Source organism: Brassica napus, chromosome A6 (assembly GCF_020379485.1).
Source record: "Brassica napus cultivar Da-Ae chromosome A6, Da-Ae, whole genome shotgun sequence".
NCBI lineage: Eukaryota > Viridiplantae > Streptophyta > Magnoliopsida > Brassicales > Brassicaceae > Brassica > Brassica napus.
The window spans coordinates 18,726,423-18,794,128 of record NC_063439.1 but is presented as its reverse complement, the minus strand read 5'-3'; the positions used below and the strand labels follow the sequence as shown (position 1 = coordinate 18,794,128).

The following is a 67,706-nucleotide window of genomic DNA, read 5'->3' as shown; positions in this document are numbered from 1 at the left end:
TTCTCTACTAAAGTTTCTTAATTTAGAGGCTGAAGCCTTCATGGAGTAAGGAACACAACCTAAAGACCAATATCCATAATCAATCAGAAAAGAAGAGAGAAAGATGAAACCTTTGTATCAAGCATAACAGCAGCGAGGATGCCAGTATTCTGCATAGCGGCGCGGAGATTGTCAAGAGTCTCCTGATGGTACTCGTGACTTCCGTGAGAGAAGTTGAAACGAGCAACATTCATTCCCGCTTTGAGAAGCTTCTCAATCATAGGAACAGAGCGAGACGCAGGACCTAGAGTGCACACAATCTTCGTCTTCGGAGTCCTCCCATCGTTAGGAAGCTCCTTCAGTATCCCTTCAATGTCTATGTTCGACATTTTTTCTTCGAATCTCGACCTGATTTAAACAAATGGAACCAAAGGATCGAACTTTATCAGATCAAGAGACGAGATCATAACTAATCAAAGTCCACGTTTTAAAAAACAAGCGAAAAGAACGAGACTTTGAGATTCAACGAACGAATATGAATAGCTATTACAGCCGGTGATCTGATGCATGATCTAACGATTTATGAGAGAGGAAGAGATGATCGGAGAGGATTGGATCTAACCTGAAAACTGCTTCTGTCTGTTTTTTTTTTTGGAGTGTGAAAGCTGCCGGCGACTCGAAAATGTTAATGAAGAGACTTTATAACGGCGTGAAATAAATGACACGTGGAATTATTTAAATTATTTCATCCAATGGGAATTGTTTTAACAATAAACAAGAAAATACTTTCCGCCCCTTCGAAATCTGGATATAGTGGACTTGTTCGTTTTATTTGGTTTAGTGATTTTTTAAATAAAATTTTAATCATCAACTAGCAACATGCTATGAACATATGACTACGAACGATTATTCTAACAGAAGAATATGCTTTTGGATCTAAAAGAGAGGTGTGCTATTCTTTCGTTGTTAATAAACCAAAAACTTAAATTTATTTGGATTGAACTGAGAGTCTTTGAGAGTTTCATTTATGCTTGCATGAATCTGATTGAGGTAAGGAAAATCATTTCGTTTTATATTACAATTTTTTTCTTATACTATAATTTTCCATGTTACTATCTTTTCTTTTGAATAAGTACCTTGATTTTGTTTTCTGTTCTTATGAAAATTGAGAAGACATACTTGGAAACAATACCTTTTTCTTTTCCTTCAGACTCCTTTGGAATGATCAAGGAGCCATTTGTTTTCTTTATATTCTAACTTAAAAGAGACACTAGGAGACTATTCTTGTTTAGTTATTAGAATTCAAACGAAATGAAAGCAACTAGATATTAATAAAACAGTCTAGTTGATCGAAAGTTTCTTAATTCCAAGAAGCTTAAGGTGGCTTTTTACTTATGTTAACACCTTTTCCATCACTAAAATACAGAGTTTTTTTCACTCAAGTTGAGATTTCATGGATGAAACCTAAGACACTCGAAGAAGCAGGACTTCTTGGAGAATTTTGACATGGACCCATTACAAGATTGAAGATACATATAAAAGCACCTAATATTGTTTAGATGAAGTTCACATAATGTGTTGTTATATGTTGAAGAGTCCAATTTAAAAGCATGATGAATTTAGCAAGAGTGTAGGAAGTGGCAACCGGGAGCAAACTTCCCTGTAAAATTTAGCAACGTCTTGCAATCCCCCCCCCCCCCCCCCCCCCCCCCCCCCCCCCCCTACTAAGCCTCTAAAACAACTCTTAAAGGGGTAGATGCGGGTTTGGCCATTTTACCGAAACATATGGCCAAAGAATCCACATGCAAACGTTTTCTTCTCTTTTTGGATAATAACCTATCGACTCTGAAGAAAAATCATGGACTTTTTATTCATTAAATGAATGAAATTTTTAAAAAAGCAAATTATAAACGTCGTTTGGCACATCTCATGTTGACAAATTTTAACGTTTAAATCGAATACAAATTGCATTAGAAAAGTTTGAAGGGAAATGTCATATATTAGTATTATTTTCTAACTGGTGTTGAATCTGCTTCATGCAGTTTTATATTTTACCAAGAAAAAAAAAAGGTAAACATTTAACCTAAATCAATTATAACCAAAGTTCACCCATTTGTCTAAGGCTAAGCATTGTTTGTTTGAAAAATAATTTATTTCAAAAATATAATTAACCAATTATTTGATTCAGTTTTCATAGTAACCATCAATTAATATAAATAAGCAGGAAGAGTTACACATGACTCAAAACACAAAAGCAGAGCGCTAAAAGAAAATATAAATACGAAACTGAGTGAAATCTCATTAGACGTTAATCTTTCTCTCTGATTCTTCTTCTTCTTCTTCGTCGTCTTGTGCCGACCTATAAGTACTCTTCTCACTTTCTCTCGTTCGCTTCTCTCTCTCTCTTTGTCTAGTCTAAGATCGCTAAAGCCGACTTGCAGGGTTTTGCATCTTCTTTCGTAAGATTGAATCTTTTTCCTCCTAAAACCCTAAGATCACTTTTTACGTTTTCACGAACTGAGTTTTCTTGCGATCCAAGGCTAGTTTGTTCTTGCTGATTTTACGTTTGATTGATCGTTTAACTGTGAAGGGTATGATTGTTTCTCATCGCTACTTTGCTATCACCATTCTCGTAGATCGTTTGTTATTATCCTATCCGTGTTAGTCACAAGAGATGATCTTCGTCTCTTTATGTATACTATGTGCTTAGTTGATTCAAGAAAGCTCAAGATTTGATTTTTTTTTTTCTGACTCTCTGCAGGATGGATGGTACGATAGGCTCCAAAGGTCTCGTCAAAAAGACCGAGCTCGTTAGGATAATGACAGATGCACTCATCTCCCTTGGTTTCAACGGCATCGCTACCGACTTACAGAACCAATCCGGCGTTAATCTCCTCGATCCTACTATCAGGCACTTTCTCGACGAAGCAAAGCGTAAAGAATGGAACAGCTGCATTAAACTAGTGCAGGAGGAGGAGGGATTACAAGTGCGTGATGAAAAGGTTGCGAGATTCTTGCTGCTAGAGCAAATCTTTCTCGACTTCTTGAAGGATGATAACCTTGATGATGCACTCAACACTTTACAGGAAGAGATGACGCCTCTCGGTGTTAAAAGGAGGCGCCTTGAAAAGCTTCCCTCCAAATTTGTGTTTCCAGATTCTGGTGAAGAGAGGTTCACTGAGGTTACGAGGAAGGTGCGAAAACTGTTTCCTCCTGCAGCTATAGTGCCAGAAGGGCGGTTGGTGCGTCTCTTAGAAGAGTCACTTTATCATCAGATGAGGGACTGTGATTACCATAATGCTCCTGATACTGACATGTCCCTGTGCTTTGATCATTGCTGCTGGAAATCTAAAATTCCTTCCAAGACTGTTCAGGTAAATAACACTATGCTAAGAGATTTAAAGTTGTGAGTGTTACATTGTTGCTTGTTCAATACGTTAAGTTGGCTATATGTTTAAGTTGTGAGTGTTACATTGTTTCTTGTTCAATACGTTAAGTTGTCTATATGTTTGAGTTGTGAGTGTTACATTGTTTCTTGTTCAATACGTTAAGTTGTCTATATGTTTGAGTTGTGAGTGTTACATTGTTTCTTGTTCAATACGTTAAGTTGTCTATATGTTTAAGTTGTGAGTGTTACATTGTTTCTTGCTGACTTACCTTTAATGATGATATAGCACAATATGTTTAATTTGTCTATATGTGAATGTTTCAGACATTGGTGGGACATACAGATGAGGTCTGGTTCTTGAAATTCTCAAATAATGGCAAATGCTTGGCTTCTTCTTCTAAGGATAACACAGCAATTATATGGGAGGTATGTTAAACCAAACTGTGACTTGCTTTTAGCTTCTAAGGATTGATTCACTTATATGTGTTTTCTTTTTCTCCAGATCAATGCAGAGGGAGGAGAGTTTTCGATGAAGCATAAACTTGAGGGACACGAAAAGCCAGTTGTAGTAGTCTTATGGAGTCCAGATGATCAACAAGTCATCACATGTGGAGAAAACGAAGTCATCAAGCGCTGGGATGTTGGTTCAGGACAATGTCTTCAAACCTATGGAAGAGTTGATGTTGGTTCCATTTCTTGCGGATGGCTTCATGACGGTTCGGGTATAATCGGCGCGATGGCAGACAGGCGGATCTACTTGTGGAACTTAGATGGGACTGAGATAGAGCACGAGCAAGGGCAAAGGGGACAGAAAATTTATGATGTAGCCATGACGAGTGATGGGAAGTGGCTTGTAAGCGTGGGAAGGGAGCAGAATGAGATCTCACTGTTTGATAGAGTGACTAGAGGTGAGACGGTGATTCAAGTGGAAGGCATGGTTACCTCGTTCTCGCTTTCGAGAGACGACAAGTATCTTCTAGTCAATCTCATTACACAGGAGATCCACGTCTGGATGATTGATGGCAGACGCGAACCACGGAGGGTTTACAAGTTCAGTGGCCACAAGCGTAGTAGGTTTGTTATCAGGTCTTGCTTTGGTGGCTACGATGACAATTTCATCGCCAGTGGGAGTGAGGATACTCAGGTAATAAAAACAGATCTCATTAGTAATGGACCTTAAGATGGAGAGTGATGGTGTCTATGTTGTTGTTGTTGCAGGTATACATATGGCACACAGACTTTGAGACGGGACCTTGTTGTGTACTGCCAGGACACGGAGGAGCTGTGAACTGTGTGAGTTGGAACCCCGCTGATCTTCATATGTTGGCCTCAGCGAGTGACGATAAAACCATCCGGATTTGGGGACTTGACTTGGAGTGATGATGACTTAGCTGCAAGTTTGATATTTCATTATGTGCATAGGATATATACCTTTTAAGTGTGTCTCTTGTTTTCATTCTTCACCCTCTTGATGTTTTTTTTCTTCCTTGGAGTACAATAGAGATAAGAGCAGATGTTTGATTACTAATAGTGAGACACAGAAGACACAAAAAAAAATGCATTTGAGAACAGTTTTGCTCTAATGTTGATGCTTCACTTCTTCTCTTAAGAAACTATTGTTCTCTCTGTCTCTCTTAGTTCAGCAATGAAATTTCAGTAGAATCTTTATTCGAAGTTGGTCAAATGTTAGCTTGAATCGATCAAAGTCTGTGAGTTTGAGGACCACTTGAAAAGCCCTCGCCACAAGAAGATCATGGAGAGAGATTACGTAGCAAACACTCCACATTTATACTCATTTTACTATATCAGGGCTTAAACATATATATGGGCCTTAAACTGACAAGAGATGAAACGTTACAAAAAGGCCCATAGAATATACATTCAAGAAACCTAATTTCAGGCCTCTACTGTGTTAATACTTAGTAAATTTGTTTTGGATCAAATATGCTCTTTTTTTTGTGCAAAGATCAAATATACTCTATATACTTTAAATAATGATGTGTGTGTACCAGCTGCAACAAGTAGATCTCACCATTTTTAGACAGCTTAGTCTGTACTCTATAGTAATACACGGATCAAGACGACTTAATTCCTAAATATATAAACATAGTTGCTTACTTTAATTTAAATGAAAAAAAAGAAGATATGTTTAACCCTTTGCGTTTCCACACATGAAAGCACTTACTAATTTAAGATTTTTTAAAAATTAAAAAGGAAGAATACAAAACAATATTATCCACAAGTAAATTATTGACCATTATTTTGACTTTATGTATGAGTAGCAAACACCACACCACGTGGTTGGCAACAGCTTGGCCCTGTAACGGAAAACAACTTCAAATGAGATGTATCTCTTAAGTTATGGGTTCATACATTTTCTCATCAAAACCTTAAATTATATGACATGTATATTATATAGTTTTGACAATTGAACCCATTGCTATTTATTAGAACATGAAGAATGGTTATGAATGAACAAGTGTGTCACGTGATGGGCCGGCTTAGAAGCTCCAAATGTAATTTAGTTTACTTATATATAATTAGTAACTTAGCGAGTTAGTTATGGACCTTATGGTCGGTTGACAACTACTGATACACATGCATACTGAATTAATTTATAACTAATCGAAACGTTCAATGTGGTTTGTCTCTATTTAACCGACCTCGACCATGCCGCGTACAAACACAAGAAGACATCAAAAAGATAAAATCACTACAGTATTATTATAAATACCATTTACAATCATTTAAAATTAATATCACTATTATGAGCATAATATAATCAAATTGGAATATTTAGCATAGTGATTAGTGATGCTCTCCCTAAATTCTATTTTGCATGATCTAAGGAGTAAGGTAAGTGATGGATTAATAAAGAAGGAAGAGTAATTTTTATAGTATTAACAGTTTAATTAAATAGGAAAAAATTAGTGACCGTTGGATGGAAGGTGTTCATCGGAAATCGAGCGAAGACCTCTTCACGTGGCACAGTCCTATTGCCCATCTCCTCCGTTTACTCCTCCATAATCGATACATACACATATACATACACTAAAATGAGTGTTGCATGTGGGAGGCAATCTCAGATCCCCACGAACGTCGCTGCCCTTTATAAGATGTGACGAGTTTCTTCAATCATCCAACTATCCAAGTAAGTGTGTGTGTGACACATTCAAAAGACTTAAACTTTGATCTTGAGGAGGAAGTAAAAAGAGATGGACAAGTATGAAGTTGTCAAGGACTTGGGAGCTGGGAACTTCGGTGTGGCTCGTCTCCTTAGGCATAAAGAGACTAAGGAGCTTGTTGCCATGAAGTACATCGAGAGAGGTCGCAAGGTTTGATCTTTCTCCTCTCTTTGTGTTATAAAATGAAACCTTTGAATCAAATGATGATGTGGTTTGTAGATTGATGAGAATGTGGCGAGAGAGATTATTAATCACAGATCACTTAGGCATCCTAATATCATCCGATTCAAGGAGGTGGTTCTGACTCCAACTCATCTTGCTATTGTAATGGAGTATGCTTCTGGAGGAGAGCTCTTTGAACGAATCTGTAATGCTGGTAGATTCAGTGAAGCTGAGGTGAGACCTTTCTCCTTAATATCCTAAGTTGGGATCTCTTCTTGGTTTGTTTATGTTTAAAGAATCTTTATGTTTTCACAGGCTAGATACTTCTTTCAGCAGCTGATTTGTGGAGTGGATTACTGTCACTCCCTGGTATTTACATAATCTTATGAAGCTCAAGGAGAGATTTTTTTTTTGGGTTTTAGTTTGCATGATTGTTTTTTTTATGCAGCAAATATGTCATAGAGATCTGAAGCTTGAGAACACTCTGCTCGATGGAAGTCCTGCACCACTGTTGAAAATCTGTGACTTTGGTTACTCCAAGGTGACATTCATTAGTCTCTTTTTTTCTTTATATTAGTCTTCAAGATTTGTCTTCCTATCTAATAAGGTCCTATGTTTTGTGTAGTCATCTCTGCTTCACTCTAGACCTAAATCAACTGTTGGAACTCCAGCTTACATTGCACCTGAAGTTCTCTCTAGAAGAGAATATGATGGAAAGGTAACATCACTAATGACTCCTCAGTGGTTCTCATCTTAATTTTTCACTTGTTAATGTAACGGTTTGGTGACTGGTGTTATGCAGAATGCGGATGTTTGGTCTTGTGGTGTGACTCTTTATGTGATGCTGGTTGGAGGTTATCCATTTGAAGACCCTGATGATCCAAGAAACTTCAGGAAAACAATCCAAGTATTAACCAACTCCAGGAACCTTTTCAATAGCTACGTTTCTTTCACCTCAGTTCTTATGGTGTTTGTGAAAATGTTCTGCAGCGTATAATGGCTGTCCAGTACAAGATCCCGGACTACGTTCACATATCTCAGGAGTGCAAACACCTTCTCTCTCGCATCTTTGTCACTAATCCAGCTAAGGTACTTTCTCGTTTTCTCTGAGTTAGAACCCTTTTTTTTAGTTTTTTTTTTACTATTTGATGAAATGTCACTATAAATATATGCAGAGGATCACACTTAAAGAGATCAAGAAGCACCCGTGGTTCTTGAAGAACTTGCCTAAGGAGCTTACGGATTCTGCTCAAGCAGCGTACTACAAGAGAGACAACCCAAGCTTCTCTCTTCAAAGCGTTGAGGACATTATGAAGATCGTTGGAGAAGCAAGGAATCCAGCTCCTTCTTCTAGTGCGGTCAAGGGCTTTGATGAAGATGACGAAGACGTGGAGGAGGAGGTTGATGAAGACGAGGAGGAAGAAGAAGATGAAGAGGAAGAGGAGGAAGAAGAAGATGAATATGAGAAGCATGTCAAAGAGGCACATAAGAGCCAAGAGTCTTCTAAAGCTTAAAAGAAAACAAGAACTCACTCTGCTGTTTAATATATTCAATCTCTTATATTATATTTCTGTTTACGTGAATTTGAACATCTCTTTAATCTATAAGCAATTTGAATCAAAATCACCCATTTCTCGTATGGCATAAACATAGCATTTTCCAATGTTCAACAAAATAGTTAGGCGGTAGCTAGGCGACTTATAAAGAATTAGTGATTATGCATATTATTTGGAAAGTTTTGGCATCAACAATTATTAATTTATTTTATATTTATACAAGATATTTTAGTTTTTGAGTTTAGTTATAAAATTATTTTGATGAATTACCAAGATTAGATATACAAAACAAAAGAAATTAGATAAATTTGTAAAATTATACTAACATTATTTTTTTATTTAACAGATTTAGACTAATTTTGATCAATTTAAATTAATTTGATTTTTTTTAATTGATTTAAATCAGTTTAAATTGATTTGAATGATACAAATCAGATTTTTAAGAAATCCTATCCTGCCTAGACTGATTTTTAGAACCATGGAATTTTCACATTCATTTTCATTACACAAACAGGAACAACACACCTCTGTAGAATAGCATAGCTCATGTTTCAACAAAGTGAAAGTAAAGTACCTTTACTCGTATTACATAATCAGATCTCATGGGGCCTATATTCTAATTTCACAACACTAGAGATACAGAGCAACAGCAACACACAAAACAACAAAGCCTAAAGAGAGCAGGAGTAAAAGAATACATATATATTTAGGATGAGACAGAAGTTTTGGGTGTGTTTCAGTCACTGAAGTCAACACTTCCACTGCGTGAGCTGCTGCCATCGCGGCTATGCAAAGAAAGACCTCTCATATGACCTGGCAAACCCGAGGCACCATCAACTTTCTTCTCCTTGAAGAACTTTTCCCTCTCAACGTGTTTTGAAGGTGGTGGCGGAATCACAACAGGCGGGGATTGCGAATGGCTATGGCTATCACCACCGCGTGATGACTCCTCTGATGGTAAAGGACGAATGAGTGGACGGTTGAGCTTTTCGCTATGGATTGCTGATCCAAGTAAGGCTTGTGGAGGTGATGGCTTTTCTTCATCCTCAGGCATTGCTCTAGCTTTCCCTTTTCGCAATCTGCAAACAAACATTCACATGGATCTTTGGACGTAGCATCACGAATAACATTTTTAGATTCCAAGAACCTTAGGAGACATACCTTCTGAATAACTGCTCAGGCTCCTCTTCCTCATCCTCGTCTTCAAGATTAAGATGGTTTGGATTAGAGATAGAGCTGCTCGATTTGGTGTTTGCATTAGAACCGTTTGAGGTAGGACGATTAGGTTCGAGATTGGAATGATAACCATTGGATGCAGCAGACCTGCCTGACCCTGTGACTCTACCAGACAGTAGATCTTCATGTCTATTAAGAATTCTCTGAAGTTGTTCATTCAATTCGATTGCTTGAGAAACTGCTCTTTCATCCCTGCACAAACAAGCCGCTCCACTTGAGAAAGAAAACGCTTTTTAAAATGTCATCTAGAGACGGAAACTTGCCTAGATGTCATGACGAGGTGCATTACACGCTCTTTCTGAAATGAGCATTGCTCCACAAGATCAAGAGTAAACTCATCTTTTGCTCCCTAAATGGTCAAAAGTGGATCGAACTAAAGTTATCACTCAGGCTAAGAGATCAACAAGAGAACCAAAGAATGTGTTTAGTGGAGTTAACAATATAAAGTCATGGAGGTATAATATATACCTCAGGATTTTGAGAATCAACTGCGTCAAGAACTTCCTTCAAAACTTCTAATGCAGCACTAGCTTTTTGTAAGACGCTACAATCAAAGAGATAAAAAAATAGATTTTAAGGCCTCTTAAAATTTAAAGGAAAATTTTAGGTTACTGACATGTGGAGAAGAAGATACCTAGAAGGAGTTGGAGATTCTCGTTGCTGAGTAGGAGGAGCAGTCCCCTCGTTTCTAGCAGATGCAAGTTGTTCATTGAGCGTATTTCTTGGAACCGCCTGTGCAGTGACCACAGCTGGTGGTGGAGTGGAACTAGGTCTTTGAGGAAATTGAACTCCTGCTTGCTGAATGTAACAGAAGATGACAAAACAGAAAAGCTCTCAGTCTTGGAAGACAGATTCACGGAAATGGGATGTTCTTTTGTTTCAAACTTACCACTAAATCATTGTATGCTGTATAATACTGGGGGAACTTCCCTGAAGCGCCACCAAGAGAGGTTTGAGTTGCATTAAGAAGAAGAAATATCCTCTCTCTTACAGGCAAATCCGACTAAAATGAGTGTTCGAAAAACACAAACTAAAATTAAGCAGCTTAACTCTCAAATTTTGTAGAGAAGTAACATCCAGAAACAGAGATGGAACATACTTTTTTCTTTACTATCTTGACAAGTGTAGGGAGTACACCTGTGTCTATAACCTGCTTGTGAATATTCTCTCCAATATTATTCATCAACATTTCCAGCAACTGCAATTATTATCAAAACAAAAGTCTCCATTATCAAAACGTTCAAAGGTATGCTATTCTCCTATGGCAAAGACATAGATTAAGACCAGGAACCTTACCTGGACAGTATATAATTGAGTGTTTGGGTTCTTGCTCCCCAGGCGTTTTTTGATAGCTTTGATAACATCTTTTGCTTGCCTATTTACAATATAAGAAGAACTCATGAACAGGTCGAAAATGCTAAGACGACACCAAAGTTATGTGCCTACTTATGGTTATCATATAAAATCCTTGAGGGTGATTAAACATCAAAACAACAATGAAGAGTTTTGTTAAGATTGTGGTCTATGCACTACTGTCACAGTTATATAAGAAGATTAGAGATACCTTTCATCTCGAGCAGCAAGTTCACAGATCTCAATGTTTTTGCCCCAATCCACATCAGTAAGCTTCTCGCTGGTTGCAGAACTTACAAGCTCCGAAGCCATTTCTTAATTTATCTGTTCAAGCCACAAACAATCAGCAACTAAAGATCCTCAGCTTGATAAACATAGCAGACTTCAAGATCAGATATTTGGATCATGTTATCTCGACAAGGAACACATGTGGTAAAGCTTGGCAAAACCCAAATCCTAGAAACAGACACAAATCTGATCACGAAGAGGACAGAACAAGACAAAACTGATAACTTGTCCAAATACAAAAAAAAATATCAAGCTGTCGAGGAACATTCTGACCCAAAAATAGATCTCAACAAACAAACAATCAATCAATCAAGTGGTTTGATTGGATGACGATAAGAGTGAAAAGCCTTACCTGATAAACCCTAATCAGCTTGAGCATTACAGAGAGACGTAACGAAGATGAAAGACGAAGCCTTTGCGCCCTCTTCTTGTACTGATGGTTTTTAGTTAGGATAGTAGATTATTATTATTATTATTTTAAAACTAAATAAATAAAAAAAGAAAAGAAAAGAAACAATCAAAGGCTGAAGAAGCAGACACCGCCATGAGAGAGAAAGCTGTTCTCTTGGTAAAGTGTTGTTGGCGCGGGGAAGAGAGATAATAATATTACAGTCACGCGCTTGTCAGCTTTAACTAACAACTGACAGCCTGGTTGACCACCACGTGTCCTATCCCTTTTAATTAGGACACCCGAGAAAATCTCGGGGGAATACTTTCTTTTTCAGAAACGTCCCTTGATTTCACTGGTATTTAATATCTGTCCCTTATCTTATTTTTCTAAATATTTATCCCCACGTAGAATACATTTCACAATATGTTTCTAATTTAAAGTTTCGGACAAAATAACTCTCCAAAGAAATTCAAAAGGTAGTTAACTAACATTTAAAACTCTTAACTACCAGGCTGACTTTACTGAAAATTAGAAAAATGGATTTGACCTTTAACAAATTAATCAGACAGACAAGTTCCAAGTGTCCACTTTGTAATGAGCTCATAATTTATTTTCTTTTGTTATCATTAGTTTGTAATTTATTTTCTTTTTTGGATTCTTAGAAGTTAAGCTCTACCAATTAAATCATTTATTTTCTTACTATTCTTACAATAATTTATTACAAAAATATACATGTGTAATATACTTAGCTCTACCATTTTCTACGTAGCCAACAAACAGCATTACTATCTTATATCATAACACATGTTACATGTCCACATAATCTACCAATAAATTGTGAGCAAAATAAATGAGGAAATCGAGATTGAGTAACAAATACACCCTATTATTGAAGTTTTAAATGATTACAAAAGTTTTTTGAGAAAAAAATGATTACAAAAGTTGCCGTCGAAAGAATGAACATTAGGTGAATTTAGCGTGTTACTTAGCTAAAACATAGAATTATGAATAAATAAAATATATACAGTAGTTAAAACAAAAGAAAATGACTACGATAGCACTAAAAAAGTTTTTATCACAAATATAGCACTTAAGAATAAAAATGACCAAAATAACACTTAAATATTTTATAAATTATTTATTTTTACCCTTGGGTTAACTAATCCTATACCTTTTTGTTTAGAGTTGAGGAGTGGGGTTTTGGGAAAATGATTTCTAATTTAAAAAAATTAAAAAAACTTCAAATTTTTAAAATAAAAAATGCTATTTTGGTCATTTTAGTTTTTGAAGACTATTTTGTGATATAAACTTAGAAAAGTGCTATTTTGGAGATTTGCCCTTAAAACAACTTGAAAATTCGAACATTCATCAATCATCATAACACACTACTAAATGATATTTAGCTCCAATAATTCTAAGCGTTAAAAACGACGTGCCGTTTTATCGTTTCAGCATATATCATAAAACGTAGCCGTTTCGATGTCCTTCTCTGTAAAGCCTTTAGATGAAATCATGAAACCCTCCCCCACTTGACTGAACCCTTTCATTTCCCGGCCACCGGAGACGCGAACTCCGTTTTAACACAGAGCTAAAAGCTATGCCTTTGAAGTTCCCTCGCCGAATACAATTCATAACCCATCCTCTCCCGCGCACTACTAATAATCTCGCTTCCTTCAGTTCTGGTTCTCGAGCTTATCATTATAACACTTCTAGCTCCTCCCCTTTGCTCTCCCGGATATTCTCGTTGAATCACTTCCCAATCGGGTCTCACATCAACTTCTCCACTCGTCCCAACGGAGGCGAAACCCGCGCGTCAAGGAGCTTGATCGAAGACGAGGAAGAGCTCAGCAACTGGGTAACCGATCTGAGACCTGGTTCATTGCGTGTCCATCTCACGAGCGATGATGATGATGATGACGTGGATCGTAGCAGGGGGAGAAACCAAGAATTTAGAGGGACTCGCAACAAAGTTGACTCCTTTAGGGAGAATCGGTTTAGTGACAGAGATAAAGGATCGAACTTTCGGAGTAGTCAATCCTCTTTTCGTGGGAGGAAGGAGAGAAGTTTAGGTAGAGATAGAGAAGGACACAAGGGTTTAAGGAAGCAGCGGCGGGGAGATGTTCTAGATGGAGAGAGTAGTGACGAGGATGTTAAGAGTTTAGTAATGGGAGGGATTGGGTATTTGCTTAGTGAGGAGGATGAGGAAGAAGATGAAGATCACGAGTTTCTTAAGAAGAAAGCTGCTTCTGCTTTTGGGTTTGATAAGCAGAAGGGTGTAGAAGCAAGGAATGATGTTAAAAGCTCCGATTCTTATTTGACCAAGACGAGGTACGTTGTTGTTTCTTCTGTGCTTCTGATGGAATAAGCTGAGAGTACTCTGACTTACTCTGACCACTTGTTAACAGATTCGATCAGTATCCTTTGTCTCCCTTATCGCTGAAAGCACTTAACGATGCGGGATACGAGACAATGACTGTTGTGCAGGAAGCTACTCTCCCTATCATTCTCAAAGGTATGATTATATTGTAGCCTTTATAGTTTTTTTCTTTAACTCATTGGTTTCTTGGGCATTGTTTGTTTTCAGGTAAAGATGTTCTAGCTAAGGCCAAAACAGGAACTGGGAAAACTGTAGCGTTTTTGGTGAGACTTAACACAAGTATATTAAGTAGGCCATTTGATAACGTGTTGGACATTTGTGCTTATTGTTGATGTTTCATTTTTTAAGCTTCCATCAATCGAAGTAGTTGTCAAATCTCCACCGACAAGCCCGGATAATAAGCGACCTCCGATCCTTGCACTTGTGATATGCCCAACTAGAGAACTTGCCAACCAAGCTGCTACAGAAGCGAACACCTTGCTGAAGCACCATCCAACTATTGGTGTTCAAGTTGTGATTGGAGGCACAAGGCTTGGTTTAGAGCAAAAGCGTATGCAAACAAATCCTTGCCAGGTTAGTATTGTTTGCAACATTTGTGCGTATGCTTCAATATTTGGGCCTTTAAAATGAAAAATGTTATTTGAAATGTTCAGATATTAGTTGCTACTCCTGGAAGGCTCAAAGACCATATTGAGAACACTCCAGGATTTGAAACAAGGCTAAAGGGTGTGAAAGTTCTTGTGCTTGATGAAGCTGATCATCTTCTGGACATGGGTTTCCGCAAGGACATTGAGAGGATACTTTCCGCAGTTCCTAAGGAGAGACAAACGTTTCTATTCTCTGCCACAGTACCTGAAGAGGTCTGGCTCATTTTCTTGCATATTTGTTTTGGTTTATGTCTTGGGTTTTGACTTGAGTTTTAACGGTGTAAAGGTTCGCCAAATGTGCCTTGTTGCTCTGAGGCGGGATCACGAGTTTATCAACTGTGTTCACGAAGGCACTGGAGAGACACATCAACAGGTCAGACAAACGCACATGATTGCTTCACTGGACAAGCATTTCTCTCTTCTGTACACACTTCTTCGAGCACACATTGCGGATAACGTAGATTACAAGGTACACAAATCTTCTTCAGCACCAGTATTAATACCACATGACTTATGTTTTTCTCTTTCTGGCTAACTCTGTGGTTGGTTCCTGAAGGTCATTGTCTTCTGTACAACTGCTATGGTTACAAAACTAGTGGCTGATCTACTTGGTGAGCTAAACTTAAACGTGAGAGAGATCCATTCTAGGAAACCGCAGAGTTACAGGACAAGGGTTTCTAATGAGTTCCGCAAATCCAAAGGTTTGATTCTTGTAACATCCGATGTATCAGCTCGTGGAGTTGATTACCCTGATGTGACTCTTGTTTTACAGGTAAATTAAACCATACAATAGTAATAGAACTCTTACTTAGAAACCTTTTTTCCTCCGGTTTTACAGAAAGTGTATACATGTGTACAGGTGGGATTGCCAAAAGACAGAGAACAATATATACACAGACTCGGTAGAACAGGTCGAAAAGGGAAGGAAGGAGAAGGCATATTGTTGTTGGCACCATGGGAGGAATACTTCCTATCATCCCTTAAAGACTTACCCATCACTAAGTCTTCTCTACCCTCAACAGACCCAGAAACCGTAAAAAAGGTTAAGCCTTTATCCTATTTCACTGATCTTGGCGTTGCTTCAAGGAGATTAAATTTAGAATGGGGAATTAAGTTGGTTGAAAATGGAATGTAACAGGTGCAAAAGGCGCTATGCCATGTAGAGATGAGGAACAAGGAGGCGGCGTACCACGCTTGGTTGGGGTACTACAACTCACAGAAGATGATTGGAAGAGACAAAGAGAGGCTGGTGGAGTTGGCTAACGAGTTTAGTCGTAGTATGGGACTTGACAATCCTCCGGCTATCCCTAAACTTATTCTTGGTAAGATGGGTCTCAAAAATGTTCCTGGTCTTAGAGCCAAATAGATATATTTTCTTTTAAGCAAAATTGATAAGTCATCTTAATAAAAGATTACTTTTGATCTTCTTCTTCTTCTAGCTTCCAGCCATTTTAGTTTATAGTAATTACAGTTTTCACATGTTTGAGTCTGTTTCTTCTCGGGTGTAACACAACAATGTACAAGAGGGCACAGTTGAGAGATTCAAAGTTGATCACAACCCAACTAATATGAGAAACGTTGCAGTAACAACTATTTGAAAACTCGAAGCAATGCACAAGAGCCCAAAAAGGCCCATGACATAGCAGACAAAGCTGGATGAAGCCCAAAACGCTTGGGCTAGTATGACTTCAGAAAAATTTGCTTCAGAGTTCCGCGCAAACCATAAACCAAGTAAATAGTCAAAAATTAATTAGGCGAGCTCGGAACATATCTCTCATTGGGCCTACATTAAACCCATTTTTCTCGTCTGATCTAATCTTTAGTTCCGTAGATAAGACAGACACGCCTGGAGGTGGGCCCATGTTTAGTGGGCATAAATTAACCCCACACACGCACAATCGACGCGTGAGTAACACCCACGCAGGCTGTATATTAAAAGCTTGTAAATGAGCGCGTGGTCTATCAGTCAAAACTCAAGAGTGTTAACAAAATCTCTTACCACGTTCAAGTGTCTCCTTCACTGCCCTGAAAACTCCGATCAACATCTTCAGTTTACCTCCGTCGTCTTATCATGGCGTTTGCTCCAATTCTCCGCCGCGCCTCCGCCGCTAAGAACCTCTTTTCACTATCGAGACTCTCCCTTGGTTCTTCTCCCTCCGTTAGATCTCTTCAAACCGGAGCCTCCGGCGACGATCGTCAACCCCCTCCGCCGCTGTCTCCGTCATCCATCGCTGGGTATCACGTGAGCTCCGGCGGATACATGCGGGGAGCTGTGTATCGCGAGCCAAATCAGCCTCTAACAATCGAAGAATTTCACATTCCCCGACCAAAAGTGAATGAGATTCTCATCAAAACCAAAGGTAGATATTACCATCATGTCTTGATTCGTTTTGAAATAATTTATGAAAAAAAAGCTTTGATTTTTTTATTCTTCAATTTGGTATGTGGGCAGCTTGTGGAGTATGCCACTCTGATCTACATGTGATGAAAGGAGAGATACCATTCTCTAGTCCTTGTGTTATTGGTCATGAGATCACTGGTGAAGTCGTTGAACATGGTCCTCTTACTGATCACAAGATCATCCAAAGGTTTCTCAAACTATTTTAATTGGATTCATATTCTTTTTTTTTTTTTGTTACAAATCCTGAATGTCTCAACCTTTTTTTGTTTCAGATTTCCAATTGGTTCTCGTGTAGTTGGAGCGTTCATTATGCCATGTGGAACCTGTTCTTATTGTGCTAAGGTGAGGTGGAAAGTGTAGACCTTTCATTGGAATCTCAGTTTTTTAGCTGATACTCTTACTCGGATACAGGGCCATGATGATCTATGTGAAGACTTCTTTGCTTTTAATAGAGCCAAAGGAACTCTTTATGACGGTGAAACTCGTCTGTTTTTGCGTCATGATGGTATAAAAAGTTAAATTTCATCAGGCTTTTGTGGCATGTTAGGGAGTAGGAAGCATGATTGTTTTACATTTCTTGCTTTTCCGCAGATTCACCGGTGTATATGTACAGTATGGGAGGAATGGCTGAGTACTGTGTCACACCAGCACACGGTTTAGCTCCTCTACCAGAGTCTCTGCCCTACACTGAATCTGCCATTCTTGGGTGTGCTGTTTTCACAGCGTATGGTGCTATGGCTCATGCTGCTGAGATCCGTCCTGGAGATTCTATTGCTGTTATTGGAATTGGTGGTGTCGGCTCCAGGTATGTTACTTACATGTGTCATTGCCTTTTGTTACTGATTTGGTATGACCACAAACTAACCATCTTTGAGGTTGTTGCATCAGTTGTTTGCAGATAGCAAGGGCTTTTGGAGCATCTGACATAATTGCTGTGGATGTCCAGGATGATAAATTGGAGAAGGCCAAGACTCTTGGTGCTACTCATACTGTCAATGCTGCTAAAGAAGATGCTGTTGAAAGGATAAGGGTATGATTTATTAAAGGCTTGTTCCTTGTAATTTATAAGCCGTTGATTGTTTTTACTTGTTTGGCAGGAAATAACGGGTGGGATGGGTGTTGATGTTGCTGTTGAAGCCTTGGGAAGGCCTCAAACTTTCATGCAGTGCACACTTAGTGTGAAAGATGGTGGGAAAGCTGTGATGATTGGTCTCTCAAAAGCTGGATCCGTTGGAGAAATAGACATAAACCGGCTTGTTCGCAGGAAGGTTGCTTTCTTTGACACAATGACTTAGAATATCTATAATGGCTTATAAGATCATGACGTTGAATCTCTTTTGTGTAAAGATAAAAGTGATAGGGTCCTATGGAGGAAGAGCAAGACAGGATCTTCCAAAAGTAGTGAAACTAGCAGAATCAGGGATCTTCAATCTGACAAACGCGGTTTCAAGTAAGTACAAGTTTGAAGATGCAGGAAAAGCGTTTCAAGATCTCAACGAAGGGAAAATCGTGAGCCGTGGTGTTGTTGAGATACTATAAAACTAAAAAGCCCTGGTTCAGGTTTTGGTAATGACTGCTTTATGTCTGATTTCACTGAGGTCTAGTTGCTACAATCTTCGGACAGGCTCATTGTTATCTGATTTTTAGAAGCTTACTTAAATCTGCTTTAATGTCCATAGCAATGTTTGTGAACCTTGTTCTTGAGAATAAAACAAAGGTCAAATAATGGATGTGTTCTTCCCTTATATCTTGTAAGAGTTACGGTAACTAGCCGAAGTGCGCTTTAGAGCAGAATATTGTTTTACTGTAGTTTAGTATAATTTTTTGGATGATGTAATTACGTGGTCGTTTTTATTTGCGAGGAGCATTATTTAGGTGATGATTCTTTTTCTTAGTTTTTAGATTTTAGGTTCTACTTTTTAGATTTTGGTTTTTGGTTTTTAAATTTTAGCTTTAGTTTTTAAGTTCTGATTTTGCAGTAAATTTTAGTTTTTTGAAAAGCTTGAATGGTTGTTTTAGATTTTGGTTTTTATTTTTTGGTTTTTGATTTTAAAACTAATAAAATAAAAAATATTATTAATAGTAAAATATTTATTCTCTGCAAAAGTAGAATATAAAATACCATTATACAAAACACACATAAAATTATTTTACAAACTGCAAACACAAAATAAAACTATCGTGAATTTCATATAGAAAATTTTGAAACTCTATACTTAATAAAGTTTATAAAAATGGGAAATATTCCCAATCTTGTTTAATTCTAAGTAATTTAAAAGACTAGAAAATATATTTTATAAGTATGAAATAGTATAAGAAAAATACTAGTAATAGTCCTAGTTAATATGAAGTAAAACCAAAAGAATACAAAATATAACTTGGTATCGAATAGTAAAAGAAAAAAATATAATTTCTCTAAATAAAATAAAAAGTTATTAACAATTTTTTTTTTTGTAATGACTAACTTCAAATAAATAAATTTATATTATTGATAATTTTAAATTTTATTTGAATTATTTTGTATTTACATCAGTTTATTGTTAGATGTATGTTCCAAAAAAGAGTAGCGAGAAAATGCCTTAAGTAGTATAACATATCAATTGGTGACATCTTGTTATGTGGGAATGTTGTTAAAGGGTGAGATCCTGGGTTCGAGGCTCACCAACAACCTAATTATGGAGTTAGAGAAAACTTATAATGGAGGGGTTAGGATCGGTGCGCTGCAGCGCTATGAGCATGGAGCCCACGGGACGGGTAGTTCCCACGGAGCGGATTGTCATTGTATCTTAGGAAGTTCTTAAGACGAATAATGATTAAAAAAAAAAATGAAAAATAAAAATGAAAAAAAAAAACAAGGAACGGTTCGTAATCTGGGACTAGAAAATACGTGCCTTAGAGGACACATGGTAGTTGTGTATTGGATTGTGGTGAGAAGGGGAAAAAACCGATCACGAGTTCTTCCTCTCTTTCGGTGTTCTGTCGCTCTTTCTCTCTCTGGTTCCCGAAATTCGCATGCATCAGAGTCGAATCGAAGAGGTATTTGGTGAATCGAAAGGCGAATTGAAGAGGTGTCTCTTGGATGGAGGGACCGAAGCTTTAAACTCTCTTTGTAAAGTAGACATTACAGATGGCATGTTGAATGTCTCTGGGTATATATCTGGTCTTTCAAAGTAAGTTACTTGATCTACTTATGTTGACACTCTTATCATCACAATGTTTCATAATTTTTTTTAAGAACCCCTAGTTAAAAAACTCTTATTGGAACACAAAATTTAAAGATCTCTTAACTAAAGTTCTTAATTACTAAATCTAACTAATATTAAAAAGAATATATATTGATCAGATAGTCTGTCCACGTCAGCTCTAAAAATCTACCAATAGCATCATTTGTTTTTGCCATGTAAGCCACCAAATTAATATTCGGTTTGGGCTTTTTATTTCGTTTGATCCGTCAGATAATTTTGTTGGTTTGGCCCATTAAAACCTAAAGTATTGAAATCCTAATATCCTTTCAAGAGCGTCGTCGATTCCTTTGATCTTCCTCTTCGTCGTTTCCTTTCTCCCTATGTCTCCTCCGCCGAGCCCATCAAACATAGCAGTGGAACCGGTGTCCCTAAATCTCAGCCTATATCTTCATGTCCGTCTCTTCCTTACCTTCCGTTCAACCTTTATGCAACCTAAAACTCCAACAAACTCTCTGTATCCCTCCTTTTACAATCAAAGCTTCATGTGTTTTTAAACCGAAAACACCTCATACCCTAAAAACATTTTTATTGTTTGTTGTTTCATAATACTGTGTCTAATGTACTGTGTTTGTGTCTAACAGGGTGGTGATTTGATCAAGTGGGACAAGGCAAGGATCGGGTTCTACGTTGGAATCGATATATCTGAAGGGTCGGTATGTGTTCTCTGTATCCATCAAAGCTATTCACTTCACAACCACAAACGTGATTCTTTCTACTTCTCAAATTAAATTTATAAACTGTTCATCTCTCTCTATCTATACATCTCCCGGTCTTTACTCAGCCTATCAATATGCCTGGGTTTCGAAGTTCTCACCTATATATAGTTCATCACACAAAGAGCCCTTCCTCTGCTGCTTCTGCTGCTCAAGCCATCCGCCACTCAACTTTTGAGGCTCTCTGACATGCATGGGCTTCTCAATTCATTGTTGCTCGCCTCCTCAGCTTCTGGAAGTCTCCTAAAGTAAAAAAAAACGCAGCTTCTTCACGGTGCAAAGGTTCGACTCGAACCTATATCTTAAATAATTAAATACCTCTATAGACTCATGCCTAATATTTCTCGGTAATCTACGTTTTAATTCCATTAGAAGGAGCCAACCAAACTTTTTGGTATTTTTTTTGGTAGTTATCATTTTTTATTTTCATTCCTCTGTCTATCTCTCTCTCTTCAAGTCTATAATAACTTCCAACTCATACATAGATGTTTGTGAAAGAATATCCCGTCTCTGCTTGTGTGGTCTTGATTCGTTATTAGTAAATGTTTTATTGTTTTCGTTGTGAGACGAAGAAAGTGGTAGGAAACATGTTTTGTTTTTAAGTATTGAAATACTAATATTTCTGTACTTTTGTTTTAAATTAGTGTGGTTTTTGTCAAGCCGGAGCCAAAGCACCAGACATCTCCATGCACTGGACAAGTACATCAAACCTCACGTCCTGCCGGAGAAACATAACGTGACACTGCCAGAGAGTTGGAACCATCACACGCCTTGGAGGAAGACGAAGGTAATGGAGAGTCAAACCCAAACACATGTGGCTTTGGTATGGAGAGGTTCTCAGATGTGTCTGAGGAAGAAGGATGGATCGCTATTCCATATAGTATAACATCTAACTTTGAAAGTATTGAATTTTAAGCTTCTTCTCTACTTAGTCTAATGTGGTGGTAATGTCTTCTTATTACAGAGGAGATCCCGGATAACTGGTATGAGTGTTGATATTCAGTCATTACGTTCTCTGGATCGCTTCTTTGTGTTTTCTGGTATATGCTCTGTCTCTCAGATCGTTTCATCATTTAAAACTGATACAAACTGTTGTAACATCAGAGGCATTTGTTTCTACTTACAGGGGAGCAGATTCAGATCCTTGCATGCTTATCTGAGAGTAAAGAGGACGCTGAGATTATCACCCCTTTTAAAGTTGTTGAGGTGATGGACAAAACTGTACAGAGAAAGCTCTCTGACAATGGGACGAGTACACCATCAGGGGATGGAGAATTGAGCCCTGATGGTCAGTTTGCCATGATGGCCAGTTTGCAACTCAGTACGGTGACAGTCCTGGTAAAAAGAGTTTGGATTCACAAAAGGACGTATCTGATGGCGAATCGATCTTGAGGATGGAAGATCATAAGAGAAGAACATACGACTTGCTTTCCAGGTTTCTGAAATCTCATTTCGTTGTTAGGATCGCAGAGTCTGGTGAGCCGCTTTGGTCAAAGAAAACCGCTCTGGTGGGAGATACAAAGTTAGATGAAAAGAGGAAAAGCGGGAAAAAGAGACCTTGTGTTAGTGCTTTTTAGATATAGGAGAATTCGATCCTAATGTTTCTGGAGGTATAGCTACAAGTAAGGCAAAATGATGTGCCTTACCCAATGGAGACATAGTGGTATGTGATAGTAATTCTTATAAGTTGTTGTTTTAACATACTGATTCTCACACAATGCATTTATCTGGAAAGGTGCAGGTCTCTTTACAAGTTTATATCGTTGACTGTCCCAAAGAACCCACCATATGGAACCTTTTGAAGTGGTTGATACCGTGGGATAATACTATTTATCAGCAACCCCGTTCTTTACCACCTCCTATACGCTCTACCCCAAGTATCAGCAGCAGTTCACACAAGCCATTACTCTCTTTTGGCTCAGGATCTCAGCTCTTCTCATTCAGACATTTTAGAAGCTACTCCATGTCAGCTCTGCCGGTGCCGAACACTACACCAGTTACTGGACCCGTAAAAACTCAAAGCTCGAAACCATCATTTGACTTGAAGACTGGGCCTGTTACTCAGGTCAAACATTACGGAACGGTCATAAGTCTGGGACTGAAGAGCTCTTATCTTTCCGGGGTGTCCCTTTGGGGCGGGATAGATTCTTTGTTTGTTGTGGACTTAAGGCATATGCATTCCTGGTAGAAGATGGAGGAGGAAACTTGAAATCATTCAACCTATTGATATCAATTCGTTTGGAGGGGACTGTTTTAATATTTCAATTCTTTTGGAGCTGACTGTAATACAGATAAACATTTAATATAAATCGTTTAAAATTTTTATAATACATTCTTATGTATATATGTATGGACATACTTAATAAAACATGGGCATATTTTAGCAGTTGTCCATGATCTAGAGTTAGTGTTTGTGAAGAACTCACACGAGGTTGTCCATGAGTATATGAAAAAAACAGAGTTCGTAGAACTCATGAGAAGGCTTGGTGCTTTGGGTGATGGTAACCAAGACCAGAGTAAGTCTTTGTGTTTTGATTCTAACCAAATTTGCTATAGAAACATAATTATTTGGTTGGGACCATTTTATATTCAGGCACGTTATCAGATGATGAATGGGACGCTGCATATCTATACCTCTCTTTTGTCTTGAGGAAGGTTTGCCTTCTTTCTTTCATCATCTTTTGGTTTTCAGTTCTTTCCTCTTATGTATCAGGTATGTTTTAACAGAGAGGAGGAGAATCTGATGGAGGGAGGAGGAAGAATGGGAAAATGAACTTATCTAAAGACGATGTTTTGTATATTGCAACGAAAGTGTAAAAGAGTGTAACTTTACTTAACGGAGAGTGTCTTAAGACTCTGTTTTCGTCTCGCCTTTTGTTTAGTTTAGAAATTATGATTCTATCATAGAGAGAGAGGACGAGAAACCGCCTAATAATATGGTAGTCGTTGAACACTTACGTTATCAAATGTGCTAGGCTTTAGTAGAAAATATCATCAGGATTCTTATTACAACTCACCACTTTGTTTAAATGGGGCCCACTTCCTTTCATTAGTATTGTTAACCGAAAACTATAAATGACTAAACTAAAACCAGTTTAAGTTTCATATGTATCCGGACTGTTCATATATTTTTATGTCCAAAATACCGAAGACCCATGTCTATTATGTATTGATAATATTCAGAAAGATCTAATGTGCTGGTGGTCTTCACAAACACCTGGAAGATCCATTGTCTGACAGGCTTCCATGTCGAGGTTTTGAACAAAGTTTTACATTACCAATTTTATATTTTTTTTGCAGTTTTCTAAAAGTTGAAATTAAAGCAAATGGTTGTTTCTTGGGAAAATTCCTTAAAAATACACAGACTAATTTTCATTTGCTAATAAAATACACAAACTATTTTGACTCCCCGTTTAATACACGAATTAATTTCCGTTGCCTATTAAATACACAAACTTTCAAAATTCACAGGTTTTACACATAGTTTTAGACGGCGTTATCTATATTTAACGGAGGTGGAGACGACGTTAGTGTTTAATTAAACATGTGCTTAATTTATGAAAAGAAAATTCTTTAAAAATACACGAACTAATTTTTATTTGTTAATAAATACACGAACTAATTTTCATTTGTTAATAAAATACACGAACTATTTTGGATCCCCATTTAATACACGGACTAATTTTTGCTTCTCATTTAATACACAAACTTTTAAAATTTTCAGATTTTACACATCGATTTAGACGACGTCAACTATGTTTAACATGATTTAGTGGATGTCAACTATGTTTAACAAAAGTGAAGTAGATGTTAGTGTTTAGTTAAACATGTGGTTAAACTGCGAAAGGCAAATTCTTTTAAAAATCCTTCTGATAGATTATATTGGTAGTTTTCTTCTTCATAACACTTGCATAGTGTAAATTAACTTTGATTGACAAAAAATAAGAATCGGAAACTAATTCCAAAATCAGAAACTCGTTTAAAATTACGTAATTTTAAAAATGACGAAGAAAACTAGGTATACCTAGTTTTCTTCGTCATTTTTCATGACATGGAAATCATCTCCACTTTGAAGCAATATAAAATGAAATCAAAGCGAAGAAGAAGAAAAGGAACAGAGTTTGATGAGTAAAAGAGGTTGGAATAGATTAGGGTGTCAAACTTGAATTGATGCTAGCTTGAATATAAGTATCAATCGATTCGAGAGGTTTTGGTTGAGGGTGAGTGTGCTTTTCACTTTTAACCATACGTTTAGTTAAAACTAAAGTCATTTCTGTTATATGTAGTTGACTTTGTTTAAATCGATGTGTAAAATCTACAAATTTTAAAAGTTTGTATATTAAATAGGAAACAAAAATTAGTTCGGGTATTAAATGGGGATCCAAAATAGTTTGTGTATTTTATTAACAAATGAAAATTAGTTCATGTATTTTTAAGGAATTGTTTTTTCATAAATTAGACACATGTTTAATTAAACATTAACGTCGTGTTCACTTCCGTTAAACGTAGTTAACTCCGTCTAAAACAATGTGTAAAACCTGCGAATTTCAAAAGTTTGTGTATATAATAGACAACAAAAATTAGTTTGTGTATTAAACGGGGATCCAAAATAGTTCGTGTATTTTATTAGCAAATAAAAATTAGTCCGTGTATTTTTGAGGAATTTTCCCGTTGTTTCTTAGATACAAAAAGACGTTTGTGGGTTCGAAAAAAATTAAAATTATATTCATCTATGCCTATCAGAACCTAATTATATTAAAATATATTTTAACACTGAAGATTTTTGTGGTGTAAAGTAGATTCATTTGAACAATTCATATACTTAAACTAAAATGATTCATTTGAACAATTCATATTATTAAACTAAACTTTCTCAACACTTGCACCATTCATTTCGTACCGACAATATCATTTGGTATTGGTCTCGCTTACAACATAGTTTATCATGTTCTAAACATTCGAAGTTTGATAACAAAGATGGAACCTTTTGATACAAAAGCTAAATATATCTCTCTCTAAGCATAGGCAAACTATATACACTTTTGTAATTTTAGAGGTTAATCATATGTTATAATCAAAATTCAAAAGCACTGATAAATTTGTAAAACTTTATAAGCTTCATTTTTTTTTTGAAAAATAAAGAATAAAAATTATTACATTAAAGTATTATAAAATAAACTCAATTTATTTCATCATATTTATTATATTAAATGTGTTATTTTTTGATAAAATGTTAAATTTATTGATCATCGTAAAAGAATATATATACAAAGATTACAAGAATTTGGAAATAATCTAAAAAGCACTTCAGTTTACATGAGCTCCAAACCATCGACATAGCAAACCCTTCAGCTTTAGTTTCTGAATGTGTTATTTTATGGTTACATATAATGTAAACCTATTTTACAGTAACATACAATCTATGACACAATTGGAAAACTAAACTTAAAATTAAAATTTGGAAATATTTTAAAATATTCAATTTAAATTTAAAAGAAAAAACAAATATTCCAGTATTATCTATAAATAATATATTACACACAACATATAAATAAATTTTGAATTTAGCAAATTTAAAATATGTAATCCGCGCGTAGCGCGGAAAATAGCTCTAGTATTACTAAAAAACTTATTAAGAGCTCCAAATGGATTTGTAGGATTAATGATGCTCTAATAGAGTTGTTATGCTTTTATATCTCTTAAATGCTTTAGGGAATTTTTGGTGGGAAGCTCTTTTCATAAGTTTCTAAACAATATATTACTAAATAAATTGAAAATAGGAGAGAGGAGAAGTTTTTCTTGGGTTCACCCGAGGGCATGGGTTCGCCTTAGGGCAATGATAAAGCTAGACAAATGATTTATAGAGATCATAATTAATGTATTATAACTTAGGGATTTTTGCAAAATTGACCTACAACTTAAAGTCAAACACAAAACTAACCTCTCTTTTTTTTGAAAATTGGTTTTGCCATATTCACCCCACAAGTTCATATAATTTACGAAAATGCCATCAATTTTTTTTTATTTTTTATTTTCGAAAATGACATTTTTACTCTCTCACCCTCATCATCTTCAAGTAATTACAAGATTGCCATTGTCATCAATACCACAACCACCATGAACAACCAATTTGAAGCTCTTAATGCTCCCAAAATCGATTTACCCTTCTTCTTTTTCCATTCTTGTGAACTAAACACAACATATCTCTCACTTTCTCTCCACAATGAGCTAAAAAAACCCAAGATTTTGATTCTAAAATTTTTATGGTTCATAAAGTCATAGAAGCTAACGATTATGGGTGGGTGACTTTCGTTTGTGATTCTGTGTGCTTGGAGAAGCCTTATGTATGCTAAGGAACTTATCTCACCAATTTAAGGTATGACATCGAGTTTTTTTCCAGATCTGTTCGTCAGACGACTTACTTGGGAAGTCGTCTCGCTGTAGACGACTTACCTTTCAGTCGTCTGGCTGTAGACGACTTACCTGGAAGTCGTCTGGTCAACGCAGAGGTTATTTTTGCAATTGACTTTGAAATCTGTAACCTGAGACGACTGAAAGTTAAGTCGTCTACTATTGTTTGGTTTCAAAAAAAATTCCAAAGAACCTAGACGACTTACATTTCAGTCGTCATAGGTTAGTTTTGCATTTGACTGGATAATTTCAGAAGTTTGACTTCCCCAGACGACTTACATTTCAGTCGTCTGGCGAAAATTAAAATAATAATATTTTTTTTAAAGTAAATGACTTACAATTAAGTAGTCATAGGTTAGTTTTGCAATTGAAAAAAAAAACTTCAAGATTTAATTATACACAGACGACTTATAATTCAGTCGTCCACCAGACGACTTAATTGTAAGTCGTCTAGGACTTTTTTTCGAGATTCTGGTCAAACCTCGTAAATCTTGGACGACTTACATTTCAGTCGTCTCGTGGACGACTGAATTATAAGTCGTCTGTATATAATTAAATCTTGAAGTTTTTTTTTTCAATTGCAAAACTAACCTATGACGACTTAACTGTAAGTCGTCTACTTTTTAAAAAATATTATTATTTTAATTTTCACTAGACGACTGAAATGTAAGTCGTCCAAAAAGTCAAACTTCTGAAATAATTCAGTCAAATGCAAAACTAACCTCTGACGACTGAAATGTAAGTCGTCTAGCTTTTTTGGAGTTTTTTTTAACCAAACAATAGTAGACGACTTAACTTTCAGTCGTCCGAAATAACAGATTTCAAAGTCAATTGCAAAAATAACCTCTGCGTTGACCAGACGACATATAGTTTAGTCGTCTAGACAACTTAGATTGAAGTCGTCCGCGTCTTCTCCACTAGTTTTTAAGTCTTCTACGTTAGTTTTTGAATAACTTGTATTTTTAAGAGTGATAAGTAACTTCAAGATATGTAAAACTCATATTTACAAAATATGTTCTCTCCCTTAGTTTTACTAAATTTTACTAAGTTTTTCAATGCAAACTTATAAAAAATATGATATGTTTTGACTAGTTACTATTATTTGTTTCCATCTCTTACCAACATTCTTGTTTATTAAGATGAAAAAAGGCCATTGGAGTTTATTATTGCATATGAGAGATCCAAAGATAAGAAAAAGGCTACTGAAGTCTATTATTTCATTGATTTGTAAATGTGTAAACACATTGTTAGCACATTTAATACATCTTGGAAAACATTATTACTGATTTTACAAAAAATTCACAACTAAAAGAGTATACATGCAATTCACAAAACAGACCACAAACAAAACTATTATAGATCATTCATCTACAAAGACAAGCTTGGATTCCACTTGAGTAGACAAGACCAGACAACTTTTAAGAAGTCCAGACGACTTCTAAGAAGTCCAGACGACTTCCAGGAAGTTCAGACGACTTTGCCAGAAGACTTTTAGGAAGTTCAGACGACTTCCAGACGACTTTACAGGAAGTCCAGACGACTTCCAGACGACTAATAAGTAAGTCGTCCCAGAAGTCTTCCAGATCTGAAAAACCTGCATATAAAATCCAGATCTGGAAAACCTGCATATTCAAAAACGTTCAAATGGCTTAAAAACAGAAAAAATGAATGGAAGATTAGATAAATCTACCTTTACAGAACACACAAAATTACATATCTAAAAATAAAAGATCTACCTTTAAATTAGTGGAAGATGAGTACCATCTAATTAAAAACCTGCAAAAAAAAAATAGATTAGTAACAAAGACATGAGACAAAATTGAAAAATTCATATAAAGTTTGGTGTTTTCAAGTCAAAGAGATTAGAGTGGGTTTGGAGAGTTTTAGTTTGGGAAAAAAGTAAGAACTTTATACAACAAGAAGTTACCAAATGAAGAAAAATCAGACATAAGAACTTACCAAAACGCTCAGAAAAATCCAGACGATTTCCTAGAAGTCCAGACGACTTCCTAGAAGTCCAGACGACTTCCTGGAAGTCCAGACGACTTTGTCAGAAGACTTCCAAGAAGTCCAGACGACTTCCAGACGACTTCCAGACGACTAACAGGTAAGTCTTCCGAGAAGTCTTCCAGATCTGAAAAACCTGCACATCAAATCCAGATCTGAAAAACCTGCATATCCAAAAACGTTCAAATGACTTAAAAATAGAGAAAATGAGTGGAAGATTAGATAAATCTACATTTATAGAACACACAAAAATACATATCTAAAATTAATAGATCTACCTCTAAATTAGTGGAAGATGAGTACCACTTGATTAAAAACCTGCAAAAGAGATAGATTAGTAAGAAATACATGAGACAAAACTGAAAAATTCATATAAAGTTTGGTGTTTTCAAGTCAAAGAGATTAGAGAGAGGTTGGAGAGTTTTAGAATGATGAACATTACATTTTTGTTGCAGCCATTTGAGAGGAGGAGAGAGAATGTGTAAATTTTTCTTTTTATAGGGAGACAAAAAATCCAATTAGATTAAATATTTTTGACTCAGACGACTTCCTGGACGACTTACATTTCAGTCGTCTGGTGAAGAAATTAAAACAGACGACTTACATGTAAGTCGTCCAGAAGAGTTTAATATTTTTAGCGGGAAATTAAATATTTTTAGCGGGAAACTAAAATAGAAGACTTCCCAGACGACTTACAAGTAAGTCGTCTGGACGACTTACAAGTAAGTCGTCTGGACGACTGAAATATACGTCGTCCGTGTAAATTATTCAACAGACGACTGAAATATAAGTCGTCCACACCCTAAACATAACCCCTAAACTTATTTATCTAATTAAATACTTCATAAAATCAAATCAAACTTGAAAAGTGTTTACTATACACAGAAATAAACACATATTGGTGAAAACTAATTTTTGAAAAAAACATTTTAGTTTTCCAAGATCTAACCCTAACAATACATACAATACTACAACATATGTTTGCCAAACTCCTAAACCAAAGAATATAATGATACACTACTTCCACTCATCTATCTTCAAAACAAATCAATTTTATCATATCTTAATTTATATCACTTAAAACTGTTTATAATTACTTGATTTTTATTTTTCACGCATCAAAATATTTTTTACAAGATTTATAAATTATTTTTAAAATAAGCTGGTACCAGACGACTGAAACTTCAGTCGTCTAGACGACTTCCAACAATTCAGACGACTCAGACGATTTACTGGGGCTATATTCGTAAAAATGGCTTCTGTTTTTTTGTTTGGTCACAAGGGGCTGAGCTGTAATTTCACTAGGCTTTTAGGTTAGTTTTGCATTTGATTCAAGTTTGGGTATAGGTTTAGGATTAAAATCAAGTTGTGGGTTAGTTTTGGCAAAAACCCCTATAACTTATAAGTAAAAAGATATACAAGTGATATGAATTCATGACATGTGCCGTGTGCGTCGATAAAAAGAGATTTAAACTATTTAACTACTACAATAACTAAGATAATAGCACTACAAACTAAATTTTATATATTTGATATGGGTCAATTGACACCCTCATGACTCCGCCACTGTTTTAGGGGAACCCAACTAGTAATCGAATTAACATCTCGTGTGTTAGTTTTTGTTTAAAAAGGAACAAATAATAAAAATCTACCAAGTCATTTTATGTTTTTAAATTAAAAAGTTAAAAATAAATAAAAATAATAATAGCTGACAAAAAAATGATTTTTTTTTAAACATTGTTAACGCCGTGAGCAAAACTCTAAACCATAAACCTTAAACACTAAATCCTAAACTTTTGGGTAAACCTTAAGTCTTTTGTTAAATCCTAAACTCGTGGGTAAATCCTAAACCCTCAATATAAACACTAAACCCTAAACGCCGTCAGCAGAATTTTAAACACTATACCCTAAATCATTAGGTTTAGAATTTACCCAAAAGTTTAGAATTTACCCAAAGGTTTAGAGTTTACCCAAGGGTTTAAAGTTTTGTGTTTATGATTTAGGGTCTAGGATTTATCCAATGGTTTAAATTTTACACAAAGTTTTAGTGTTTAGTGTTTAGGATTTAGGGTTTAGTATTTTGCTGACAGCGTTAATAATGTTAAAAATAATTTATTTTTTTGCAGCTATTACTATTTTTATTTATTTTTACTTATTTTTTTTATTTTTAAAACATAATATGATTTGATAATTTATTATTATTGATTTTGTTTCCCAAAAAAAATTGAAAATGAAGTGGCAAACTATTATTGGTTGGTGAATCTACCTAAGAAAAACTCTTGGGTTCACCTCCCATGGTGAACCTACCAACAAAAAGTATTTTGTTATTTCGTATTCTATATATTAAAAAAAAACAAAATAAAAAAAATTTATCAAGTTATGTTTTAAGAATAAAAAGATAAAAATAGGTAGAAAATAGTGTCAAAAAAAGACTTTTTAAAAAAATATGCCAGCAATACAATAAACTCTAAAATCTTAATTACGAAACTCTAAATACTAAATTCTAAAACTTTGGGTAAACTTTAAACCATGGGTAAACCATAAATCCTAGGGTTTAGGATTTATTCAAGGGTTTAGAGTTTAAGATTAAGGGTTTAATGTTTTAAGATTTTAGTATTTAGTGTTTATGATTTAGGGTTTCAAATTTATCCAGAAATTTAGGATTTATCCAAGGATTTAGAGTTTAGTATTTAAGGTTTAATGTTTTGACAACGACGTTGAAAATATTTTAAGAAAATCTTTTTGGCAACTATTTTTTATTTATTTTATATTTTTATTTTAAAAACATAATATAATTTGTTTTTATTATTTTGTTTACTTCTTAAAAAAAATAGAATATAAAATAACAAAATACTAGAACTGAACCCAAGAAAAACTTTTATTTTAGTGGTACTTGAGTTTAATCAAAAGGTTCCTCCGTCAGTTAAATCACGCACAATATTATATGGACAATGGATTTTCTGGTTGTTAATCTCCTTGCACGAGATACACGATCTTGACAATATCTTCTGTAAAAGGTCATAATACCCACTAGGTCACTTTATCGTGTATTGTGCAATAATTATACCAAAAAGAAGATAACTATAATTCAATACCAAAAAGAAAATAATGATAATAGTGTACCTAATGCACTATTATGATAACAGTTTTATATTCTGAGAAGTGCTTTACATACACAAAAAATACGTCCAATATTCACATCTCTGCCAACGAGAAACAAAACAGCTGCAATAATTTTCTTTTTAACGCTTATTTATTATCACATTACATTTATGAGAATATTACATAGACGATTTGATAATCGATAATATTACATGTTTTATGAGAATCTACGAATAACTACATCATCTGAGTCGTCCTATGAAGATTCACTCTACTTGCACCATGTTGAAGAAATGATTTATTATGACACTACATTTATGAGAAATATTACATAGATGATTCGATAACTGACAATACTACATGTCTTCTAAAGATCTATGCATAACTAAAATCATCTGAGATGTCCTATGAAGATCCATTTCTGACCAGATTTACTTGAACCATGTTAAAAATCTCTTATAATACTTTTTTTGTAGTTTGTATTAATAAATCGCTTTCTTCGAGATTTGAAATCTGGATTTCCTGTAATCTGCAAAAATTTGAATAGTCTCGGATTCGAATCCCAGACATTGATGTAGAAGCCTTTAAACCTTAACCAGTAAGCTATGGTGCTTCCACAACCGCTGCAATAATTAGGGCGTACCTTATGCACTATTATAATAACAATTACTCTTTAACCATCCTCTACTTGTTTTACGAAAAATTTACTCATGGCTTCACAGTCAGGTATTAGATATATACCGATTTTTTTTGTCAACTACCTCCACGTTATTACTCAATTCGTAAATATCTTCAATAATTAATATGTAACATAATTCATAATTACATACTTACATATAATCCTATATACAGTAATTTAGATAAAATTAATACATATTGCAACTTTCCTAATTTATAATATGTTTCTTCTAAATTTTATATTGCTTAACTAAGAACTTTTAGCTTTGATTATTTTACATTCTTGCAAAAAATTATGGTATTGCAATTTCGAAGTTTATATTGAATAAAGCACCACTACTTGATTTAAAATAAGTTAAAATGAGTCGGATAAACGGTAAGGATATGCAACCTTCGTAACAATATATAGTTTAATTGCTCGAAAGTTGATGAGCTTTATTAATTAATTAGTATTACTACCATTTACAATGTCTATTGAATAAAATTATTCAACAGCTAAACTCATACAATTGCATATTCAATAAAATGAAAATGACATATTAGATTTGTTGAATACTCAGCGGATTTAATAAATAAAATGTGGGAGCAATGAATACACATATCCCTTTTCAATTTAAATTGAAAATTAATATTTGTTGAAATAAAAATTGAATAATAGATGATTAGATGCTCTATCACATTGAAAAATGAAAGTGAATATATTTTCCAGATTACAGATGATAACATGAATGTTTTGTTCAAGTATATGTAATCCATCGATAGTGAGAGATTTTGAACAGAGATCTCTGAGAACAAAATCCAAGCCCTGCATAAATATCTTATAAATCCACATATTTAAATAATATATATATATATATATAGCTAATTTAAGTAGAATAAATGATAATACAACTAACTCGCAATTGAATCGTGGACATTTTTTGGCAAGAGTTCAGTAAACGCAAATGGAACAAGCATTACATGTACATCCCATATCATCTACCAGCGTGGTCATCTATGCAATTACATAGCTAGATTTGAAGCATATCCACCGGGAAACCTAACATCATCATTCACAACTATCCACTGAAAAAATTCATTCCTTGCACTTGCATCTAATCTAAAAATGGGCACCAGAGCTTTGCCATTGTCCATCAAATGTAACTCTTCATGCAAACATATATCAGCCAAATCCAAACGTCAATTTCAATTATCTTTTTTTTCCTTGCACATTCAAGACAGTATTGGTGATATTGTTAAAAATAAATTTCTCAGTATGCATAACATCAAGAGTATGCGTAAGAAGATGATTGTTCCACTATGGCAAAACACAAGATATACTTCTCTTATGCCAATTTTGGTACCGACCATAATCACCAATTATTTCATGTCCATTTCCCCCCCACATTCTATTGTGCGATCTGCATTAAATTCTATGAAACTGTCTGAGTAGAACCGCTACATCATAGCTTGAAATGGGCTCATCATGCATAACTCTGTTTTATTTCTAGGAAAAACCTTTTTATTACACCGGTAAAGGTAACTCTGAGGTAAGAACCAACGATGACAATCAAACAACATGACTTCTGGCCATGCTTTAGCTGAAATGCATATTTATTATCTTCATAGTACGTACATGATAGTATTCCATGTGTGGTACAACCCAATAACATTCCATAAGCTGAGAAATCACTAATTGTTCACATCAAAACGACTTGCATTTTGAAATTATTTTTTAGTGAGACATAATATGTGAGTACACCTTTGAACCATAACATTTTCAGCCCTTCGATCAAAGGTTGTAGGAACACATAAAGTGACCTACGAGGGTGAGCTGGTCCATGAACTCGTATGGTCAAGCATATAAATTTTTGTTTCATTGGTAGATAATATGGGGTCACAATAACTAGTCATAGTGAATACTTCCAACATGATTTCCCAAAAGGTCTAAACCTGTCAGTGCATAACCCAATATACACATTTAGCGCTTCAGCCTCAAATTCATTATAAACATTTCGAAAATGCTTCGATGCTTCTGCATCAGATGGATGTGAAATTCTCCCAGTGAATTCATTTTCAATGTGCCATCCCATTGGGGCTGCAATTATTTTTGATTGTTTGAACCTTTTTAACCTATCAGTGATTGGCAAATACCACATTCTCTGGTAAGGATTTTTTTCACCCAGACGTTTCTTTAAATCTTTGCTTTCCCCACCACATGCATGATTCCAAATTGTTGTCATCTCTCAAAAAATCATGCAATTATCTTTGCATACATGATACCACTCAAACTACCCTAAGGAGTGATTTATACTCTCTTTGTCTCTCAAATAAGATGTCGAGTTGTAGTACTTATGGATCGAATTCACATGGAGCTAGGAAACCTAAGAAATCTAATATGATTTGTTAAGCTATATAGTTTTAGAGATTTAAATGTAAATTACAGCTTTATATTGAACAAGTGTTTGTTCAATAGATTAATTGAGGTTTTGGTGCTTTAAAAGGAAATAGTTAGACTTAGGGTTTTTATTCAGGAAACTTGGAATTATAATCCTACAGATGTCTAATGAGTTGCAAGCATTATAATGTAAAGCTCAACTAATTAGTCTACAAGTCTATCAGCTTTCGCATGTTTAGACTTGTCTGTTAACTAGATCTAATGATCTCAACTATCGTATGTCAACCAATAGAAAGTGTCGATAGGTGATCCTATAGGGATATCGATCGATACACCTTTCGCTCCGTCGATCAATTATTCAATAATGATATCGATCGACGTTCATCCAGTTAAGATTTATGCGCGGGTTGAATGATAGCTTACTAAGCTCACTAGATCAGCTCTCGCCTTACTCATAGCAAGAAACTTAGCTCAGTTAGAATGTCTTCAGAATGAGAATAAAGATCTCGCTTTTATCTATCAATCCTAGGGCAAGTTCTAAGTAGCTAATCTAGAGACATGCATTAATGAACAATCCTAATGACAATTACCACAACTTAGCAATCTATAGTTGGGGATAATTCCTCCTAACCTATTTAAACTCTAAAATTTAACAATGGAACTACTCAGACATGGCTAAGAAATTCATAACAGCAGTTAGGTAAGAAAACTTCATTAGAATAGTAAATAGATATTAATGGAGTTTCAATCATAAATTATAACTTTGGATCTTCTTTCCAATCTATCTAAATTCTAGAAAACCTTGCTGTGAAAATAATAAAACAATAAAAGCACACTTTGCCTCTAACATGGTGGCAAAGCTTATATAATTAGGTTAAAACTCGCCAGATGCAATCTTGTAAATTGGTGAAGACTTGGGCATCAAGTCAGCTGTGACCAAACGGGCTTTCTGAGCACTTCTCTGTCGATCGATGTCAAGATATGAACACTGATCGATTATTCCTCTCCAATATCGACCGATGGTCGACCTCGATGGTCATCTCGGGTGCTTGCTCCAAATATCTCCAAAATGCTCCAAAATCATCACTTATCTCCAAATCACTGATGATCTTATAAATATAATAAATAGACTCAATAATATAAAAATTATTAGTAAAAAACACTTATAAACCATGGATGAAAATGAGTCAAATCCATGGTCTATCAATACGTCTGCCATTTCGTATGGTAATCCTAGTCCAAAGACCATTTTTTGAATTTCGTAATATGATCATTATCTGCATTCATATAATCTTTAGCAAAATCTGCAATTGCGTCAACACAAACCTCAGCTAAAATTCCATTATGTTTTAATACTCATCAACCTAGTTGCAGCTGATAGACCATCTTTTCATCATTCATAGATCGGATTCCTAGCTGCTTGTAGAATGTCATAAAACCGCCTTGCTTGTTCATTAGGATCCTCACCAACATTAGCCCCCTCAATGGCTTCACAAAATGTATCTCAAACTATGTGAGCACCACTTTCTTTTTCCATATTCATTGTATTTTCTTCTTCTATATCAATATCTTCTACTCTTTCATTTCCACACTCGCCTCTATTAGCATGACTACTACCATGCAATGTTCCAAAAATTCTCTCCATGTAAAAACCATATATAATACCCGGTGTGAATCCTTTCCTACAAGGACAACTCAATTTATCACATTTGCTACAAGGACAACTCATTTTACCTTGTTCACAAGAGATATCTTTATTCATATAGCAAATTGCATAAATCTAGTATGACCTTCCTTGTATTCCTTATTTATTTCACATGTAACTTCATATACCCGATTATACATCCATTCACGAGCTTTGTATATATTGTGACTAGAAATTACAAAAAAAAAGTTCAACCTCTCAAATTTTATCTCTTTTTTCTCAGTTTTTCAGATTCTTTTGTTTCTTTAGATTGATTTTAACAAGAAGAAAGACATATGGAAAAAATATTGAGTTGTTTGCTCACAATAAATATTCTCACCTATAATAATTTATTATCTATCTACTTGTACACAATAATTTAATCTTCTGTAAACTTGATTTTGTGAAGCACATTTCGGTTATGCTTTGCCACAATTCACCGAGAATATAGAGTACACGTTAACTTCCTAAAAAAATCAATAAATAATTTCAAGAACATCTTGACCTTAAATTTCGTAGGAAATCAATGAAATAATACCGAAAAAATCAACTTGATATTAGTTTCCGACAAAACGTCAATGAATGATTCCAAAGACATTCCGACCTTAAAATTTTTGTCTGAAATCTTCGATAAAATACAGAGTAAAGTCACATCAACATTAACTTCCAACGAAATCCTGACAACTAATTTCGACGACATTCCAATCCAAAAATATTGTCGGAAATCTCCGATAAATTACCCACTACAGTTTTCTTTGCTTTCTTTTACGTTGGTACGCGATCGATAACTTACCGACTAGTTGGAATCTAGGAAGTTTTTTTCGGAGTGAGTGATGATTTCTTGTAATGATAGTTTTACTGTTCAAAACTTGACGAGCTTTAGTATTTAGTGTTACTACCATTTACAATGCATATTGAATAAATTTATTCAACAGTTGAACTCATACAATGGCATGTTCAATAAAATAAGAAAATGGCTTAGATTAATTTTTATTGAATACTTTCAGCGGGTTTAGTAAGTAAAATGTGGGAGCAATGAATACACATGTCACTTTCTGACTGAAATTGAAAATTAATATTTGATTTAATGAAAAACTGAATAATGTGTTGTTTTCTATTGGTTGTTGAAGCATTTAGATTTATTCACTCTAGTTCTTTGAAATCAATTATTTGATAGTAGATTAATTTTCAATATATATTTATACCAAAACTTATCATTTTAATACTATTTTTTAAAAAAGATTTGTTTTATTAGATTTAAACGTATATATAATCAAACTTTTTATGAAAGAGTGTCAAACCATAATCTGATACCGAAATTTAACACCCGTCTCCTCTTCTCTCGAGAATGGCGTGCCACTAACAACATCTCCAACACACATCTCATAACTCCATCTCCACTCATCTTAAACCTAAATAAAGTCCAAATAAAAATGTCCAATAGCACTGATCCGTTCAAATATCATCTACTCATTAGTCTCACTTGAAATTGGGAAGAAAAGAATGGTGATTAACAGGGGATTCACTTATTTAGGTATTGGATGCTAAACCCGAAATCCAAATACTTGGACATAGCACGCCGAATATACATAATTTAACTCTAACATGAATCAAGCACATTACCTAAAGTGCCCAAAGAACAAGAAAGGATCCCAATTATGAGATTAGTGATCGCACACACCCTGGTATAAGGCTCCCTCTACAAGTCTCCCTCTACGTAGGATTCAAGTATGGGACTAGTGCCCACACCCACCACCCCTGGGACGCTTTATCTACCTCCTAGGCTGCGGCTCAACAAGTCGACTCAAGCTGGCCGCAACATCCACACAATCACAATATGACATACATAATCAACTCTATGTATCCGCCTAACAATTAAACTCGTCTCATAATTTAACTATGTATATATAACTCACATTAATTGAAGCAATCAAAGTTGAATCATCTAACTTCTTATTTCAGGTTTAAGCAAATAACCTAATAACCAACAAGCATACTCCAAAATAGACTCCGTACGGACCCAATTCAAACATATTGAACATAGTAGAACTAAACTATTTATATTCGAATTCATAAGTCATGTACGAGAATTTACGAGAATAACCCTCATCTTAGCCAATGGTCAGAATGATTGACAGAAAAAGTAGTCAACTGCAATACGATAAATAAAAGTCTAGATTTTAGGGTTCCTAAATTAAAGTTTTTAAAATGAAAACTTTCCTTAAATAGAAACTTTCCCAGAATGGAAAATTTCCTAATTAGTTATTTTTACTATTTAAAAAAAGTTAGTTAAGAATACAAAAAGTTACTTAAAAGTATGTCACTTTTATTTATTTTAATTTAATTTCAATAGAAAATTGTTATTAATATGTAATTTCAAAATTACTAAAGAAAATAAAATAAAAATAAAAATAGTGAGGTAAGCTGTTGAATTTTATTAAACAAAATTATTGTACGAGTTAAAAATAAATAAATAACAATATTGAATAATTATGTGGAATGAAAAAAGGTGATGTGGATTATTAAATAAAGAAAATAAAAGTGCTGAATAAATTTGATCATTGTAGCTAAGAAAAAGCCGACAAAAAGAAAGAAAAAAACAAGCTAAGAAAAAATAATACATGGTAAAGTGAATTGAGGTGACACGATATTCATGTTAGTCATGGGATGCTAGTTGCTACATTCAAATATAAATACCGTATCGCAGCTTCTCCATCCGTTCAACTTCTAAACCACTAAAAGCTATTGTTTACTATTGAAAAGAAAGTAGAAAAGAGAGTGCACTGAAAACGATGGACGTCCCTATCGTCGACCTAAGCAACCCCAACGAAGATCTCGTGGCACGTGCGGTCGTGAAAGCGAGCGAAGAATGGGGAATTTTCCAGGTGGTTAACCACGGGATCCCGCCGGAGCTGATACGGCGGTTGAAAGAAGTTGGGACAAAGTTCTTCGAGCTTCCCGAGACGGAGAAGGAAGCCGTCGCGAAGCCAGAAGACTCCGTGGACGTAGAAGGATACAGAACCAAGTACCAGAAAGATCTAGAAGGTAGAAACGCATGGGTCGATCATCTCTTTCACCGCATTTGGCCCCCGTCCAGAGTTAGTTACAGATTCTGGCCTAAGCTTCCTATGGATTACAGGTATCAAGTCTACTAAATGTTCGAACTTATGCTAAAACATTACACATGTGAAAGTAGGATGTAAGTAAAAATCATACCATATAAAAAGACATATGTCGGTCTACTTGTCAAAATAGTTTTTAATTAGAAGATTCTGAGTTTCTTTTTATTAATCGTTTGATTGAGAATTTTATTTGACAAGGGAGGTGAATGAGGATTACGCAAAACACCTTAAGAAACTATCGGAGAAAATCATGGAATGGCTATCAGAGGGGTTAGGTTTACGACGTGAGGCATTGATAGAAGGTTTAGGCGGCGAAACGGTGGAATATTTAATGAAGATCAATTACTATCCGCCGTGTCCTGATCAAGATTTGGTCATAGGAGCTCCTGATCACACTGATGTCAATGGTATCACATTCCTAGTTGCTAATGAAGCGTTAGGGCTTCAGGCGTTCAAAGATAATCACTGGATCGACGTCAAATATACCACTTCCGGAATCATCGTCATCGTTGGCGACCAATTCCATGTAAGTAATAATAATAAATAATTCATAAATATTTTTTGTGTCAAATAGAACCATGAAAACCTCAAATCCTACTCTGATAGTAAGGTATATTTAAAAGGAAGAAAAAAAACTTTTATATACATTTTAGAAATATATTTTTCAAAGCATTATGAACTATGGGTTTTCAAGCAAATTCCAAAAATTGGAATTTTATTGATTTTGCAGAGGATGAGTAATGGGAAGTATATGAGTGCAAAGCATCGAGCGACAATGGATAAAGAGAAGACGAGAATATCATGGCCGGTTTTTGTGGAATCTAGCCTTGATCACGAGTTCGCACCTTTGCGGGAGCTGATAACTGGCGAAGATAATGCTCCTAAGTTCAAGCCTTATGTCTACAAAGACTTCAAATTTCGTAAGCTTAAGAAGCTTCCTCTCGACTGAGAAACAGAGGCGTTGTCATCCGTTATTTCGTTAACGGATTATTATTCATAAAGCTTGCATGCTTAAATTATTGGGGCCCTAAATTATTAACGTTAAAGTTTAAGTGAATCATCAATGTGGTGTCTCGCGTCCTTATATCCTTTGATAATATATGTTGAAATTTCGGTTGATTTCAAATTTGATATATTGCGTGTGGGTGTTTACATATAAAATTATGAAGTAACTTTTGGAAATTTTAGTTTGCAAAAACTTTTGGAAATTTTTACTTTTCTTAATAAACTTCGTTAAAAAGCATAAACGAACTGAAAATCACTTTTTCATCTTTTATAGTTAATATAATATATCTAATCTAAACTCTTAGAAATGCACTGTGATAATTAATTACTGCAGAGACCACTACTTATGTTTATTTACCACCAAACCAAGACAAGTCAGTAGGCGGTGCGAATCTCAAATTCTTTATTCATTTGTTGCAAGTGCGAATCTCAAATTACAGCGTTTTTAAAAAAACTTTTTACACCCTCCCTGGAACACCATATGATAAACACTGGACCATATTTTGGATTAACAAAGACCTAAGACTTGGAGCCTAAACAACATCTAAGCATCATTTTTCTTCTCTCTTTTATCATCTCGCTTCTTCTAAATATGTTCTTAGAAGCTTCAGTAGATTAAGCTAAACTTAATCATTTCTACCTTATCTTTTCTTTCTGTAATCTTTTGTGTGGACCAATTATTAATTTAAGAAAACCCTTTGACAAAAAAAAAACTAAAGAGGATATTGTCTTTGATCTCACCAGTGCCGGCTGCAATCGGGATAAGAGTGGGTGGTGCTTTCATCATTTTAATATACTTTTGAATCATTTCAAATTGTCAAGATAACAAAAACAAATCCACCACTTGCGCACTAATACAAGTACCTAATTACGACAGTAGTGTAATAATTAGTGTTCTTAAAGAAAATCCTATACATTTGTAAGAAAATTAATAATTCGATATCTATTATATTAAAAAGAAAACAATCTTGAGAAATCTACTTATACAAGGTTACTGTACCCTTTCATTTAACTAATAGTACATTGGTCTACCTTTTATTTTGCCTACTATATATACATTACCATATATTACTCAATGATAATTTAAGGGATTTTACTCCATATAATGTCGCATATGTTTTCTATATATTAGATGTTTCTAATAGGCCATGTGAAATAAAAAAATGTACGATGTATATATGCCTATCTTAGTTGGTATGCCTTATAGTACACGGAAACCCCTGTTTCTTCTTCAATATATTGATCTCATTCATATTACAACCATGACAATATTATTGAGTTAGAACACTATAACACTGACCAGATTAAACCACCTTATTCATCTCAAAATCTAATATACAAGCTATCTATAATACCTTATTCATCTCATAATATACAAGCTACTATACCAAATCAGACCATTTTAGCGCAAACTTGGTATGATTCAAACAGTCCAGTACAAATTTAACAATTAAAATTTTAAAATCCAAGAACAATTAAAATTAAAAAAATCAGCGATCATATTGCCTAAATCGTTACCAAGTTTTCAAAAAAAAAAAATTAGATACGATTTTGTTTAGCAAGATCCGGAAATATTTATATTGCTTTATCTACAAGTTTTATTTAATATCACAATCAGTTATTATTGTGATTATACATACAGATTTGTCGCTAACCTACTTTACTTGGATTAATATTAACTCTTACAAATTAAAAAAGTATATTCTAATTACAATATTCTCGCATAATATTCCTTATTCCACAAAATAATATATTTGATCAAATCTTAAAAATATATTGGACTGCATCTGCGTAACCTAAATCCGCTGTACCACCTACCTATTATAAATATAGCATAACTTAACCACAATTTTTATCAAACCTTGAGATACAGAAAAAAATGGCAAACAATATGCAGCTAACTTTTTTGAACGATATCAAACCACGCAAGACTGGATGTCGCATTCAAGTGAAGAACATTCATACATGGAGACATTTCATGAAAGACGTTGGAGAATCTTTGGAAATAATCCTATGTGATGCAAATGTAAATTTAACGTTCTATATAGCTTTGTTATTTCTATATGTTGATTTTGTTAAGATACAAGCTAACAGATATAATTCTTTTTATCATTTCAAAGGGAACAAAAATCCATGCTTCGTGTAATAAGACTTACATTGCTGAAGTTGCCAAACATGTCCGTGTTGGAGTATGGAGAAACATTGATCATTTCAGTGTAAGTGGTGCTGGTGGAGCGTACAGATTAACTGATCATAAGTATCGAATAGCTTTTAATGGCAACACCAAAATCACGGATTCTACATACCGAGATGACAATATGTTTCTTAATCTGGTTGATTTCAAAACCATATAAAGTGGTCTTCTTAATCCAAACTTTCTTATTGGTAAGTTTTGAAATTATCTATATACTATTAAAAGAGAAACATTCTGAAAAAATCTACTTCTGTTAGGTTGTTGGACCCTTTCGTTAGACTAATATTTTTGGGTCTTTCCTTATTTATCTCTAACAATACGTAACTCAATATTCAGTAACATTATATACCATATTATTCACCATTTTTTACTCCTTATGTGAGTTAACCTATAATTTACAAGAGTTTAATACGAGAATATGCTTGCAAATTTATACTATCGTTAAAATTATTCAAGACTTTGTCATTCGTAATTGGTAAGCCCCATTCTCATCTACACAAATCTTACGTGGGATCTTTGAATGAAAATGAAATAAACTTTATTGTTTTGGTGAATATGCACTTTAATTTATACATCATCAAAAATTATGCAAGTAACAGCGGTTATGAAAATCATCTTTTATGGAGCTAAGATTAACACAAAATTTTGCAATCACAAATCTACGATGAAACTAGATTACAAAACTTGCATGGAATTTGAAAATTTGATAGCGACTGATTTTGGTGCCTTACAAGATCATTAATATTTTTAATGTTCAAAAAAAAAAATCATTAATATTTTTGCATAATGACGAACAACTTCCATATTTTAACAAGTCTTAAATAATACTTAGATAATATATCAAAGATAGTAATGAAATATATCCTAAATATTCGAATATACCATAACTTCCTCAATTAAACTTTTAACAAACCTAATATAATCAATTTTAAAAATTTAAAATTTAATATATTTTCAATATTTCTAAAATTATGCTAACAATAATATCTCCAAAATTTAAGAGGAAGATAAAATACAATTTCCATTTATACTATTAAACCAGAAACATTCCTATTTATTCTTTAATAAAGATGTCAATTTTCTCAAAGATACCTCTAAATTTACAGAAAAATTAATTTTTTTATGAATGATAATTTTTTTTCTCTTAGTTTTTTGGGCTTCAAAACTATACACACCCATTAATCTTATTCATTACATTTATGACTCATCAAGAAAGTCCATTTCAAATATGAAAACAATTCTTAAATCTTAATTCGTCAATAAACTACATATGTACTCCTACTAAAAAGTGTTAAATAATTTTCAAAAATAAAATGTTTTATTCGTATTTGGTACCTTTTAAATGTTTCACGATTGATTTCACTTTTTTGTGCATGAAATATAAGATTTGCTCTATTATTTATGAAATTCAGTTTAATTTAGAATTCATCTTTTTTCCAGTTTGCTACAGTTTAGTTTGTGGTTTCGGATAAATGTACACAAACCTATATAATATATATATATATATATATATATTATGTAGAAATTCATTTTAGAAAAATATATTTAATTTTGAAAATAAATCCGCGATTTCCAAGTGTGGGTCAAAATCTAGTATATCTTTTAAGGACTTATCAATGTTTGGCCGATAAACCCCATATTCGATTACGATAAAGAATAATAAATCTTTAAAACCATTGATAAAGGCTCTTCTTGTTAATTATATAAACTTCAAACTGTAGTAAATTTTTTTTTTTTTTGAACACTGAATATTATAAAGATGCAGACCAACCGAAACTAGTTGGTAGAAACAGAGTACAGAGCAGATTTTGCGAGGGCATCAGCCACAAAGTTCAGGTTTCTCGAAATAAAAACATAGAAGATACAATCAAAGGAAAGAGATAGATGCTCGATGTCCCGAGTGATTCCGTGGAGATCCGCCGGGTGCTGATTCGAAGAGATGATAGCAACTAGTGCTTGACAATCTGATTTGATACAGATTCTAGAGAAGCCCATTTCACGGGCGTTGATAAGTGCTGACCTGACCGCCATCGCTTCCGCCATCAGCGATGGCGGACCAAACTGTAGTAAATTATTTGGTCCTTTTGCAGAACTAAACTTACGTAGAAGATAATTTTTACAATACGTAGCATAAACACACACACACAGGACTGGGGATTTTTTTTGGTAATATGAAAAATAAACTGATTATCATTTGGATCAGTCGACCGGAAGCTTGAAAAGCCTACGGTATTTAAAGTCCTTGCAGACAATAGGCTTGAACATAGAAGGATTATCGCCGGTAATCAGCTCCGGCAATGGACGGATAACGACATCAGGATTAGCATCGACAAAAACCGGCCAAGACATCCTCTGCTTTTCTTTATCCACCGTTACTCTATGCAACACATTCTTGTACTTCCCGTTGCTCAGCCTCTGCAAGATCCACCAAAAACTAGTGATATAATCTATACTTATATTTCATAATATATATTCATCCACAACAAAATAAATTATGGTTACCAACTATGAACGTAGCTAACTTCATGTTCTTCACATATTCTACCATTAGCAGGCTTAATCTAGGCACTGCCGGATGGAACATTGGCCTTGACCCTCAAAAAATTTGAAATTTTTTTATATTGAAATAGACCCCAAATTAAGAAAAAAAATTATCGAAGTTCTTAAAGAAATGTTTATAGCCCGCAGTTTCAGATCCGGCCTTGATGACCACTAGCACTACTCGGGGTTTTGGTTTATGACATTAGGTTATAAACAAAAAAAAAAAGACAAAAACATACCAGTATCTGATCACCGACGGTGACTGTTATGGAAGAGGGAACGTACTGGACATCAAACCAGTGGTCTTCATGGAAAACCTGAAGACCTGGAACTTCATTGGTGACGATGAGTGCGAGTGCGACGATGTCAGTGTGCTCCGGCAGTCCCAAGGTCGCATCCGGTTGTGGATTAGGCGGGAAGTTGTTGATTCTCAGTACATACTCCGACTTTTCGCCACCCAGACCTTCCTTTAACGCCTCATGCCGTAGCCCTAATCCTTCTGATAAAAAACCCAAAAGCCTCTCCGATAGCTTCTTGGTCTCCTTTGTGTACTCTTCAGTCACCTCCCTATAAACACCCATGGCCGCCAAAAGAATCAAATGCTAACTATATGAATTAATTTGATTTTTTTTTACAACTAGTTCGAATGTAATAAAACGTTAGCATGAGCAGAATTATGTAATAAATATGAATGAAATATAAGTGAGGAAACTAGATTTTGATCCGCGTTTAGAAAGCGCAGATTTGTTTGTTTTTCATCTATTAACTAATTTACAAATTACCATTATTTTTGTTCTGAACCATAACAATTGAGTTTTTAGGTTTTTATCAATTATTTTTTTTTTCTCTTTCAAAATATGGTATTTGTTCGAAATATGGTAATTTTTCTACAATAATGTTTGAGTTTTAAGATTTGTTTTCATATCTGACCTAGATTCATGGTTGAACCTATAAACCTGATACATTGTATATAATTCGGTTCGGATTTAATGAAAAAATTGTTAATTAAAAATCTGATATAACCCAGTGAAAACCCAATAACTCACTATTAACCTGCGATCTGATCCATTGATCCGATTACAAAATATCTGATAGTACTTTTTTAAATTGATTAAACTACTCATATATTTATTAATATTACATAAATTAGTGATTCCTTAGAATTTGATAAAATTTTATTATGTTATCCAAATAAAAGACGATAGTATAAAATAAACTTATTGATATGACAATATTAGTTTATTTTCCGTATTAATAACCTATTATAAGTTTGTATTTTTATTTTGGATTTAAAAAATTATTTTAAGATAGTTTTTAAAATATTCTTGAACAATCGTAATTGTCATATCAATATTATATATAAAATGATATTATACATGAAAAAATGATATTCAAATATGTATATGATATATGGTGTAGGATATAGGATTTTGGTTTGTATTGAAAATATGTATAATTTTCAAATGATCTATGTTGAATATTGATACGTATATTTAAGAAAATAATATTTTTATGTTTCTTAATTTATTTATAGTTCATAATATATTTATATTTATATTAAATTTAAAGTCAGTATATCTTTTAAATATATATAAGTTCATTATTTATAGATCCATTTATGTGTATTTGTAGGCCCAAAACTAAAAAACTTAAATGACATTGATGAATTTTATTAATTTTTTATGAAAATAAAGATATTTTTTAGAGAAAAAATGCAAATTTCATTAAAAGTATAGTTTGAGAATGATCCTCTTTTAATGGTATTGATATTAATCCCTTATATATTAAAGGAGAAGCATTGTAATAAATACATTCACACTATAATAGACACGTGGCAACTTTACAATGATTTGATAATAAATATGCTAACGTATTCACACTATATTCATAAATGTGTTCACACTATATACTTTATATTTTTAATATAAAACTCATATGCATGGTTGCAATAAAACTTTGGATTTTTCGTTTCGAATCAAAACAAATAACGAATCAAAATCTAAACTATAAATATATATATTATTTTTATTATTTACGAATAAAGTCAGGCAAAATATTTCTAAATTTTGATTCGATTCGCTATCCGTTTTGATTTGAACCAAAAATATGTATATATGTAACTCTACGAAACAAATCAATTACTAAAATATAATAAAAAAAACAAATTACAAATTCTAATATTTTTAGGAACAGATATCAAATTCAATCTGTTATATGCATATATACATATATGTACATAATTATATATATATGTTATATATATTATAGTTTATATAAGTTTTACAATATTTTATGAATTAAATTTATTATAATAGGTATTAAAGTTTAAAAAGTTAAATAATATTTTATTTTGTAATAAAATGTTATTATTAAAATTTTCAATTATTTTATAAATTTTATTTTATTTACGGATCAAATAGGATATTCTTTAAAATTCTAAATCATTTCGGTTATCAGAGTCACCAAGTATCCAAGTGGCTAAAGATTGAATCGACTTGAATGCCTCCAAATATCCAGATATTCGATCTGTGCCCACCTCTATTTACGGATACAATTGATTTTTCTTTATATGAAAAAAATTCAATAATGTCAAGGCCTTTTTAATTTTTAATTAATTTTAATTTTATCTTTCATGTATTATTTAGAACAAAAATGTCATTTAATATTAATTAACAATATATTTATATATTTGTCATTTATTCTTATATACTTTTACATACACATACATGTGCACCTTAATGTGAGCACCTTATAAGTATTTACCACCACTGAAGTATCTATTTTTTTTTGGAAGTTGAAATATTTTTTTTCTTAATGCTTCTTTCATTACCGACCAAATTGTAGTGAAATGATTTGTCTTAATAATTTTCTTTTCTTTTTCTTGAACTATTATCCGCTTACAAACTATGATATGAAACCATTGGTTCGACATGACCATTATCTAAAATTTCTAACATGAAAATAAACAAATAATAGTAATTTTTGGTTTTTACCGAAAAAACTAAAAAATCAAACATTCTAACAGAACAAACCAAAATAAATATTAATTTAAAATAATAGTTATATTTTAAGAGATTAAAAACTAAAAAATAACTCAAAACCGAACCGATATCTAGATTAAACAGATTTAAAGTGTTTTTATTAAAAATAACGAAACTAATAATCACATTCCGCGCAAGGCGCTGGTTATTACCTAGTGAAATCTTATTCAACGTGAGCATACAACATTTTGATGAATGTTTCATTCTAGTGCCGTATTTTATAACAACCGTTTGTATCCTAAAGATTCCTCGTACCTGTACTGCGGAGGGTTTCTCGGCCAGTATTTGTAGTTTATACATGACTGTGGCAAGATTCTGTGGAAAAGATTTTCTGCCCAAACCTCTCCTTCTGTATACTTGAGATTCCTCGTGTAACCTTCGAAGTCTTGGGAATCATCTGGTTTCGCTACAGCTTTCTTCTCCGTCTCCGGTAGCTCGAAGAACTGTGAACCAACCTCCTTCAACCTCCGTATCAGATCCATCGAGATCCCATGATTCACCACGTGAAATATCCCCCACTCTTGGCTCGCCTTAACCACCGCACGTGACACTAGCTCTTCGTCCGGGTTGCTTAGATCAACGATAGGGATCATCTCAGACGGTGGAGATGTGTGCTGGTCTTTCTTGACTTCCATGATCGTAAATGGAAACGATGGCGAAGTTGGACGCCAAGAGGTTTGGTTTAAATAGTGAAATGTTGTGGTGTGTTGACCATGTGGTGGCAAAGGCCTTTCCCATAGTTTTAACTTTGATGACTGCTATGCCCTTTTTCAACAAAAAAAAAAAACTTTGTTGACTGCTTTTGTCGATGTTTATCATTCATTGCATTTGAGCAACGTACGAAAATTGTTTTCTTGAGATCAAAGGCGCAGGTTTAGAAATTACGTTTCTTTCTAATTGAATCAGTTTATTATTATTCTCATTTGATTAGTCTTAAGTTCATATAGTTTGATTCATCATTTTATATTTATAAATAAATATATGTGAGTAGGACATAAAAAAAATAACTTCTCAAAAAATATCATACAAATATAATTTTTTATTCAAACAAAAAAAAGAATTTTTTGTACCAGCAGCTATGACAATCCTTTTATGTTTTTTTTTTTTTTGAAAAAAAGGCTGACAATCCTTTTATGTTTGACAAGAACACGACAAGAATATATCACAGCAAGGTACATATACTATTTTTCGATCACTAATCATCGGTAATAAAAGATGGTTGGATTTATAAAAGACAAAACGTGATTAGAAAAAAAAAATAAACACGAAGCAAACCATAAACTAAAGTAAAATATTTACTCTCTGTTTTTTTAGTCAGCGATAAAAACCTTTTTCAGCAACACTTTCACAACTTTCACGAACAATTTTCAGTGTAAGATTTAATTTGAGTTAAAAGTAAGCAAGTCTACAAAAAGGTTGAATTAGTCCCCTATGAATACATTAAGACGTCGTACTCTCCTATGTTAAATTAAATCACACCAACCCCTAGTAGTGTTTGTATATACAATAATCACTACCACATAAGTCATACCACCACCTATTAATCTATTAGCTTATGCACATGTTGAAAAACGAAAACAAACTTTGCTTGTGTCATCGTTAAGCGATAATGGGAAAAAACGTTCGATTAGTGTCTGAACTAGGCCATATTGTCTAATCAATATACCAATTATTTCACTGTGCAAGTTTATACCTAATCTAGTAAAAATTTGAATTCGATACCTAAACGGCTTTTAATCTGCGACTCACAACATATTGGTAACATGTTGAGGTGCACTGATTTTTTGATGAGTTGGCTACTTTTAAGTTAACAATGAATCTTCAGTAGAACAAATGGTTAATGAGGTAACATAAATGTTTTGCAACCTAGGTTCGAACTATGGTTACCATGTTTTCTGTTTTTTTTTTTTTTGGTTTTTTTTTTTCATGAAAATAACATCATTTAACTTAAAAGTAACCAACTCGAGAAACCGGTCCACCTTAGCATGTTACTGACACTAGAAATGGCAAACAAGATGTCCCGTCCCGGACTGCTATGAGATTTTCTTCAAGCGGGTCCGGTCAGGTCCGCACGGGCCACAGTCTTTGGAAAGCTTGCTGAAACCCATCCCGCTATATGTACAAGCTTTTGTGGATCAGCCTGCGGTACAGGATACACGCAACATGACGCTTCATGCCATTCTAGGACATGAGTCAGATCATCGATTGAATATTAAATTATTCATAAATCACTGATTTGCTTATTTGTTATTCAAAACAATAATTGTAATTACTTTTGTCACACTCCAAACATATTAACATACTAAGAAAAGATAATTGCATAAGATTTTTTCCATTGGCTTATAACTCATAAGTTCATAATCAATGGTTTACTTTGATGAATCCAAAAATTAAATAAAACCAAACACCAAATCAAAGCTGCCAATTCAAAAGTAAAAAAAAAAAAAAAGAGACACCAAATCAAAACACAGCTCGATTGTCATCGTCGGAGCTCGAATCGTCATCACCGGAACTCGAATCATAATTGGCAGAGTTCGAATCATAATTGTTGGAGTTCGAATCGTCATTCTCGGAGCTCCTTTCATTTCTTAGGGGAAGTCACCCAAATCACATTCTTCTCACTTCTCTTTCATTTTCTCACGTATAACAAAAAAAGAAGAGAAAAATAAACATGGGTCCTTCAGTCCATCTTGAAAAATTTCAGTCCCGCAACAATCCATCCTGCGAGGCCCGCTAATTTATGGGTTTAGAAAACTCCGCCTAAATCCTAATACCGCTCCCTGATAGTCATTGGCAGACCAGGTCCGCGGTCGAAATCCAACTCACGTTGTCAGTCGCAGGCCCATTTTTTACAAGTTCAGATATTGAATTTTTTTTTTTTTTTTGGATGGGTACAAACTCACAAAGTGAAATAGTTTGTGTATTTATTAGATAAGATGACCCTAGTTCAGTTCAGACATCAATCGGCCGTTTTCCCCGCGAGAATGATTATGGAAATCTCTTTTTCATTTATTTTTTATTTTTTCTTTAAACTTGTTTCTGAGGAAACTTGATCTCAATAGCAACATTAGTTTGTGTGGTCGTATTCCGAACAATCGGACAGAACAAATCCATTTGAATGCACAAAACAATAATACTTCGGGAGAATACACCATAAAGGCTATTTCATCATACAAAACTCTCAAGCTACCGATGAATAAAACAAAAACAAGAACAAGAACGCTCTAGATCCTTCCGAGGACCCTCTCGGCCGCAGAAATGGTGAACTGTATATCCTCGGAAGTGTGAGCCAAGCTAGTAAACCCAGCCTCGAACTGAGACGGTGCAAAGTAAACACCTTCCTCCAACATTCCTCTGAAAAACTTACCAAACTTCTCCGTATCGCTCTTCTTGGCGTCAGCAAAGTTGTACACCGGACCTTCAGCGAAAAAGAAACCGAACATACCACTTATGTAACCACCGCACATTGGATGTCCTGTTTTCTTCCCTGCTTCCAAGATCCCGTTGGTTAGCTCCTTGGTGATCTTGTCTAAATACTCGTATGTCCCTGGCTGCTTAAGCCGCTTCAGCGTGTGAATCCCTGCCGTCATTGCCAACGGGTTACCACTTAGTGTCCCAGCCTGGTACATTGGTCCTGCAGGAGCAACCTGCAACAAAAAAACAGAAAATATTAAATCCTACAATGCTTAAAAAATAAATTTAAAATTTTAATCAGACCTAAACGGATACCCTTTTATTTAAAGGGTGTGCCCGTAAAGTAAACCGGCCTAAAAGGGCTGACCTATATAAGCCCATTTACTTTTAAATGATAATAAATGAGCTACGAATAATTTTATACTAGGCCCGTGGGCTTAAGACCCATTTAACATCTTTACGTGTAGGTTCAGATCTTACCATCTCCATAATATCTCGTCTTCCACCGTAAGCTCCCACGGGAAGACCACCACCGATGATTTTCCCAAGAGTAGTCAAGTCAGGAGTGATTCCAAAGTACTCCTGAGCTCCACCATAAGCTAAACGAAACCCAGTCATGACCTCATCAAAGATGAGAAGAGCACCATTGTCTTTAGTCAGCTGCCTTAAACCATTGATGAACTCAGGCGTAGGAGTGATGAAACCAGAGTTACCAACAACAGGTTCGAGAATAACCGCAGAGATCTCTCCTTTATGAGCCTCGAAGAGCTTCGCAACAGCTTCAATATCATTGTACGGAGCCGTAAGAGTATCTGAAGTAGCTGCTTTAGGTACACCAGGCGAGTCAGGTAGTCCTAAAGTGGCTACACCACTACCTGCTTTCACAAGGAAGGCGTTGGCGTGACCGTGATAACAACCTTCGAACTTGATGAACTTCTCTTTGTTAGTGAAGGCTCTGGCGAGACGGAGGACTCCCATACAAGCTTCGGTCCCGGAGTTAACAAACCGAACCATCTCAATGCTGGGAACAGCTGAGATAACCATCTCGGCTAGAACATTCTCTAAGAGGCAAGGAGCGCCAAAGCTTGTTCCTTTCTTCATGGTCTCAGCTAGAGCCGCGAGAACCTCGTCGTCAGCGTGGCCGATGATAGCTGGTCCCCAAGATCCAACGTAGTCAATGTACTCGTTACCATCGATGTCCCACATCTTTGAGCCTTTAACTGAATCAATCAAAACGGGTTGCCCACCAACGGATTTGAAGGCTCGAACAGGGGAGTTCACACCTCCAGGCATAAGATTCTAAACATGAAAAAGAACCCATTTTTGAAAATAAAGGTTAGTCCTTCCTTTGTAACCCAAAGTCTGATCATTTCAACTCTAATAGACAATTCAATCAAAGTTTCGATTTTTAACGAATCGGGTGAGTCACTACTGACCTTGGCGGCATTGAAAGCTTCCTCGGACTTCTGAAGGGTGAAGCTCTTCTTCTTCTCGTCGACGGAAACTGACATCTTGATGCTGCAGCGAGTAGACGGAGAGGAAGAGACTCTCTTCGAGATCTTCGAGGAGCATGAAAAGCCCAAGGCAGTTCCCGATCCCGTTAGCGTCGCCGACATCTTTGCTCTCGCGGTCGGAGACGGAGTTGGTAGTAATCGTAGTGGGTGAGAGAAGAAGAGTCAACAAGATAAGGCGATAGATGGCGAGCAATCCTGTTTTTATATGTCCAGACCCGGTTGGATCTTAGCCGGATACCGAATTCTCAAATTGATAGTTGGATACCATATCCCTTATATATTGATTGAGAAACATTACGACCTTTAAGTGTAGCCACGTGTCATCACCAAAATGAAATTCAGAATCCTTAGAAAATATGTTGGTCCAATTAATTATACATTATACTTTTCATTAAACTAATCATACAATTAATTAAAGTGTACAATTACTATTTTATTTTCTTTCCTTAAATAAAACCTACGGAATTACCAAATATGACTAATATATATGACAATTAATGATTCTAATAATAAAGATTTGATAGCAATTTATATCCCATCCATTGCTTTTGTTTAATTTTATATTATTAAAATAAATTAAATAATCAAATTAGCTATGAAATTAAAATATAGATTTTTTCGTATATGTTATATTTTGAATTTTTAAAAATGACAAAATTACTAAAACTGTTAAAATTATTATGTTAAAAATTAATGATCAATGGTTTAACATCCCCTATATATTAATAGAGAAACATTTTAAAAGTTTAGAACATGTAGTTTGTACTAATTAAAAAAGTGTCAAGATGAGTTGTCACGTAAGTTGAATGCAAATAACTAAAATGACACAAAAATGAGAAAAATATTGAAGATATATAGTATTGACAAGTGAACGTAAACTTCTCATAACCATAATTAACTTTTAAATTGCTAAATCATGATATAAAAGGGAGCTGACATAGTTTCATTGTAACTAAATAGTCGGCATGAGATTCTTCGGTTTAAACGTTAGGTTTTTATGTGATAAATAATTTTTTGACTTAAAATATTTTTAAAAATGGGACCAGTTCATTAGTAAACAAATTATGTAGTTAACAAAAAAAGTTTTTAAAAATTGTTTAAGGGCCAAATATTAATTCGATCAATAATATAAATTTATTTTCTATACGATATTTCTTAAATAATTTTCATATAAATTTACCCTGCGCAAGGCGCAGGTCTTATCCTAGTCTATACTATTAAAGCAGGATCCTATTGTCATAATTACCTTAGGGCATGTTTCCTTCACTAACATTGCATGTTTCATTAAGGGCAATTAAATAATATTAATAACAAATCTATAGTTGGGTCATTATTTTTGGATCCAGCCCAAATCAAATCTCTCTTGGGCCATTTGGGCCTATTAAAAAATCAGATTCAATTCTCACTTTTTTTTTCCTTAGAGCTATTGAGTCCAAGTTCAAATAATTTTTTTTCAACTATTCTTAATTATTATTTTTTTCTTTTCTTAATATAATTTAAGCATTCATAAAAATAATTGAATTTTTTTATTGAAAAGTATAAATCTTTATTAAAAGTATATAATTTTTTAATTAAAATATTAACCCCATAATAAAATTAATTTATCAGAGTTATACCAACTTAATTCATTAAAAATAAAGTTTAATTTTTTTAACATAAATAGTCATTTAAAATAAAATACGATAAATAAAGATAAAATTTTTAAGTCTTTTATAAAATAAAACACAAATATATGAAAATGTGACATTTACTAAATATTTGTCAATTGAAAAAAAAAACAAAAATAAACCCGCGCTTTGAAAGCGCGGGTCAAAATATAGTTTCTCTATTAAAAGAGTAGTACCATTTTTATCTATTATTTAGAAGTCTACTAAGACAATTTCATTAATCACATAATATAACATAATAATTATTAGGAATATTAATAATAAATTAATTTTAACTATAGATTTGAATTTTATTTTCAGTTATAACAAAATCTGTTGAGAAAAATATAACAAAATCCGACTAAATTTTTTAAATAATTTTTATTAAAGATTGCATTAATTAATTTCGTAATTAAGTAATATAATGTTTTCATTTAAATAAATTATCATCTACCACTAAAACAGGATCAAATTTGTTAATCATGTCAGGCTTTTTTTATACAAATAAAGTTATTAACATATGTTAAAAATTTATTTCTACAGCTATATATTTTCAAAAATCATATGTTGAAGAATATTTTTTATTTGATTATTTCAAATTATGAAAACTCAAAAACGTAATAAAAAAGTAAAATGTATAAAACAAACCCCTATATTAATAAAGTAATAAGAAAACTAAACAATAAAACTGAAAAGTTATAAAATACATAACACTAAGATATAAATTGTATATTTCTATTTATATAATAATATCAAAATTAAATATTTATAAAACAAAAATATATCCGCACGATGTGCGGGATAAACTCTAGTTTTAATTTACTTTAGTGGTATGTGCTTGAGTGCTTCTATTGATTCAGAAAATTATTTTAAAATGTGTTATTTATTTTATATTTTTTAGACGTGAGAAAAAATATATATCTAAAATTGTGTTATTTAATTTATATCTTTTAGACGTGAGAAAAAACATATTTAAAATAAAAAATTTATGTATTAGTGCCAAATTTACTATATAGAATTTGTTTGAAATTATAATTGCCTCTAGAATTTTGATAAATCTCTAAAGCTTTTAACTCTGATATGAACGTTAATTATCTAGTTTATTTTATATTGGTTTAGAATATGCACAACACATACGTACCAAAACTATATTAGACATTACAATTGAGCTTCAGAGAGAAGGATTAAGCTTGATGAGTCTATTTATATTCATTCTTCTAGTGTTAATTGTATATATTGTGTGGAATTAATGTGACTATATATGAAGTACGTGTTGAAAAATTTGTAACACCCCAAAACCAGCCCATTTAAAAATTCTCTGTAAAAAGGATCATCTTGGGGCAAAAAGGGATGATAAGAACCACACCGGGGATATTGTCTGTATAAGCAGTTCTAGTTTGAGAATTGATTGAAAACTGCCATCTATGCATGACTACTACTATGTTCTGATCAGGTCTTTGTTTTTACGCTGCAGGATGTCTTCACCAGTGCATCACGAGCTCGGAGAAAGACGCATGCGCTATGGACCAAAAGGGACAAGGGCTTACGCCCGCAAGCCCTACCGTGACGCTTGGGGCGATGTGGTACCTGCACTCTTCCCAGACGAAGAGGAAGTGGAGTTCGCGGAGCCGCCGAACGCCCCCATCCAGGAGACGACCGTGGGGCGTCGGATTTTGATGCCCCATTTCCAGCGGGCAGCCGAGTACAGGCGATTGTACCAGGGTCAGGGTACTTTCCAGTTTGCACCGGAAGTTGACACGACGCCGCCCACAAGGGGCCGAGGGCGCCCCAGGAAGACGGGGCCGACCAGGGAAGGTCTGGGACCGATCCGGATGGAGGACAGTGTACCAACGAGGAAGCGGGGACGCCCAAGGAAGATTCCGAGCATTGATGCAGAGAGTCTGAGGAGAATAACCGGAATATGTCGGTGTGGAACATTGACGCAGGCCAGGCAAGGACCGCGCTCAGTCCGGGAGTACACAGAGGAATTCCTGGAGTCAGCCAAAAGATGCAAGCCCAAGACAGCGGAGGATTGGTGCCGGTGGTATACGGCAGGACTCCGCGAGGAGATTCGGGGCAAGCTGATTGGTGTGTTGGAACCATGGGAATTCGCCTTGGTGAACCGGATGGCCGGTCAGGCAATGGAGGCTGAACGGACACTTGCTCGTCGGGTCGTCGCCATCTCGAGCTCTGAGGAGGACGTAGAGGTGGAGGAGGATCCATCGGAGGACTCAGCGTGGGAAGAGGAGCCGGCGTCGTCGACAGGGAGTGGCCGCGTGGCTGGTCCTAAGCCGGAAGGGGAGCAGAAGTCTCCAGTACGAAGTGGCTAGATGTGATTTCTGAGTCAGCTAGAAGGAGTAGGACACGGTTTTTCTTCCTTCCGTATTGGTTTCAGCTTTTCATTTCTTGTTATAAGGTTATTCGCGGATTTTGGCGATACCTTGAGACCTAATTATTCGTTGTTGTCCTACTCCATTTCATTTATTAAATTCATTGTTGGTTTTAAATGATCTTGAGCAAGTAGGATGTCATTTCGTGCTTCCCTTGATTGTGTTTGGAAACTCACCCCAGTTTTGGGATGTTAAGTTCGAACTGAGGATTTGGAATTCGGGACGAATTCCGAATAAGAGGGGGAGAATTGTAACACCCCAAAACCAGCCCATTTAAAATTTTAATGCTATTGGGTCCTCTGCAGCCCAAATTGGAAAACCCTAGGGTTTTCCCTATCTCTTCCCCTATAAAAGCAAGCCTCCACTTCTTCTTTTCTCTCATCAGAAATCTAGAAGCGAAGCCCTGCGGAGAATTCCCGGAGACTGGAAGCCCTAGCCGTCGACTCTCTCTCTCTCCTCGCGCCGCCTCTCTCCTCCTTCTCTCTCTTCGCCGCGTCTCTTCTCTCTCTCCTCTCCGCGTTCCCTTCTCTTTCTCGGCCGCGTCTCTCTCTCCTCGCCGTGAGCAGCCGCGAGTGGTGGTGGTGGCCGCGTGGTGTCATAGATCGCAGATTCCGTTTTCTCTTACCTCCTAATCTCAGATCCAGATCCAGATCTAGGCTAAGGTGAGGTGTTCTACCCAGATCTCTTTCATGTTCTTCTATATTGTTGAATGTGGATCTAGGATTGAGTAGATCCTGGTTGTTGTTAGGTTGTTAGACCATATTGCATTAGAACTCTCGTACTGATTTAAGATTCTAAAGGAACTGGTGTGTTGATGAATGATTGATTGTTTGATTGGTTGAAGATCTGTGGTTGTGTTTAAGAGCTAGGATGGTTATAAAGAAATGAACATAGGATAATAAGAGAACTGTTAACCGGTCTGTTAGATGAATGGTAGGATAACTATGAATGATTGTTAAATGGATTGAGTGTGACACCGAGAACGGGTGGCGTCTAAAAAGGAAAGTAATAAAGAGTCTAAGGGTTTAAGGAAAAGGAAATGATAAAAGAAAAAGGAAAAGTTAAGTGATTGAAATACGAACCACCGAGGAACTGGTGGTGAGTATGGAAACGAATAGAAATGGTATACGAACCACCGAGGGACTGGTGGGGAGTATGGGAAAACGCGGCAGCCGTAGCGTTCAAAAACGGCAGGTTAAGAATAGAGGCGCCGGTAAGATTGAGTCACGCCGAGTCTTGGCGGGAAGGGGCCGTAATACACTGCAAAGGGTATAGACTACATCCAAGGGAACCGGATGCCGAGTGTACCAGGGCAGGCGGCTCCACAGGAACGCAGCAAGAAAAGGGGAGGGTTGGTCCGCTTGAGCTGTGTAGGTCCTAGAGTTATAGGATGAATGGAGTCTTAAATAATAAACCGAATTGTGTGAATTGAGCGATGACTGAGTTCATTGCACTGCTTGTTTTTGTGAAATGAACTTTAATAGTTGGTTAAGAAATGTGTGTAGCGACTAGTCGGTTCTCGTTTCGCATTGAGCAGTATAAAAGCTCATGGGGGAGACTGGTCTAGAATCACTTCACTGAGTATTAATACTCACCCCTCTTTTCCCTCTCCCGTTTTTGCAGAACTATAAATGGAAATGTCGACGGTAAGGAAGGAAATGCACCTGAAACTCATGGGATCAGAAACGGAACACACGGAGATGTCGGAAAAGTTGACATGTGTGTCCTAAACCCCGCGCCCTGGAACCCCGGTTGGAATTGGGGAGGGACGGGTGTTTCAAAATTCATAATTTAAAGAAGAAAATTAAAGATTTTGAGCTCTTAACTAACACCATTTGAGTAACACAATAGCTTTCTTTATTTATTAAACTTGATACTTGGCATGTCTTAGTTACATTTTGCTTCACCGACGAGCAATAATATTTTATAATCGATCATCCATTATTTGTTTTTAAAAACCATAATTAATTCAAACACATGCATAACTATAATGATCAAATATCCATAAGCCCTTCGAACACCTTCATCGCCGAACCAGGAAGTCCAAGCAACACATTGATACTCTTCGTGTCACTGCCACATGGCAAAAACAGAATCACTTCCTTCTCAGGTAAACCGACCGGTCCAGACACAACCGGCTCACCCCAACCGAAATCTTTAGTATGAAACGATAGTTTTGCCCACGATGTGATCAGAAGCGTCGCCGTTAGACTCGGCCTAGCACGAGTCACCTCGAAGTAATCAATCGCTGACCTCATGAAACCGTCGGTTACCATTTCAACCGCACTTTTGACCAACCCCACCGTATGAGAAAGAGGGTTTAGAGTCACTTCACCTGCCGTTGTAACGGAATAAGTGAACACAATCCCGTTTCCTGAATATCCTTTAGGAAGTTCCGGAACGAATCTTGACCGTCCATCTGCAGCAAAGAGAAGTTTTATACGTTGGTCTGGTTTAAGCCCTAAGGCTTGGCAACGAGCTCTCCATAGAAATCCGGTCAGGGTTTGGAATGTCGTGGTTTTTGACTCTGCCATGATCTTGAGCTTCTCTAGTTTTTCGGGTCCAAACAGAAAAGATTTGTACACGAGTTTCTCGTCCGAGTAGAGTTTTCCGGTGCCGGAGATGTCGTCAAGCTCTTCGAACTCGTTGTGTGGGAACTCGATCTTTGGTGGTGTCCTTGGTCGGAGAAGTGTGTGGTCCAAGAAAGGTGGGACTGAGAGTGGAAGGCCACGAGCAGTCTCGGCCCATGAGTTAAGGAATTCCATTGCTGCAATACCATCGAACATATTGTGGTTCATGCCTAGGCCTAACACGAATCCTCCACATCTGAAGTTTGTTACCTGATAAACAGAAGAAAAAAAAGGACAAAAGTTGTGTATATATAGAAGATAGTTTGTCTTTTACAATCAACATCTCTATATTATTTTCCTTGATTTTTAATACAGTAACACCTGATATAAATGTAAAATTTACTTATACAAAAAGAATTGTAACAAAACTTAAAAATGGTTATTTAGGAGATTAATTGCCTAATAATATAAGGCAAAAAAAAAAATTTAAAATGCAATTGACACTCCAACAAATATATTATCAGAACATAACTAATAAATGGTATATCCATATATTTGTGTATGTGAATAAATATTTTTGAAATTTGGATTTATTTTACTGCATGCATGATCAATATAATGGATCTATCAATCTAGTTTTGATATATAAAATAGTTATTTGAAACCTACATCGGACCAAACCCTAGTTTAAGTGATCAAGTTTGTTCACTCACGCAAAACAGCAAGCAATAAAAGAGTATGGATCGATCAGCCCCTCACCTGAACAACCACCGGTGGAATCTCAAGAATATTCCGGGCACCGGGAACGTCGTAAACAAGCTTTTCAAGAGTCTCCGGTTGATCAATCTCCCATATAGCGTCTTTTATCTTCTCTATCCCACAATTAGCCTCTGCTTCCACCACCACGACTCCTTCTCCGGTGCAGTTCACGGCGATCTTCCCTTCGGGACTGATCGTGAGTCTCCCCGCGGCAGGATAGTAGTGAACAAGAACCGCGGAGAGTGACTTTTTGATGACGTCAGCGGATTCCTCGTTGGATCTTGAGTTTGATTTGAAGTAGTAGAATGTTTTAACGATGATGGCTATGTTTTGGTCGAGATTTGAGAGGTAGTGGATGCCTTTTGGAGTTTCGGAGGCTGGAGAGACGAGAACAGGATCTTTTCTGGTTACAATGAGCTCGAATGAGTCAGCCATTTTTAGGGTTTTTGTTGCTGAAGAGAAACCAAAGATGTTATATGTTTAGAGGATTGGGAATGGCTTTGATTTCTTTGGGGATTTAATCAAAGGGGTTAAGTAGAGGCTAGGGTTTGAGGTTAATTGTGGTACAAGTAAATATTTCAGCAAATGGTGGAAGTAAGATCAAAAAGAGAGGAGTCTTGAGATTAACACTTTTAAGAGTTTTTTTTACAAATAATTTTTTAAAGAATTGAGTTTAGTTACCAGGATATATGAAATTCTTAGTTGTGGATGTTGTGACGAGATAGATCGGTCTAATAGAACGGACTCTACGATTGGTTCTAAATAATTCATTTGTTTGAGTTTGCATGCATTTAACTAAACTGATTAACGTAACAAAGTGAAAACGAAAACATTTGATTCATTCCTGACTGGGCTGATCCCATATTGTACATGTCAAGAGTACACATATTATCAGTTACAAAAAAAAAAAAAGAAGGGTACACATGTTATACATATGTCAAGAACCAGGCACAATTGGATCATTTAAATTGTATAATTAAAATCTGAACCATAACTTGTAAGATGCTCGAATTCTTTTCAGCAATACTTTGATGTAATTTTAGGAAATATATACTTCAAATTAATTGTAGATGGTAAGGGCCGTAAGTAAGGGAGTGAAACAATTGAATATTATATATATTTAGCAGTTGGTGATTGACTGATATATGATTAATATGTAATTATCCAATTATGGAGCCATCTTTGATCAGTCTATGTAAATGGATCTATTATATTGTTTACGTTTATACTTAAAGTTTGAAGAACTGTAGAGCCTTTGACTTCTATTTGTGTATAAAACGTGATTCAATCTGAGTGTAAATGGTAAAGTATAAGGAGTTGGTGGCTAGTCTCAGAGCATCTCCAAAAGAAACTCTATAATTCTAAATATAGAGTTTTTTGCTCTCCAAAAAGAAACTTCAAAACTTCAAATTCGAAGTTTTGAAGAGTGAAACTTCAAATATAGAGTTTCACTTTTCAAAACTTCAAATTTGAAGTTTCATCTTTTTATTTGCATTTTGGTCTTTACAATTATAGATCATATTTATAATTCTTAAATATTTTTTGTTTATTGTTTTAATCCTTAAAACTTTTATATCTCATAAATATTTTAAATTTGTTTTATAAATTTAAGTTTTACACATAAAATTAAATAAAAATTTTAAAATAAGATTGATAATATTTTAAAAATAGAATTAAACAACAAGAATATTACAAAAAAACATAATAAAAGTTATTAAAAAGACACATGAAGACATAATTATTACTCAAATTTAAATATTATAACAACACCAATAGTCTGGTAAATTTGCTTCAAAACCTTCCAAATCTCCAAAATATTGTCCAAACAAATTTTGTGTAACCGAAGATGATTGTTGTTGTTGCTCTTGACGCCTTTTTCGTACGATTCTTTCTTGTTCAGATCGAATGTATTCACGAATATTAACATCATCGATAGAAGCTAAGTTTTTTAGAAATATTTTATTTTCCTCTTTTACTTCTTTAAAAGCTAATTTTTTTTCCTTCATTTAGCAGTCGTAATTCAATCATCTCATGACCTTTTTTCCTGCTTGTTGTACTTTCGTTTAAAAGATCAAGGATTTTTTTGTTTGATGATATCAAACTATCAGTGGGAATATTATGAGGATATCCTATTTCAACAATTTTTGGTTCATAATCTACAAATAACAAATAAAGAGAATTATTTCTTACTTCAAAATGCACTAGTTGATCATATATGGGAGCATTACAAAAATAATTTTATGGAATAATGTAGTATTTGCTTGCAGTTTAATATTTAATTATGTACTTTTATTTATAATTTTATATTTTAGTGTAAGATTTTTTTAATTAATATTTCTGTAATATTTATATATATGTACTAGTTATTTATAGAAGTTTTATGAATTTACATCAACTATGACAAATATAAGGACTATAATGTAAAATATAAATAATTTTGAAGTTAGCTTTGAAGTTTTACTTTTGGAGAAGAATACATTGAACTTTCAAATATAGAGTTTTGGAAACTTCAAAATGGAGGTTCTTTTTGGAGATGCTCTTAAGCCACCAGATTATAAACCAAACCCTTCACAAACAAAGGTCTCACTGGGATAGTTGATTTATTAAAATAGAAGATAGATTTGAATTTGTGAATCAGTAGAGAATTATATGTAATCAAATAGCATTAGTTGTAACTAGTCCCATATTAATAATTGAACATAAGGTGGCGTCAGGAAAAACTGGAAATATTATCATTCAGTATTCAGTAATACTCCACTTTATAGACAGGATTTTGGGGTTAAGTAAGAACCATGATTTACTTTGGCACAGATGTCTTTAAACTAAAATTAAACCCAGAAACATAAAATTTCAAGTAAGTGGCAGCAAATAGGACAAGGATTAGAAAACCTAACAAGTAACAGCTACACAAGAAGTCACTGAAACTACATAATACATATGATGAAACTATAGAGATTACATAGTACAAAGCATAGGTTCAACACTCACTAACTATCACGTGCACAGTGTTGATAAGTTTTGCTTCTCTTCACATCAGATCTTTGAGAGAAGAAACTCACTAGCCTTAATCCTTTAGCTTTTCCTCTTCTTCATCCTTCTCTTTGTTACTTTCAGCCTCAGCTTTTTCCTCTTCTTCATCCTTCTCTTTGCTACTTTCAGCCTCAGCTTTTTTCTCTTCTTCTTCCTTCTCCTCGTCACTTCCAGCCTCAGATTTTTCGTCTTCGTCTTCTGCTTCATCATCAGTCATTTCATTTATAGCATCTTGGATAACCTCCTTCACCTCTGGTTTTCTATGCGAGAGATCAACACCAAAATGGTCACCTGATGTTATCACAAACCACGAACGTTACCAAAATGCTCCTCAACATTTGGAAAGTATATTAAACGTAGGTTGCAAAACATATAAGCAAAATCAAAGGACGTACTTAGCTTCTTCAGAATAGTTGATAATGTAGCCTGTTATCAAAAAGATAAAACAATGAGTATAAGAACATTTATTGAATGTCTTTAGACTATTAAATTTCAGTCAGTGTCAGCAAACTGAACTAGCTTACCGTGTTGAAGTCTACTTCCTTGAGAATTTTGGAGACAAATTCAAGCATCTCTTCTCTGGTTGGCTCTACTTTCCCTTTCTTAGTGGCTTTCCCTGCATCCAATCCATGATAGTATGTAAAAATAGAAGCAGCGAGAGAATAATTTCATAAATAATCACAATTCTAGCTAAGTCTTAAAAAGTTTTAAGAAGCAGTTGAAAACGTTTATAACCTTTGTCTTTGGATCCATTAGCCTGTGGCTTAACTGACTGTTTCTTGCTTTTCCCTTTAGAAGACTCCTCATGGTCAACCTTTTGCTTCTTGGCTGGGGATGAAGTTGAGTTAGCAACTCTTTTGGAGGACTTTTCACCAGATTTCTTAGAAACTTTGGCAGACGCTTGTTTATCTTTGCCTTTGGTACCTGCTGAGCTCTCCTCTTTAATCTTCTTCGATGAGATTTTCTTATCAGATGGCTTCTCATCTTCTGCTTTGTCTTTCTCATCTTCAGTTTCAGTTTTCTCATGGTCACTATCTTCTTCTGGTGCCGCATCATCTTCATCATGAGTATCCTTAGTGCCTTCGGAATCAGAATCATCCTCACCCTTGCCTTCTTCTGTGTCAGATGGATGATCTTTCTTTTTAGTTTGCCTTTTCCTCTGTATAGTAAGAGAAAAGATACACAAGAGAGTGTTTGTAAAATTCATGAGCTAATCAATGAGTTAATGGTAACAACTACCAGCCAGTAGCATGCAAGGGATACAAAGTGTACTAATAATTTAGAGATAAGAAACTATAATAAACCTTGGCTGGGGTATCTGAAGATGCTGCAGATTTCCTCTTTTTCTGTGTGCTCTTGCGCTTCTTGGCTTCCTAAAAATGTATAATTTCCAGAAAGAAGAAAAAGAACTCAATACTCTCCTCATACTGAAGATAAACATGTAGAACAACAATGTACTGAATCAAACAGTACCTTTTCTCGATCAGCAAGTAAAACATCTCTTGATACCTTGGGAGATTCCAAAAAGTCAAGCACCTTGGCAGCTACTTCTTCCTGAGAGTATTATAACAAAGGCATTCTTAGAGGTTAGGTTAGAATATAGAACAAGGTACAATAAATAGATAACTCACATATTCTAATAACTTACCTTTTTAATGCTGCTTCTGCTTATAGGTATATCAAGTACATCACAGAAAAATATCAACTTGTCTTTTATGCATTTGTCAAGTTTCTCCTTTACTCGTGCTCTTTGCTTCTCCTCCTGAGAAAAGAACATTCAAGTCTCAAACATGAGGCAAACAAAAAAAAATACACATCCTTCTAACGAAATAGAAACGAAATTGGTTTACCTCTTTCTCTGCCCATACAAAGCCAGAAAACTGACCAATGTTTTTCTTGACCATCTGTGCCTGCAGAGCAATTTCCCAAAACTCTTTTAAGTAGACATACACTCCCAAGACAGCACCAATATTAAATGAATAGGGGCACAAGCTTGAAAGGGAAATATTCATATCAAATTTGGCAAAATGTGATGACAACATTTTTAGAGAAGCACCTTTGCTTTCTTCCCATACAGAATGGTGTGTAGTAAGATCAGGTTGTCGTCAGCTTTTCGCTTGGATAGTTGATGAGCCACTGAAGCAGCCGACATTATCAGATTAGTTTATCAATGGTAAATAAATGTAAACAAGAAGACTTCGTCAAAAGAACTCAACTTTCCAAGCACACAATAAATAAATGTAAACAGTAGATAGTGGGCTTAATTGTAATAGCTACGAGATAAAAAAAAAGTATTATTGCACTAGAGAGAGTCAGACTATCAGTCTTCAAACCAAAGGTCAATCTTATTGAAGGTGTTCATTTGTCTCAGATCTCTCCTAATAAAATAGTTCTAGCTCTAAAACTATATCTCATAGATGTGTCAAAGCATCAAAGATAGTTCATTGTTCTGCTTGACAACAATTAGGTGAGAAAAAAAAAGAAATCATAAATCTACTCGAATTCAATCAAGAAAAGCACAAATATAAGTGACGCGCATACATACCATTTGGAATATCCCTGAGTAGTGTTCCACGACCCTGAAGAAAAAACATAGAAATCCCAAGTAGTGAAGAGCATTTATACATTAAAAAAAAAATCTACCAAATTTATCAGAAACAAAAGAAATCTACAGACAATAATACCTTTTCAATAGAAAGGGACTTGGCGGGTGTAGGGCGGAGAGGAGTAGAGAGGGAGAAAAGCTCAACCTTCTTTCTCTCCCTCGTTGGCCTTTCCCTACTCCTCTGAGTCTCCACTTTCTCCTCCTCCCTTTTTATATCTTCCAATTCATCCTCGTTCTTCCTCTCCGCTTCTTCTTTCTCCTTCGCCGGGGAGGATTCGACTCCCGGTCTCTTCCCTTCTAGGGTTTCGGTCGCCATGTGAGTCCAGTAAAAACTAAGAGGTTTTCGGGAGAAAGTGGAGAATCCTAAAATCAGGAAAGGTAACGATTAAGACGACGAAACAAAACCTAACCAAAGTTTCTGGCGCCAACATAAAAGGCGGGGTTCTCTGTTTCTCGTCAACGAACCCGCGCCAAAACTACTTAATAATGGACCCAATTCCATGAGCCTGTTCGGACTTTTTGTCGTCAGGCCTATTTAACTTCCCACTGAGATATCAATTTTTCAAAAAGAAAACCAATTGAAGAAAACATAACAAATTTAATAGAAAATATCATTTGGAGGGAACTAGATGAGGTTTTTTTTTTAAAAAGAGAAGGAGACACCTTTACAATCAAGAAGACAACCTTTGAAGAAA

At 34.8% G+C, this 67,706-nt stretch overlaps 11 protein-coding genes and 1 pseudogene across 15 annotated transcripts in view; 6 read left to right on the top strand and 6 right to left on the bottom strand.

The window, feature by feature from the left end:
- The window catches only part of LOC106347929 (pyruvate kinase, cytosolic isozyme-like), a 2,573-nt gene extending 1,882 nt beyond the window's left edge, over window positions 1-691 (bottom strand). The window contains exons 1-2 of one of the 2 annotated variants that reach the window (XM_013787552.3): window positions 602-691; window positions 111-387 (exon numbers count right to left, since the gene is read on the bottom strand). In XM_013787552.3, coding sequence (XP_013643006.1) covers window positions 111-368 — 258 coding nt within the window. In that variant the 5' untranslated portion in view covers window positions 369-387; window positions 602-691. Of the gene's footprint in view, window positions 1-110; window positions 388-493; window positions 511-601 lie in introns of those variants that run through there. The other variant, XM_022687534.2, reaches the window with a different exon arrangement.
- A 1,496-nt stretch (window positions 692-2,187) lies between these two features.
- Window positions 2,188-6,158, top strand: LOC106347930 (WD repeat-containing protein 26 homolog). 3 transcript variants are annotated; one of them, XM_013787553.3, is made up of 6 exons: window positions 2,189-2,438; window positions 2,741-2,981; window positions 3,066-3,353; window positions 3,692-3,793; window positions 3,870-4,511; window positions 4,586-6,158. In XM_013787553.3, exons 2-6 carry the CDS (start codon window positions 2,742-2,744, stop codon window positions 4,745-4,747), a joined length of 1,434 nt encoding a protein of 477 aa, XP_013643007.2. In that variant the 5' UTR covers window positions 2,189-2,438; window position 2,741; the 3' UTR covers window positions 4,748-6,158. The 3 variants fall into 3 exon arrangements, with proteins under 3 accessions (XP_048637879.1, XP_013643007.2, XP_048637880.1); XM_048781922.1 differs by having other exon boundaries at window positions 2,188-2,438; window positions 2,741-3,353; XM_048781923.1 differs by having other exon boundaries at window positions 2,198-2,344; window positions 2,741-3,353.
- A 235-nt stretch (window positions 6,159-6,393) lies between these two features.
- On the top strand, window positions 6,394-8,353 carry LOC106347932 (serine/threonine-protein kinase SRK2H). Its single transcript, XM_013787554.3, has 8 exons — window positions 6,394-6,702; window positions 6,772-6,948; window positions 7,030-7,083; window positions 7,163-7,255; window positions 7,340-7,432; window positions 7,517-7,621; window positions 7,705-7,803; window positions 7,890-8,353. The coding sequence occupies exons 1-8, from the start codon at window positions 6,583-6,585 to the stop codon at window positions 8,226-8,228; spliced, it is 1,080 nt and encodes a 359-aa protein (XP_013643008.1). The 5' UTR covers window positions 6,394-6,582; the 3' UTR covers window positions 8,229-8,353.
- Window positions 8,354-8,783: 430 nt separating this feature from the next.
- LOC106347928 (TOM1-like protein 5) lies at window positions 8,784-11,754 on the bottom strand. The gene is made up of 10 exons (XM_013787551.3): window positions 11,500-11,754; window positions 11,071-11,183; window positions 10,803-10,881; window positions 10,606-10,704; window positions 10,396-10,509; window positions 10,141-10,304; window positions 9,975-10,050; window positions 9,770-9,855; window positions 9,432-9,698; window positions 8,784-9,349 (listed from the first exon to the last, which is right to left on the bottom strand). The coding sequence occupies exons 2-10, from the start codon at window positions 11,169-11,171 to the stop codon at window positions 9,007-9,009; spliced, it is 1,329 nt and encodes a 442-aa protein (XP_013643005.1). The 5' UTR covers window positions 11,172-11,183; window positions 11,500-11,754; the 3' UTR covers window positions 8,784-9,006.
- Window positions 11,755-12,992: 1,238 nt separating this feature from the next.
- LOC106347927 (DEAD-box ATP-dependent RNA helicase 31-like) lies at window positions 12,993-15,988 on the top strand. The gene is made up of 9 exons (XM_013787550.3): window positions 12,993-13,866; window positions 13,944-14,050; window positions 14,123-14,178; window positions 14,264-14,488; window positions 14,569-14,775; window positions 14,849-15,031; window positions 15,119-15,334; window positions 15,422-15,604; window positions 15,701-15,988. The coding sequence occupies exons 1-9, from the start codon at window positions 13,136-13,138 to the stop codon at window positions 15,926-15,928; spliced, it is 2,136 nt and encodes a 711-aa protein (XP_013643004.2). The 5' UTR covers window positions 12,993-13,135; the 3' UTR covers window positions 15,929-15,988.
- A 525-nt stretch (window positions 15,989-16,513) lies between these two features.
- On the top strand, window positions 16,514-18,708 carry LOC106347926 (alcohol dehydrogenase). The gene is made up of 8 exons (XM_013787549.3): window positions 16,514-16,922; window positions 17,015-17,150; window positions 17,236-17,305; window positions 17,375-17,468; window positions 17,555-17,768; window positions 17,852-17,993; window positions 18,061-18,231; window positions 18,311-18,708. The coding sequence occupies exons 1-8, from the start codon at window positions 16,634-16,636 to the stop codon at window positions 18,500-18,502; spliced, it is 1,308 nt and encodes a 435-aa protein (XP_013643003.2). The 5' UTR covers window positions 16,514-16,633; the 3' UTR covers window positions 18,503-18,708.
- Window positions 18,709-19,587: 879 nt separating this feature from the next.
- On the top strand, window positions 19,588-23,263 carry LOC106453933 (annotated as a pseudogene).
- Window positions 23,264-39,893: 16,630 nt separating this feature from the next.
- Window positions 39,894-41,484, top strand: LOC106351881 (flavonol synthase 3-like). Of its 2 annotated transcripts, XM_048781921.1 has the most exons (4): window positions 39,894-40,319; window positions 40,501-40,588; window positions 40,619-40,828; window positions 41,033-41,484. In XM_048781921.1, the coding sequence occupies exons 1-4, from the start codon at window positions 39,973-39,975 to the stop codon at window positions 41,249-41,251; spliced, it is 864 nt and encodes a 287-aa protein (XP_048637878.1). In that variant the 5' UTR covers window positions 39,894-39,972; the 3' UTR covers window positions 41,252-41,484. The 2 variants fall into 2 exon arrangements, with proteins under 2 accessions (XP_048637878.1, XP_013647052.2); XM_013791598.3 differs by having other exon boundaries at window positions 40,501-40,828.
- A 3,747-nt stretch (window positions 41,485-45,231) lies between these two features.
- LOC106351880 (putative inactive flavonol synthase 2) lies at window positions 45,232-49,771 on the bottom strand. The gene is made up of 3 exons (XM_048781919.1): window positions 49,339-49,771; window positions 46,282-46,609; window positions 45,232-45,916 (listed from the first exon to the last, which is right to left on the bottom strand). The coding sequence occupies exons 1-3, from the start codon at window positions 49,716-49,718 to the stop codon at window positions 45,701-45,703; spliced, it is 924 nt and encodes a 307-aa protein (XP_048637876.1). The 5' UTR covers window positions 49,719-49,771; the 3' UTR covers window positions 45,232-45,700.
- Window positions 49,772-52,178: 2,407 nt separating this feature from the next.
- On the bottom strand, window positions 52,179-54,198 carry LOC106347925 (glutamate-1-semialdehyde 2,1-aminomutase, chloroplastic-like). The gene is made up of 3 exons (XM_013787548.3): window positions 53,934-54,198; window positions 52,978-53,796; window positions 52,179-52,730 (listed from the first exon to the last, which is right to left on the bottom strand). The coding sequence occupies exons 1-3, from the start codon at window positions 54,111-54,113 to the stop codon at window positions 52,308-52,310; spliced, it is 1,422 nt and encodes a 473-aa protein (XP_013643002.2). The 5' UTR covers window positions 54,114-54,198; the 3' UTR covers window positions 52,179-52,307.
- Window positions 54,199-59,887: 5,689 nt separating this feature from the next.
- On the bottom strand, window positions 59,888-61,898 carry LOC106351879 (fatty alcohol:caffeoyl-CoA acyltransferase). Its single transcript, XM_013791597.3, has 2 exons — window positions 61,377-61,898; window positions 59,888-60,887 (listed from the first exon to the last, which is right to left on the bottom strand). The coding sequence occupies exons 1-2, from the start codon at window positions 61,809-61,811 to the stop codon at window positions 60,042-60,044; spliced, it is 1,281 nt and encodes a 426-aa protein (XP_013647051.2). The 5' UTR covers window positions 61,812-61,898; the 3' UTR covers window positions 59,888-60,041.
- Window positions 61,899-64,186: 2,288 nt separating this feature from the next.
- LOC106347917 (DEK domain-containing chromatin-associated protein 2-like) lies at window positions 64,187-67,450 on the bottom strand. Its single transcript, XM_048781918.1, has 11 exons — window positions 67,091-67,450; window positions 66,952-66,985; window positions 66,463-66,542; window positions 66,257-66,316; window positions 66,055-66,168; window positions 65,880-65,960; window positions 65,711-65,779; window positions 65,142-65,565; window positions 64,931-65,022; window positions 64,802-64,832; window positions 64,187-64,697 (listed from the first exon to the last, which is right to left on the bottom strand). The coding sequence occupies exons 1-11, from the start codon at window positions 67,325-67,327 to the stop codon at window positions 64,441-64,443; spliced, it is 1,479 nt and encodes a 492-aa protein (XP_048637875.1). The 5' UTR covers window positions 67,328-67,450; the 3' UTR covers window positions 64,187-64,440.
- Between the last annotated feature and the right edge of the window lie 256 nt (window positions 67,451-67,706).

Excerpts from the sequence above, each read along its gene's own strand:
- LOC106347917 (XM_048781918.1), bottom strand. The coding sequence starts at position 67,327 with ATGGCGACCGAAACCCTAGAAGGGAAGAGACCGGGAGTCGAATCCTCC. Across the intron at positions 65,023-65,141 it reads TAATGGATCCAAAGACAAAG|GGAAAGCCACTAAGAAAGGG; the intron begins GTTATAAACGTT and ends GATTGGATGCAG. Across the intron at positions 64,833-64,930 it reads AGGAAGTAGACTTCAACACG|GCTACATTATCAACTATTCT; the intron begins GTAAGCTAGTTC and ends TTTTGATAACAG.
- LOC106347926 (XM_013787549.3), top strand. The coding sequence starts at position 16,634 with ATGGCGTTTGCTCCAATTCTCCGCCGCGCCTCCGCCGCTAAGAACCTC. Across the intron at positions 17,151-17,235 it reads GATCACAAGATCATCCAAAG|ATTTCCAATTGGTTCTCGTG; the intron begins GTTTCTCAAACT and ends TTTTTGTTTCAG. Across the intron at positions 17,769-17,851 it reads ATTGGTGGTGTCGGCTCCAG|TTGTTTGCAGATAGCAAGGG; the intron begins GTATGTTACTTA and ends TTGTTGCATCAG.
- LOC106347932 (XM_013787554.3), top strand. The coding sequence starts at position 6,583 with ATGGACAAGTATGAAGTTGTCAAGGACTTGGGAGCTGGGAACTTCGGT. Across the intron at positions 7,622-7,704 it reads ACTTCAGGAAAACAATCCAA|CGTATAATGGCTGTCCAGTA; the intron begins GTATTAACCAAC and ends AATGTTCTGCAG. Across the intron at positions 7,804-7,889 it reads TTGTCACTAATCCAGCTAAG|AGGATCACACTTAAAGAGAT; the intron begins GTACTTTCTCGT and ends AAATATATGCAG.
- LOC106351880 (XM_048781919.1), bottom strand. The coding sequence starts at position 49,718 with ATGGAAGTCAAGAAAGACCAGCACACATCTCCACCGTCTGAGATGATC. Across the intron at positions 46,610-49,338 it reads AGAAACCCTCCGCAGTACAG|GGAGGTGACTGAAGAGTACA; the intron begins GTACGAGGAATC and ends GGGTGTTTATAG. Across the intron at positions 45,917-46,281 it reads CCGTCGGTGATCAGATACTG|AGGCTGAGCAACGGGAAGTA; the intron begins GTATGTTTTTGT and ends TGGATCTTGCAG.
- LOC106347925 (XM_013787548.3), bottom strand. The coding sequence starts at position 54,113 with ATGTCGGCGACGCTAACGGGATCGGGAACTGCCTTGGGCTTTTCATGC. Across the intron at positions 53,797-53,933 it reads AAGCTTTCAATGCCGCCAAG|AATCTTATGCCTGGAGGTGT; the intron begins GTCAGTAGTGAC and ends TTTCATGTTTAG. Across the intron at positions 52,731-52,977 it reads GACGAGATATTATGGAGATG|GTTGCTCCTGCAGGACCAAT; the intron begins GTAAGATCTGAA and ends TTTTTGTTGCAG.
- LOC106351881 (XM_013791598.3), top strand. The coding sequence starts at position 39,973 with ATGGACGTCCCTATCGTCGACCTAAGCAACCCCAACGAAGATCTCGTG. Across the intron at positions 40,320-40,500 it reads AAGCTTCCTATGGATTACAG|GGAGGTGAATGAGGATTACG; the intron begins GTATCAAGTCTA and ends TTATTTGACAAG. Across the intron at positions 40,829-41,032 it reads TCGTTGGCGACCAATTCCAT|AGGATGAGTAATGGGAAGTA; the intron begins GTAAGTAATAAT and ends TTGATTTTGCAG.
- LOC106347930 (XM_048781922.1), top strand. The coding sequence starts at position 2,742 with ATGGATGGTACGATAGGCTCCAAAGGTCTCGTCAAAAAGACCGAGCTC. Across the intron at positions 3,354-3,691 it reads TTCCTTCCAAGACTGTTCAG|ACATTGGTGGGACATACAGA; the intron begins GTAAATAACACT and ends TGAATGTTTCAG. Across the intron at positions 4,512-4,585 it reads GTGGGAGTGAGGATACTCAG|GTATACATATGGCACACAGA; the intron begins GTAATAAAAACA and ends TTGTTGTTGCAG.
- LOC106351879 (XM_013791597.3), bottom strand. The coding sequence starts at position 61,811 with ATGGCTGACTCATTCGAGCTCATTGTAACCAGAAAAGATCCTGTTCTC. Across the intron at positions 60,888-61,376 it reads TTCCACCGGTGGTTGTTCAG|GTAACAAACTTCAGATGTGG; the intron begins GTGAGGGGCTGA and ends TCTGTTTATCAG.
- LOC106347928 (XM_013787551.3), bottom strand. The coding sequence starts at position 11,171 with ATGGCTTCGGAGCTTGTAAGTTCTGCAACCAGCGAGAAGCTTACTGAT. Across the intron at positions 10,705-10,802 it reads CTCAATTATATACTGTCCAG|TTGCTGGAAATGTTGATGAA; the intron begins GTAAGGTTCCTG and ends TAATAATTGCAG. Across the intron at positions 9,699-9,769 it reads CACCTCGTCATGACATCTAG|GGATGAAAGAGCAGTTTCTC; the intron begins GCAAGTTTCCGT and ends TTGTTTGTGCAG.
- LOC106347927 (XM_013787550.3), top strand. The coding sequence starts at position 13,136 with ATGCCTTTGAAGTTCCCTCGCCGAATACAATTCATAACCCATCCTCTC. Across the intron at positions 14,776-14,848 it reads CTGCCACAGTACCTGAAGAG|GTTCGCCAAATGTGCCTTGT; the intron begins GTCTGGCTCATT and ends AACGGTGTAAAG. Across the intron at positions 15,032-15,118 it reads CGGATAACGTAGATTACAAG|GTCATTGTCTTCTGTACAAC; the intron begins GTACACAAATCT and ends TGGTTCCTGAAG.